We start from the raw sequence: 57,162 nt of genomic DNA on the forward strand, positions 1-57,162 counted from the left end.
TTTTTTTTTTTTTTTTTTTTTTTTTTTTTTTTGGCACATGACTGCTAAAGAAGGGTGCTTTAAGAAGCATTATATACTGGTTGCTTAACTCACTACTAGATTCTGAGTTGGTGCTTAGAGCTGAAAGAGTCTCATTGGGCCAATTGTCTAATGAAGAAATAAGAAGAAATAAGAGTATTGAATGTTGAATTCAATTCAACATTCCTCCAAACTGAAATGCTATCCGAGGGACAGATCACGAGGTCAGGAGATCAACACCATCCTGGCCAACATGGTGAAACCCTGTCTCTACTAAAAATACAAAAATCAGCTGGGCGTGGTGGCAGGTTCCCGTAATCCCTGTTACTTGGGAGGCTGAGGCAGGAGAATCGCTTGAACCTGGGAGGCAGAGGTTGCAATGAGCCGAGATCAAGCCACTGCACTCCAGCCCGGCAACAGAGTGAGACTCGGTCTTACAAAAAGAATGAGAAATGCTCACTGAGGATTCCAACTGACTGACCAACTTAAAGGATCATAGTGTGCATCAGACATTTTGCCCAAGATTTTCATCCCAGAGATTCAGTGTAATCAATATTCCAAAGATGGTTATGGTTTATGGAACAGGCTCATATGTACACACTCAGGAGACTAGTGAAAGGAGGCTTCTTGGTGCTTTCTCTCTGAATACAATTGTGACAGCTCTGGGAGTAAATCTGAGTCTTGCAAGTCACTGGATTAAGCAGTAAAACAAAGTTCCATTCTGACATTCTAGTCTTTGAGGAGGAGAGCCTGTCATTAACTAACTGCACGACCTTCGGCAAAGCATGCTGTGATTGGACTAAATGACCCAAGGTTCATCTCATGACAATTCTAAAGCTGCCAAACATGTGTCCAAATACAGGACCTGCAAACTTATGTGATGTCAACATCTGATGTCAAGAAGTTGGTGGTAGAGGGCAGCATAGAGAGGAATGTAAAACTAGGAACAAAGTTGATTTCACTTATAATCAAAATTAGGCTTCAGGAACATCATACAAATATGCATAAATATTTTTCACCTTAATTAAAATGAAACAAACACACTTTCACTCTTTAGGGGCTGCTAGATAGGGCCACATTTTCTACTCCCTTAAAAGACCAACCACAAAATAATGGTCTATATAGCATTTACACTTCCTCACCACTTGGCTTCTCTCCTCACTTCAGTCTGGCTTCTCCTCTACCACTTTCCTGAAATTTCTCTTGTCAAAAATCACCAAAAAACCTCCACATTGCCATATATAATAGATACATTTCAGTTGTCATCTTGACCTCTCAGTAGCATCTGGTGTAGTTGGCCTCCCTGTTTTTCATAAAATACTCTCTTCGGGTTCCCATGACACCATTTACTTCTAATCTTACTTGTCATACTTTCTTTGGCTGACTCCTTTCCTAGTACCCTTCTCCTAACCACCTGTAAGGGTTGGACTTTTTCCAATTTCAGTTTTCAATCTTATTATTGAACACTGTTCTTCTGGTTGGCACATTTTATTGCCCCCAGCTTGGGTCTTATGCCTACCCCATTGATATTAGTAATTTAAAATCTCCAGTAGTCTCACATGGAGTGGATAAGAAGTTCCCCTAAAGGAACCAGAAGAGGAACGTGTGAGAAAGCTGCTGGGTGAGCAGCTTTTACTCATTGCCCTCAGATCAGTAGAAAAAATAAGTACAGCTTATCCACCCATGGTGCTAACCCCAAAGAAAAGTGGCCCCAAATGCTAGGTTCACCTCTTTGCATTCTGTTCTCTTCCTAGATGCTTGACCTAAAGTTCTTCCCTTTCTTGTTAGTTCTCTGTTGCCTCAAATAGACTTTTCAATGATGCTTCTTTCTGTTTTTCTTGTTCTTAGTGAGACACTGGTCTAAATTACTAAAGCACTATTACAAGGACCAATAATTCTGAGAGCAGAATCTTTGTCTCACAAAAAAAAAAAAAAAAAAAAAAAAATTGCTTAGAGTTTCTGGTATCACGAGTCTCTAATCTGATGGCATATGTCTAGTTATAGACACAAATGCCCTTAGATTCTGATTTTGCTAACCACAGTGTTTTTTAATAAAAAGTCTTTCTTAGACCTGTTAGACATTTTGACAATGAAAGAAAATATTGTTCTGTTTTCAGCATTAAAATCCGTACAACTCTAAGTAGAATCTTGGTTGACTGTCCTAATTTTCTGAAGGCAGGATAGCATTTAATCTGCTAACTAAAACCCATGCTTGATTAATCATAACTAAAGAGTCTGGATCACACAATTTGCCGAGGACAAGTGGTGACTCTATGACAAGTGGTCAAGTTTAGTACCAGAAACCTGCTAGACTTTTTGGATTTTCCAATAAGCCTGGAAAATTCATGGGGAGCATGAGTGTCTTCATTTTGAAATATTTATTTCATCATTTGTTTGGGTGTGAGTGTTATTTCTTTTGACTTGGAAAGCCATCATAATTTATTCAGATAGAGAACCTTTGTGTCCAAAAGTCTTGCCTTCTTAAAGATGAGAGAGAAGCAGCAGCAGAGGAATGTAAGAGTGAATCCAAGCCTCTGTTCAGTAGTTCATGGTTGAGATGAGTGAGACACTGAATGTTGAGGCTGTGCCCATGCTAGTCAAGGCTTCTGAAAAAAAAAAAGATTGCCCACAATCAGAGCCACCCACTGACACATGTCCAGGATGCCTGCAAGCTAACATAGCTACTACATACCCCAAGCAGAGAAGGGGGCAATACCAGGCTGGCTGTAACTAATAAACAAAAGCTCTCAGGCAAATGTCCTTACATGATTTTATATTCCTTGGTACTTCTGAATGTCCACAGGTCTACCTAGGACCTCCTCTATAAGGCAAACTTTGAGTCCTGCAGTATACCTTTAATATTTGCTGACAAAAGTACCTGTGATCACCTCTTCAGAGCAGAGTTACATAGAGTCTGAATTGAGACACTGTGGTACATCTGTGCTCAGCTCCCAAGGACACTGGCTTCCACATGCAATATGGGATGACTTTTCCAGAGAACTCTGCCAGTCTTTCACTTCTAAACCAAAATGGTTTGGAAGTGCAGTTGGCCCTCCAAATCTATAGGTTCTGCATCTGTAGATTCAACCAACCATGTATCAAAATATTTTTTAAAAAACAATAAAAATACAATTGAAATGCACAAATTTTAAAAATACAGTGTAACAACTATTTACATAGCATTTACATGATATTAGATACTTTAAGTAATTTAGAGATGGTTTAAAGTATACAGGAGGATGTGCATGGGTTATATGTCAGAGACTCGAGCATCCACAAATTTTGGTATCCAAAAGGGATCCTTGAAAAAATTCCCCAATAGATACTGGGTAAAAACTGTAGTTCTACTTCAGGTATGATGGAGTAGCCTCCTAACACCCTAACCCTTACACAATAGTGGTAAAGTTCCCAAATTTGGTGAAAGACATACTCTTAAAGATTCAGGAATGTGGAGGCATCATATTACCTGACTTCAAACTACACTGCAAGGCTATGGTCACCAAAACAGCATGGTACTCATATAAAAACAGGCACATAGACAAATGAAACAGAATAGAGAGCCCAGAAATAAAGCCAAATATTTACAGCCAACTGATCTTTGACAAAGCAAACAAAAACATAAAGTGGCAGAAAGGATATCGTATTCAACAAATGATGCTGGGATAATTGGCAAGCCACATGTAGAAGAACAAAACTAGATCCTCATCTCTCACCTCATACAAATATCAGTTCAAGATAGATCAAAGGCTTAAATCTAAAACCTGAAACCATAACCATTCTAGAAGATAACACTGGAAAAACTCCTCTAGAGTTTTGCTTAGGCAAAGAGTTCATGACCAAGAACCCAAAAGCAAATGCAACAAAAACAAAGATAAGTAGATGGGACTTAATTAAACTAAAAAGCTTCTACACAGCAAAAGGAGCAATTAGCAAAGTAAACAGACAACCCACAGAATGGGAGAAAATATTTGCAAACTATGCATCTGACAAAGGACTAATATCCAGAATCTACAAGGAACTCAACGAAATCAGCAAGAAAAGAAAAAAGTGGGCTAAAAATATGAATAGACAATTTTCAAAAGAAGATACATAAATGACCAAAAAAAAATAGGAAAAAATGCTCAACATCACTAATTACCAGGCAAGTGCAAATCAAAACCACAATGAGATACTATCTCACACCAGTCAGAATGGCTATCACTGAAAAGTCAAAAAACAACAGATGCTGGCAAGGTTGTGGAGAAAAAGGAACACTTTTACACTGTTGGTGGGAGTGTAAACTAGTTCAACCATTGTGGAACACAGTGTGGCAATTCCTCAAAGACCTAGAGGCAGAAATTTAACTTGACTCAGCAATCTCACTAGTGGATATATACCCGAAGGAATATAAATCATTCTATTACAAAATATATGCACACGTATGCTCATTGCAGCACTACTCACAATGGCAAAGACATGGAATCAACCTAAATGCCCACCAATGATAGATTGGATAAAGAAAATGTGGGGCTGGGCTCGGTGGCTCACGCCTGTATTCCCAGCACTTTGGGAGGCCAAGGAGGGCAGATCACAAGATCAAGAGATTCAGACCACCCTGGTCTACATGGTGAAACTCTCTCTCTACTAAAAATAAAAAAAAATTAGCTGGGCATGGTGGCGGGTGTCTGTAGTCCCAGCTACTTGGGAGGCTGAGGCAGGATAATCGCTTGAACCCAGGAGACAGAGGTTGCAGTGAGCCAAGATCACGCCATTGCACTCCAGCCTGGTGAAAGAGTGAGACTCCATCAAAAAAAAAGAAGAAGAAAGAAAGAAGGAAGGAAGGAAGGAAGGAAGGAAGGAAGGAAGGAAGGAAGGAAGGAAGGAAAGAAAGAAAGAAAGAAAGAAAGAAAGAAAGAAAGAAAGAAAGAAAGAAAGAAAGAAAGAAAGAAAGAAAGAAAGAAAGAAAGAAAGAAAGAAAGAAAGAAAGAAAGGGAATGTAGTACCTATACACATATGCATCCATAAAAAGGAATGAGATCATGTCCTTTGCAGGGACACGGATGGAGCTGGAAGCCACTATCCTCAGCAAACTAACACGGGAACAGAAAATCAAATACAGCATGTTCTCACCTATAAGTGGGAGCTGAATGATGGGAAAACATGGACACCTCATGGGGAACAACACACACTGGGCCCTGTCAGAGGTATGGTGGGGAGGAGGAAGGACAGCATCAAGAATAGCAAATGGATGCCGGGTTTAATGCCTAGGTGATGGGATGATCTGTGCAGCAAACCACCATGGTGCACATTTACCTATGTAAAAACCTGTACATCCTGCACATATACTCCTAAACTTAAAATAAAAGTTAAAAATTTTAAAAAACTGTGATCCCCAAATGCTCAAGGAGACTGATTTGAGCAATAATAAAACTCCAGTCTCCTGCCAAAAAATAAAATAAAATAATAAAATAAAATACAATAAGATTCAGGAATTCAGCAAACTCCAAATAAGATAAGAAGAAAACCATGTATAGGCATGTCATAGTCAAACTGCTGAAAATTAGAGATAGAGGAAAAATCTTGAGAGAAATCAAGGAAAAATGACACATTGTATATAAGAGAATAATTTGAAGTATTGCATACATCTCATATGAAACCATAGAGGCCAGAAGACAGTGGAAAACATCTTTAAAGTGCTGAATGGGGATAAAAATTGTTATCCCAGAATTTTATATTTAGAAAAATATACTTCAAGAATTCTAGCAAAACAAAGATGTTTTCAAAAAAAATAAGTTAGGAGAATTTGCCACCTACAGATGTTCTCTACAAGAAATGCAGAAGGGACTGAGCATGGTGGCTCATGCTTGTAATCCCAGGACTTTGGGAAGTCAAGGCAGGTGAATCACCTGTAGTCAAGAGTTCGAGACCAGCCTGGCCAACATGGTGAAACCCCATCTCTACTGAAAATACAAAAATTAGCCGGGCGTGGTGGTGTGCGTCTGCAGTCCCAGCTACTCAGGAAGCTGAGGCAGGAGAATTGCTTGAACCCAGGAGACAGTGAGCTGAGATCACACCACTGCACTCCAGTCTGGGCAACAGAGTGAGACTCCGTCAAAAAACAAAAATGAAAACAAAAAGAGGAAATGCTAATGCTAAAGGAAGTTCTTCAGAATGAAGAAAAATTATACCAGAAGAAAATTTAGATTTTCAGAACATAGGAAGAGCATTAAAAAATTGTAAATTCATTACTCTAACCCCAAAAGCAAATGCAACAAAAATAAAAATAAGTAAATGGGACCTAATTAAACTAAAAACCTTTTGCACAGCAAAAGAAATACTCTGCAGAGTAAACAGATAACCCACAGTGGGAGAAAATATTCACAAACTATGCATCAGGCAAAGGACTAATATCTAGAGTCTACAAGAAACTCAAACAAATCGGCAAGAAACAAAGAAATAATCCCATCAAAAAGCTGGCAAATGACATGAATAGACAATTCTCAAAAGTTATAAAAAAGGCCAACAAACATATGAAAAAATGCTCAACACCACTAATTATCAGGGAAATGCAAATTAAAACCACAGTGAGATATCACCTTACTCCTGCAAGAACGGCCATAATTAAAAAGTAAAAAAAATTAGATGTTGACATGAATGTGGTAAGAAGGGAATACTTGTACATTGCTGGTGAGAATGTAAATTAGTACAACCATTATGGGAAACAGTATGGAGATTCCTTAAAAAACTAAAATAGATCTACCATTCGATCCAGCAATCCCGCTACTGAGTAGCCACCCAAAAGAAAAGAAGTTATTATATGAAAAAGACACAAGCAAATGCATGTTTATAGCAGCACAATTTGTAATTGTAAAGATATGGGACCAATCTAAGTGCCCATCAACCAACAAGTGGACAAAGAAAATGTGGTATGTAAACACCATGGAATACTACTCGGCCATGAAAAGGAATGAAATAATGTCTTTTGTAGCAACTTGGCTGCAGCTAGAGCCATTATTTTAAGTGAAGTAACTCATGAATGGAAAACCAAATATTGTATGTTCTCACGTATAAGTGGGAGCTAAACTATGATGATGCAAAGGCCTAAGAATGATAACTTGGACTTTGGGGACTTGTGTGGGAAAGATTGGGAGAGGGTGAGGGATAAAAGACTACGTATTGAGTACAGTGTACACTGCTCCAGTGGCAGGTGCATTAAATCTCAGAAATCATCACTAAAGAACTTACCCATGTTATAATACCAAAAAACCACCTGTACCCCAAAAGCTATTAAAATAAACAAATTTTTTAAACAGTAAATATTTGGATAAATAACAGTCATTTTCCCTCAAGTTGTTTAAAATACATATGTTTTAAAATGAAAGTTATAACATCACTTTGCCAATTTATAACGTATGAAAATGTAATACAGTTAACAAATACAGTGTAAAAATTATGGGAAATAACTAAAACTATATTGTAAGGTTTTTATGTTTCACATAAATTATTTTAATACCAATTCTAAGTAGACTATAAACATATGCTGTATGTTACACGAACAGAATTAAAAATTTTAGGGAGATTTTACAAATATTTTGGTCCCAACCGTCGTGAGTCCAGAAAAGTCTTCATTATTCCCTTTTTCAGAGTTTTTTTGTTTTGTTTTGTTTTGTTTTGTTTTTTTTCAGAAAATGGCTCAGAACCATTAAGCAATGAGCCTGAAGCTACATGGTTAGAAAGAATATAGATCTAAAGAACATAGATCTAAATCGGAATTTTGGGCCCAGCGAGTTCATCTTTCCTCTCACATAGCCTTTTCTTGCCTGAAGTTTATTGTGGATTTTTCTGTAATGTGACTCCATTATCAGAGGTTATTGAAGTCTGTTATGGGTTGAATCGTGTCCCCCCAGTATTCATATGTTGAAGTCCTGATTCCCAGTGTCTCTGAATATGACCTTATTTATCATTGCAGATACAAATGGCTAAGATGTGATGATATTAAAGCAGAGTGGGTCCCTAATTCAGTATGACCAGGAAAATGTGGACCCAGGCATGCACATAGGGAGAATGCCATGTGAAGTTTGACATTATGCTGCCACAAGCTAAGGAACTACCAAAAGCTAAGAGACAGTGGGGCATGGATCCTTTCTTATTCTCTTATTCTCAAGGTGAGCATGGCCCACCTTGATATTAGACGTGTAAGGTCCAGAACTGTAAGATGATAATTTCTGTTGTTTAGACCACTCGGTTCGTGGCACTTTGTTACAGCAGCCTTAGCAAACTGAAATAAATAAATAAATAAATAAATAAATAAATAAATAAATAAATAAAGTATCCATTCCCTTTTCCCTGTATTCTTGTCTACTACCATCATTCCATCACATCCTCCCTCTTTCTTCTTTCTTTCTTTCTTTCTTTCTTTCTTTCTTTCTTTCTTCCTTCCTTCCTTCCTTCCTTCCTTCCTTCCTTCCTTCCTTCCTTCTTTCCTTTCTTCTTCCTTCCTTTCTTCTTTCTTTCCTTCTCTTTTTTTTGGAGATAGGGTCTTGCTCTGTTGCTCAGGCTGGAGCGCAATGGCACAATCATAGCTCATTGAAACCTTGAACTTTTGTGCTCAAACCAGCCTCCTACCTCAGCCTTCCAAGTAGCTAGGACTACAGGTGCATACCACCATGCCCAGCTAGTTTTGTTGTTTGTTTTTTTCTGTAGAGACCATGTCTTTCTATGTTGCCCAGACTGGTCTCAAACTGCTGGCCTCAATGATCCTCCTGCCTTGGTCTTCCAAAGTGCTGAGACTACAGGCATAAGCCACCATGCCTGGCCCACATCCTCTATTTCTAATGTGCTTCAGAGTGGGCCAGGAAGTCACAGAGCCAGGCTTGTTAAATTTATCTGAAAATACAGAGGATAAATAGGCTCTGAGTGGGAAGATGACAGACTCAGGAATTTAAATTAAGTTTTTGTAAGAGAAGCAAGAAGAGATTAGTATAATTAGGTACTGGTTGACAGAGGCAGATGGTTTAGATTTGAAAGAGTTAGTGACCACCTTTCAGTTAATGATGCCCTATGCTCTCCCAACTGCTAAGGCAGAATTGGGACCCATCAAGTGTCTGGAATCCAACTTCTACTTTCTTGTCTTCTCTTGATACTTACTTTTGATAATAAATGTCAGAAAATATTTAGAGCTTGCTCAGAAACTAAAATGCACACATATCAGAAGGAGTATGCATGGAGCCCAAACTTGGAAATTCAGAGACCTGGAGAAACAAGGAGAGAACGTCCCAAAAGGTAATTGTGTGCACACTTGGTTTATTCCTTGAATTCCAAAAACTGTTTGGCCTTATTCACAGAACAGCTTTAATAAGATGGAGATATAACTAAGTCCATTCAGTCACTTCTTAATTAGATTATTTTAACAGATAGATCAATGATTTCTTCTGTAGCAGGTGCTTCCAGTGGTAACCATCAAAATAACTTTGCATGATCAGTAACCATGTCAGTTTTCACTTGCTGCCACTGCTTCAAAAATACTTTGAGCTGATGGAATACCTGTCATGTATGACCTCCATGCTTAGAGAATAATACATGCTTAACATCTGTAAATTTTTGGAAGTCTTTTCTCTTGATTAATGAGTTGATGAAATGGTGGCATTAAGACTTTTCATCTGTAACATAAACATTTGCCATATTTGAGAAAAAAAGTCGACAGCAAACATTCTGGGTTTAATATTTGCCCCATATCTCCCTTTTTCTTTTGATATACACCACACATCTTCTCCCAACACGTTCTATTGCCCATTCTAACTCACTGCTCTATGTGATGTGTTTCCCAGATCTAAGGTGCTTTAGATCTGCTTAGTGATGCCATGCTTGTGGTCATGCCAAAGACCATATAGGAGGCAGAGGAGGTGCCTGACAGAGGTCTAGACTAAGTATTCAGAGATTCAGAATTCTAGTCTCTGCATGAACTTGAAGTGAAGTCTTAGGATTGAGGTCTGTGTCCTTGCAGTGAATTTGGGTCATATTAGATATTATATTACTATTTTCCATCTATTATCTCAGGTGCTACTGAGATGCTTCCTTTTCCAGGGAAAAGGAAGAGGGACAGGGAAAGACACAGCTGGCTGCCTTCTGCATATAACACAATCATTTACACATCTTAGGTGGAAAAAGTCTACATTCTATTCTTTAAAAAAAGGAGCATGCATGGATTCCTTGGAAACTGTTCAATTTATGATGACATATTTAAAAACCATGGATCTTAATGATCAAGAGTTTGTTTGATTAAGGTTTTAGGATGTTATGACCAAGCTTCATTTACAGACTAAAATATAAAATATTTGCCTTGAATGAAACAGACTCATTGACTTAAGATTTTCCAAGGTATCTGTCCTGGAAGGAATGGAAACCTCCCCCTCCCTTTATTTAGGCATTATCTTTTTTTTTTTAATTTTATTTTTTTATTTTATTATTATTATACTTTAAGTTCTAGGGTACATGTGCATAATGTGCAGGTTTGTTACATATGTATACTTGTGCCATGTTGGTGTGCTGCACCCATCAACTCGTCAGCATCCATCAACTCGTCAGCACCCATCAACTCGTCATTTACATCAGGTAAAACTCCCAATGCAATCCCTCCCCCCTCTCCCCTCCCCGTGATAGGCCCCGGTGTGTGATGTTCCCCTTCCCGAGTCAAAGTGATCTCATTGTTCAGTTCCCACCTATGAGTGAGAACATGCGGTGTTTGGTTTTCTGTTCTTGCGATAGTTTGCTGAGAATAATGGTTTCCAGCTGCATCCATGTCCCTACAAAGGACACAAACTCATCCTTTTTATGGCTGCATAGTATTCCATGGTGTATATGTGCCACATTTTCTTAATCCAGTCTGTCACTGATGGACATTTGGGTTGATTCCAAGTCTTTGCTATTGTGAATAGTGCCGCAATAAACTTACGTGTGCATGTGTCTTTATAGCAGCATGATTTATAATCCTTTGGGTATATACCCAGTAATGGGATGGCTGGGTCATATGGTACTTCTAGTTCTAGATCCTTGAGGAATCGCCATACTGTTTTCCATAATGGTTGAACTAGTTTACAATCCCACCAACAGTGTAAAAGTGTTCCTATTTCTCCACATCCTCTCCAGCACCTGTTGTTTCCTGACTTTTTAATGAATGCCATTCTAACTGGTGTGAGATGGTATCTCATTGTGGTTTTGATTTGCATTTCTCTGATGGTGAGTGATGATGAGCATTTTCTCATGTGTCTGTTGGCTGTATGCATGTCTTCTTTTGAGAAATGTCTGCTCATATCCTTTGCCCACTTTTTGATGGGGTTGTTTGTTTTTTTCTTGAAAATTTGTTTGAGTTCTTTGTAGGTTCTGGATATTAACCCTTTGTCTGATGAGTAGATTGCAAAAATTTTCTCTCATTCTGTGCATTATCTAATCTCCAATAGCATAGAGAATTAGAGGAACGAGTTTCTTCCGTGGAGAATGTCAGCATCCCTGAAAGCCTCTCCACATATGTACTCTCCTCACACTAGGTTATTATGATTCTTTGAGGCAAGGCAAAGCAGCTCCTCAAGAAGGGCTGTATTGCCAATTTAAGTCGTCACTAGCCCCATAAGTCTGTGTTTCTTAACTTTGCATAGTTATCATTCTGGATCTCTTTCATTCCCTTTCTGAACCACTCTCCACATTTTGCTCTCTTTCCCAATAGGTTGATGTCTGTGGATTACCTTAGTAGATTCTCTTGAGTTCTAGTTGGGTTTGACCAATGGGATTTCCTGGAGATTAGATTCCTGGAGGGAGAACAGACAAGGGAGGCAAGATGGGCAGGAGTCATGCAGGACCTTGTGGGCCATGAGAATAACTTTGGGTTTTAGTGTAACATAATGTTAAGTTGTGGTATAATTTCAAGTTAGGGAGCTAATGATCTCACTTGCATATGACAAAGATCACCCTAGTGCCGAATCTGGCTGAGTGAGGGAGCCAGTAACAATGGTGGCTGGCAGATGGCAGGCCTCTACGCATTCCCCTCCTTCATAATTCAAAATGCCTCCCTCCCTAGTGCACTGCTGTGTCTCTTACAAGGAGAAGGTGAAAGCTCTGGGCAGTGGTAATTCAAGGATAATGGTCACCTGAGAAACTTGGGAAAGACGCTAGCAAGGATGGGTCAAACTTAGATTGCAACACCTATTCTTCTCCTCTTCATCTTGAGATGCTCCTCCCTCCTGACCCATTTCTTAACTCAACTAGAGTTGTTCAAATTAATATTTAGGCTTACTATTTTTCTCGTGGGTCATATTGTTAACTTATAGTTAATTTATAAGCCAAGTTAATTTATAAGGCAAAATAACCCAATGTCAAAGAAATACAAGCACTCCTAAAGAAAATCACGCGAATGAACTATACTAAAGGAGGCCAAATTGAAGGCCCATGTGGAGTAAAATTTAAAGTACATTTAATACATATCCTCAGAGTGATAAGAGTTTTTGAAACAAGAAGCTCAAATAAACTGTTACAGAAAAGAATCAATTAGAAAAAATGAGGATGAATTTTAAAAATTGTCTCAAATCTGGTCTAAGACAAAACTACTTTGTGTAATATAATTAAAAATTTCCTTCTGGGGAGAAATTAGCATTCTCCAAAAAATGCTCAAGCAATTTGCGTATAAACTTGAATGTGATTAAGACATCTGGGAAAATAGTGATTCATCCTCATTCAATACGGGTTTGCCACCTTGTGTCCAAAGTCTTCATCAGCACCACTATCTATCTAAGACTTATGGAAGGCTTGATCTGGTTTAGTATCTCACACTACATTGCCTGTGATCAAGACATCCATTTGACAGAGAGACCATGAGCATGTGATAAGAGAGTTCACTGCTCTTACCATCATCCAGAAGCAGATTACATTTTAAAAAAGGTTTAACTGAGGTGCCACTTTAAAGATACAACTTAGGAGGTTAGGGCCATGTCTTCTGGGATATGGTATATGCATTGAATCGATAAATACATAATACTGTCTTCCTAATAGTCTGAAAATATGGATCTGGGAACCAATGGATGGAAGTAGAATTAGTCCTTCTAACTATTGCTCTCAATTACCCAATCATGAAATGTATGCTTCGCATTCCCACAACCTTAGACTTTCCTGGTAAAATGTCCTGGTTCTCAGAGGGAGAATGCTTTCTCACAAGGACAGACATAGTAAGAGTTTCACCAAACTGGAAGCCAAAGATAAAGAACGAAGTTTCTGTGCAGACAGAGTTCATCAATTCTCATTACCACAAGGAGCTAATACACAATAGAAGCATACACAATAGAATGCCTAGAACCCAGGGAATTCACCGGGTATGGTAGCTCATGTCCAAATATGCCCTCCCCTTGAAGAGCCTTTTCCTGCAATATTCACACCGATGTGTAGTCTCTTCCCATGTTAAACATGGACCAGCACTGTGTAACATATAGAGTGCAACGGAAGTAACACTGCATGACTTTGAAGAGTAGGTCATAAAAAGTCTTGTAGCTTCTGGAACACTGGTTCTTAGAACCTGAGCCCCCATCTAAGAAGCCCTACTACCCTGCTAGAGATCATATAAAGAGGCCCTGAAACAACGTGGAGAAAAAAAAATGGCCCAATGGAACTGAGCATTTCACATGTCCCCAACAAGTCACCGTTCATGAGTGAGGCTGTCTTAGACCCTCAAAATAAGCTCAGCCACCAGCTGAAGACCGCCAAGCGACCCTAGTTGATATCACATGGAAAAGAAGAATTTCTGAGGCTAATTCTGACAAAATTTTTGATCCACAGATAAATGTGCCAAAATAAAGGTTATATTGTTTTCAACCATTAAGTTTTGAGACAGTATGTTACACAACAGTAAGTAATTGGAATACTGGGACATCTCTTGATGTTTCCATTATTATCTGGTGATAGTAGCAAATGAACTGTTGTGAAAAACCACAGCCTAAGTGTCACAACCATGATCTGACAATAGAAAAACAACTAAGGGTTGAGACTCTTCTGAGATAAAAGTTGAAATAACTCCATCAGACAAGCAACTGAGATCATTCCAAATGCTGTCTGCTAGGAAAGTCTAACCTGAGTGGCGGAGGAGGGGAGTGATGAATAATATAAATCCTGACATCTGGACCACTTGCCACAACAGAAGCGATAACTTGTTTCACTAACCCTCTTGCCTTAAGTCTTTCCAGAGATTCTGACTTGCTTCAATCTCAGAGGGACTCTCTGAAGTTTGGACTTCTACTTCCCCTCAAAGGAAGGCAGTGTGGACATCTTTTTCCTATTGTATTTAAGAGTGGTCAGATATAATGGGAGATTATCGAATATCTGAGAAGGATAAACTATATCAGATGCTTCCTATGTACCACTTCAGATTCCTTTAGCCTCATCTGTCTTCAGGGGAATTAGCCACTTGTTCCATTTCCTGTTGCCTCTGTAGACATCAACTCTAGGTGGACTTTTAAAACTTCTTGCAGGCAAAAGTCAAGCCACAAAGTCCTAGCTTATGTCCACACTATCACTTGCTGTTTCCTACCCCAGAACTTCCCGGTTGACACTAAAGCATGACACATCACAGGCGATGCTCAGTACCCACACATGCCCATTCAAAAGTGCAGAGAAATTTATGTGCAGAGACAAATCTTGGACCAGTGGGAGATAGTAGCCAGTATATAAATAATTTTTCCTTCATCCTCCAGATACACTAAAATAACTTTTATATGGATTATCACAATAAAGGCACATGAGGATGAATAATTTGTCATGTTTAGTGCCAAGCAATGGCCAATTTGGTGTTGTTTTATTGTATCATCTCTCTTCCTACCTATGCTTTACGTTCACTACTGCCCCCTGGTGTACTGAAGAAAGAGAACACAAACCTCTGCCTCAGACTCGCTTTCCAGAAACCCAGGCTAAGACAAAGTAAAGAATATATGGATATACTATGTCAAATTGGCAGCCACAAAAGTTTGCTTTAAAACTACAGATGATGTCAATATGGCAGATGAAAGAATAGACAAGAGGAAAGTGAGAGGGCTGAGGTTTCATCTGGTTCAGATGGAAGATTTGGTATTGATAATCCTCAAAAATTGATAGAAACAAACATGATTATGGGTCTTAATAAATTACAGTAAACCTCAAGAATAATTAAAAATTATATACCTACTTCTCAGCAGAAAGTAATATCTAGCCAATGTAAATGGAAGGGAAATTTAAAATTACGAAATAAAGTGTAGTAAATTGTTTCAAGTAGTGATTATGTTTATCTTTATGCATGGTCAGGGCTTTCTGGGAAATTTTTACTAAGATCTGGGTTAAAACTTTGGAATTTAAAAGATAATTGAGTGGAGATTTACAACCTGAGAGGTATGTGTCACATTTCAGAAAGGCAATGAAACCCAGGAGCATGAAGACATCACAGGGGTTGTAATTCAGAGATACTTGTCTTATCTTCCCCCTGGAAACATTTACTTACCTTCCAAATAGTAAAAACTCTTTGGATACATTTTCTTTTCCTCCTAACTTTGGAGGATGCTTTCCTTTATTTGCATTTGAGATCAATTCCTTCTCAAAGAGAAAGGAGAAAAGCTGTCTCTCTCCTATATAAACCCAAGATTTATATTTTGTGGATTCTTCACTTATATACAGATCCCAGTATGTAGAGAATGACATCTAACTCTTACCACATCACCCTGGGGGGAAGAATCTGGGAAAAAATGAAATTGAGGTGGTTATAGCTATGAATAAGTAATAATCTGTCCCTGCTAGAGAAAGCACATATCTCCCTGTCAGGATAATATAAATACATATAAAATATTGAAAACTTATCAATAACATATATAAATTAAGATAGCAACAATAAGTTCTAATATAACAGCATAGTAACAATCATTATAATACATATAAAAAATGAAACCTAATAGTCACCTAAGTATAATTTAATGTAAATAAAACTCAGTTTTGCTATATATTTTTATTTTTCTTTCTTTTTTTTTCTTTTTTTTTTCTTTGAAATGGAGTCTCACTCTGTCATCCAGGTTGGAGTGCAGTGGCATGGTATCGGTTCACTGCAACCTCCGACTCCCTGGTTCAAGCGATTCTCCTGCCTTAGCTTCTGGAGTAGCTGGGATTACAGGCACCCACCACCATGCCCAGCTAATTTTTGTATTTTTCATAGAGATGTGGTTTCACCATGTTGGCCAGGATGGCCTCGATCTCCTGACCTCAAGCTCCACCTGGCTCGGCCTCCCAAAGTGCTGAAATTACAGGCATGAGCCACCATGGCCATGCTATATATTTTTCTATGACACATATTATAATGGCATTCACTTTTAATGGACATTTGAGTTGTTAAAACAATTCTGCTATTATAAAGAGTGAAGCTATTATCATCTTTTAGTCAAATCCTTTCACATAGTCTTAATTTTAGTCCGTGCTCTTTCCACTGTACCATATTGCCAAATGTGTATCTCACATATATATAGCACTATAGGTGCTAATAAGGAAATATGCTCAAGACACAGTGTTAAGTGATAAAAACATGTTTCAGAACAGTATGTATACTAAATCCTGCATCTGTTAAATATATTTATATATCTTCATATAAGCACAGAATATTTCTGAAGTAACACTTTAGATTAGTTACTTCTGGGGAGTGATTCTTGGGTATCCAAGGTAAGAGGAAGGAAACTTCATTTTACACACTTTTGTACAGTTATGCTTTTGCCTCTTGTTTACACTGCTTTTACGATAACTCACTGGAAATTATTTAAGAAGAACTAATGGCCACAAATACTAGTAGTATTAGAAGCAGTAGTAGTAGCAATATCATTACAACCATCAACACTTGTAAAAATTATAAGAGGTGTGAAAAGCAATAATCACAAGGCAATTGGTGGCTCTCTTTCCCTTTCTTTAAGAGTTTCGTAAAGCTCTGTTACTTCTCTAGTCTCTTGGCAAGAGTGCTGTGTGTCTTCAAGCTTGGGCTACAGAACTAAGTTAACCTGGCCGGAGGATATCTTCCTCCTCTCAACTCTGCATCCCCCAAGCCTATCTGAGCCCAGAAAAGATCAAACTATTATTTAAACCACCCATATAATTTGAGAAATGTATTTCTTCCAATGCTGTATTATTACTTTTGAAGGATTTCCTATTCTTTATACATATGGACATTATTCATTCTAAAAGTTGGTAAGGTAAGGGGTTAGCTGAGAGTGGACAATGTGGGGTGACTTATGTGAGACCATCCCCTTCAAAAAAATGATACCTTGCATTTAGTTCTTAAACATTTATTTCCAGTCCCCATTTAGGAATTTTCTGTGCATTATCTAGATGACCTTTTACATACAGCTGATATCTGAAGTTTCTACCCAGATCATCTTTACCAGCTTGGCCTCAAAGGGAGAATCTAAAGAACCTCCTTCCCCTACAGCCATACTTTTCCCCTTACATACACAAAAGGATGCATGTTGTACCAACTGTGACCTTTACCTGCAGGTTTCAGGCAGTTATTTGATTTTCTGTTCAAGGAGAGCATTGTAACCCTGGCAACAGATACCATGGTGCAGATGGCAGATCTAATATCCAAAGTCTGTTTGATGGGGACACATACTAACACTGCAAGCAGAGGCACCTTTTTTTCATACTTTAACAGGACTCGAAATTGAGCTGCTCTGCAAAGAAGAATCTTCCTCTTTCCTGGACACAATGGGACTACCAGTGGCATATCAGGTTTATCAGCTCTTCTCTTCATCACCCCCAAATCTAGCTGGAGTTCAACCTTTAATCTCCTCCTAAGTCACAGAATCCAGAGAGCTAGCATCCAAAATACTGAGGATAACATACCATGGTCTCACACCAGGACAGTGAGCTGTAGGTAAGTTAGTCAAATATAGGAGCTTCTGTGGTTAGGTTACTTTGTCTCTCTTATCAGTACCTTACGGAACTTAGAAATTTGGTCTAGTACTGAGGAGACTTGGATTGGAGTCTCAGTATCACACTAGCTCTGTGAATGTGAGTGTGTTGCTATGTCTCTCTTAACATTCCTGTATTGCAGCATTTTATCTAAGTCAAGTCTAAAATGGAGTATTAAAATATGAAAATATGTACATCTCAAGATTGATGAAATAATGATAGATATGGTAGGCTAAATCCCGTAACAGGTAACTTCCAAATATCAGAAGCATAACACAGTAGATTATTTCTTGTTCATATAACTCAGTAATTCAGTGATTCATGGTCTATGCTCTTTCCATGGTACAGCTCCATCCTCATGCAGATCCTCAGACCCCGCCCCATTCAGCTAAGACATGTACAATTTCTGCTCACCTTTGGTTGGCTAGAACTAGTCATGTGACCGGGCCAAACTGCCAGCGAGTCTGAGAAATGTAGTCTTACTCTGTGCTTTGGAGAGAAAGGAGAGATTGTGGCGAATACTTAGTTGTCACCACTACAGTCTGGCACTCTATCAAATCCCAATTGATTTTTCTTCCCACATAGACAACACCTTTCAACCTCTTACTCAAGAAAGGCCACCAAAGTCCCATCATGACCATGAGGACAGCTCAAAGTCCATGATCTCAGGGTAATGTGAAGTTCTTCCTATCAGTCCCATTCTTTCAGGATTATGGCACCTAACATCTAGTACAGCAGAGACACTGGTTTCAAATTCTATGTGAGACACCCAGATACCTTTCTTCAGAAGACTCAGAAGTGTCTTAGGAGAGGGAAGAATCTAGAAAATGGATTGGAGTCTTGGATATACAACTGGCAGCTCTAAATCATTTATCCATTAAAATTCCCATGACCTCAACTATAGTCCCATGCTGGTGAGGATTTGGGATCAGGCAACATAATCAAAAATGAAAGTGAAGAAGGGGTTGTCAAGTGACTTCTTTTTCTCTTGTAACTCCCCTATTCTGAGAATCAATCAAATGACTTTCTTGAGGTCACATGGGCAGATAAAAACCTTCCAGACCTTTTCAACTCCTCATATATCCCTTTCTTTTTTCCATCCAGCATCACCACTCATACTCTTCAGTGATCTTCTAAACACATACATTCTCCTTGCTGAGCCGACCAAACACTTCTTTTCCATAGAGCCCTCCATGACAGATAACAACAGGCTGCAACCCTGTGTAATGTCAATGTCCATGTGTAAATGTGTGTGTGTGTGTGTGTGCATGCTTCATTCCATGCTCCTAATGGGTAGGAGCATGATTGTGCCATCTCTATGGCACCCTCTTTCTATCTTCCTGCCCTCGTAATACACTGAGGATTGGGTCAATGCCTTACTTTGCCTGGTACCTAGTGCAGGATCTATTTACATAGGCATTCCATAAAGAAGAATCAGCAGTATCTCCAAGGGCAAAGAGGGCTCTACTTTCTCAGAGACGGGAGACTGGGAATGTCCTAGTCCCACTTCTTTCCATGTGTTATGTGACCTTGGGAAATTCCCTTCCCTTGTCTGAGTATTAGTGCTTGTTTTGCTTTTTACTTTAAAAATGAGAAAATTTGACACAATTAATTTGAAAATATATTTCATGTGGAATATACTATGACCCTATAATTAGGTTCAAGTGACCCATTAAAAAATGGGTTGGCTGTTTTTCATTTTTACAACTTTTACTCTTGGAGTCTAGAAAGCTCTTTTCCAGATCTTGTAGACTTCAGTTTCACCTCTAATTAGATATCCACACCATCCCACCTGATTCTTTCTGATTACTACTCCTAATACAGTCATGCTTACAGGCGCACACATACGCACTCACAACTCTGTTGTTCTCTCTAGAACAGTTGGCCTGGCTGTCTTGTGGTTTTTCTCAAAACAACTTCTGAAACTCTGTGGAAAAGAGTAACATTTCATTAAGTGCCTATTACATAAGAGGCACTTTGCATTTACCCCAGTTAATCCCTATAATTTTCAAAGCTAGGTATTACTATTTCCCTTGCTACATATGAAGATATTGGTGCTCAAAGAAATTAAATTTTTTGTTAGCACCAATTCTGGATAGAAGTGGGATTCGACCTCAGGTTTATCTGATTTCATAGCCCTGCTGCCTTCTGACAGTTTGTTGGTGTTAGAAGTTTTAGGCTTTCTGTCTCTCATTAGATCACAGAACACATATTGACTCAAAGAAAACTATCTTTCAGAAAAGTTTAGATTATCCTTGTTTCTTGCTCAGTTCAAACCATCCTTTAACCCCGTGGGCACTGAGACTGAATCTGGGCCCTAGTGATACTAGACAAGGAAAAGTTAAAATATATTGTTCTTCATAGATCTCTATGAGAACAAATAAGAGGTTACTTTCTAAGGCTGATTGCCACATAGTTTTCTGTTGGCTAGTGCTATGGAAACAGACTTGGGCTAGTGGAGCTTTTTTTATTGTGCATGTTGTCATAGATATGGTGAGTGAGAGAGTGTGGCTCACATACAAATGTTGTCTAGTAATAGGAGAGCTATACTGTTCTCACTAAGAAGGGAAAAGTGAGACTGTAGAAAATATTTGATTATGAATTAAAGTCCACACATGAAAATAAACACTCTTGTTTTTACAAACACACCTTTTTCACCTACTCTAAATTAGCTGCTATTTATTTATTTTGTTTTCAGGGTAAGTATTTACTTATTTTGCTTCAGGTTGAGTAGCAAAAATACTAAACAGATTTCTCTCATTTTGCAGAAAAGCAAACTAAAGCCACCAAATCTAATGACTTATTTACGAAATGAATGTCTTACTTAGACCAATATACTTTGAGAAAAATTTTATATTTGAAAAGAATTATTCTGACTGCCATATAGTCCTTTTATTAAATGAAATCTGTCATTTTTCTTGAGAAAAACAATGTATACTTATTAATACAATTTAAAAATAGAAAATGAAAAGCAAAAAAAAAAATCATCCTTGCCCTCACCCCGAATTACAAAGGATTACTCTTGACATTTTGGCTTTTTTCTATCTTTTCAAGCTAATATGTGAAGATTTTTAAACACAGTATTTGTATTTCTACTACAGTTATAAATATACAACATAATCACTTGCTTTTTTTTTACATGTTATAAATATGCCTCCATGCTTTTACAGCTTTGGTAAACACATTTTAAAAATAAGGGTACTTTATATTAATTTAGCATATTCAGCAGTTTTTCAAAACTTATTTTTAAAATTTTTTATTAAGGTAAGATTTATATACAAAAAAAGTCACCCTATTTAGTATGCAATTCTGAGTTTTGACAAGTACATATATGACAAATGCATGGCAAATGCAACCATCACCATAATCAATACATAATCTATCACCAAAGTTACCTTGTGCCCTTTTATAGTCAAATTTTCCCCTATGCCAACTTCTGGAAACCATTAATCTGTATTTTGTCTCTGTAGTTTTGCCTATTCCAGAATGGCATGTTGAGGGAATCAAACAGTATATAGCTTTTTTACTCTAGCTGCCTTTACTTAACTAAAGGAATTTAAGATTCACTCCTGTTGCTGCATGTATTCATGTTCTCTTTTTATTTTTGAATAGTATTCCATTGTATGGCTGTACCACACTTTATTTATCCATTCCCCCAGCTGAAGGACATTTAGGTTGTTTCCAGTTTGGGGAGCTTATGAACAAATCTACTCTAAACATTCATGCACAGGTTTCTGTGTGAAAATAAGTTTCCATATCTCCCAGATCACATGGCAAGCATGTTTTCATTTTTGTTTTTTGAGACAGAGTCTTGCTCTGTTGCCCAGGCTGGAGTGCAGTGGCGCAATCTCGGCTTACTGCAACCTCTGCTTCCTGGGGTCAAGCAGTTCTCCTGCCTCAGCCTCCTGAGTAGCTGGGATTACAGGCGTGTGCCACCACGTCCAACTAATTTTTATATCTTTAGTAGAGATGGGGTTTCATCATGTTGGCCCAGATGGTCTCAAACTCCTGACCTTAGGTCACCTGCCACCGCAGCCTCCTAAAGTGCTGGGATTACAGGTGTGAGCCACCGCGCCCGGCCACAATCATATGTTTACAAGAAATTGCAAATCTGTTTCCAAAGTGATTGTGTATCATTTTGCATTCCCACCTGCAAAGTTCGAGAGTTCCAGTTGCTCTGTCTCTTCATCAGTACTTGGTAGTGTCATTTTTCCCCATTTTAAACTTTCTAATAAATATGCACCTGTATTCATTACAGTTTTAATTTACATTTCCCTAATAACTAATGATGTTGACTGCCTTTTTACATAATGCCTTATGAGTTTGGCAAGTACAGCTATAATCCTAATATTTTCAAATTTTTGAAAATGTATTTATGGTATTAACTATTAACAGTAACATAATATACATCTTTCTTCATAAATGGACCAAAAGACATACAACAGTTTGATGAAACTAAGTTAGTTGTATCAAATTTTATTTTCATTGAAAATATACAAGAAGAGTAGAGCACTGGCTTCAATATTACATCTTAAAAATTTTCTTAACAGCTCTTTGAGATAATTCACATACCATGTAATTCTCTCATTTAAGGTGTACAGTTCAGTAACTCTTAATTGATAAAGTTGTGTATCCATTACCAAATTCAATTTTAGGGCATTTTCATTATTCTCCCTCTAAAAAAAATCTTCATATTTCTTAGCTGTCAACACCCCATTCCACACTTCATCCTCCTCAGACTTAGGCAACCACTAATCTGTTTTCTGTCTCTACTGATTTGCCTGTTCTGGAGATTTTGCATAAATGTGATCATGGTTCTTTGTGACTGGCTTTTTTCACTTAGCATAATGTTTTCAACATTCATCCATGTTTTAGCCTGCATCAGTATTTCATTTCTTTTCATTGTTGAATAATATACCATTGTACCGATATCACATTTTATTTATCCATTCATTATTTAATGGACATTTGGATGCTTCTACTTGTTACTATGAAAAATACAGCCATGCATATTTGTGTATAAGTGTTTGTGTAGACATGTTCTTACTTCCCTTGGACATATAACTAAGAGTAAAATTTCTGGATCATTTTTCAACTCTATGTTTAACCACTTCAGGAACTACCAGACTGTTTTCCAAAGTGGCTGCACCATTTTACATTCCCACCAGCAATGTATGAATGTTTCAATTTCTCCATATTCTTGTCAATACTTGTTATTATCTGACTTTTTCATTATAATTATCTGAGTAGGTGTGAGGTAGTGTCTCTGTGGCTTTGATTTGTATTTCCCTTTGAGTTAATAATTTTAAGTGTATTTTCATGTGCTTATTAGGCATTTGTATATCTTCATTGGAGAACTGTGTATTCAAATGTATTGCCCATTTTTAATTGGGTAATTTGTCTTTTTATTATTGATTTGCAAGGATTTGTTATACATTCTAGATATAAGTCCCACATCTGATATGTGATTTACAAAATTTCTCTCATTCTTTAGGTTGTCTTTTCACTTTCTTGATGGTGTCCTTTGAAGCACAAGTTTTAAATTTTGTTGATATCTAACTTATTTATTCTTTTTTCTGTTGCTTGTGCTATGTTTCTTCAAAGAGTTTCAAAGTTTTAGCACTTATGTTTAGGTTTTTGATCCATTTTGAGTGTTTTAAAAAATATGGTGTGAGGTAGAGTGTCCACCTTTTTTCTTTGCATGTAGACAGTAGAGTCAACACTTTTTTTGCCCACCCAAATCTTTGCTAATTTTATCAATAAAAAATATTATGTCAATGTAGTTTCACTTTTACTTTAATTGCTAAGAAAATTGAACATCCATATTTTCAAGGTAAGAGCGAGTGTTGACCTTCCCAGATGATGATATTCATAAATGGATTGCTAGGCTAGATTTATCAGGAAAGAATTATCTCATGTAGAGGGTAGTGGGAATTTGGACTAGGTGATACGAAGGCACACCTCATCTTAGGTATAAAATGAGCAAATAAAGTGCTTCCCTCATCTTATGTTTTCTGGGGGAAAAAAAAAAAAAAACAGGGAGTAAAACAAGCAGAATAAATCACTCAGGCCGACATTCTATATTATTTGACCATTCAATCCAGTTCAGAGTATATTTACTAAATTTTGACTATGTGCCAGGCAGTATACTCAGGACTGGGATACAGTAGAAGACTCCAGGAACTCACACTTTAACAGGAAGACAAACAAATAAGCAATTACATTCTAGTATGCAACATTCTCTAATGGGGGCAACTAACAGGTTCTAGTGATCCTAATAGTAGAGACATGTAGGTCTGGCAAACATGCCCTCATACATGAGATTAGTGCACTTATCAAAGAGACCCCAGAGAGATGTCTCAGCCATTCCATCATGTGAGGTTACAGCAAAAAGATGGCCATTTATGAGCAAGTGTTCCCTTACAAGACACTGCATCTGTCAGCACCTTTATTTTGGACTTCCCAGCCTCCAGAACTGTGAGAAATAAATGTCTGTTATTTATAAACTACCCAGGCTATGGTATTCTATCAAAGCAACTCAAACTGACAAAAAAAGTGGACCTGTTCCTGGAATTGTTACTTTGTCCCACTGGTCTATTTTCCTATCTTTGTAGAAATACTATATTACTTTATTAGTGTAGTGTTTTAATAAAAATTGATAGGTGGGGATTTCTCTAGCTTTGTTCTTCTTTGAGATATTCATGTTCTTTTGAATTTTGATATACACTTTTTGAAATACACTTATCAATTTCCAAAATGAAACAGTCTTTCATTTTATATGAGATTACTTATCCATTCTGACACCAACACATACCTAGACATACAAGAAAGTTAAATTCCCCTGGACCAACTCTTAACCAGTGGGGGATGGAAGCCAGCAGATAATTATTTTCTTCTTCCATTTCTTATGGGGTCTATTCTGAGGTAATGTCTACTTGTCTCAGAATATTATCAGCAGAGCAGAGCTCCAGTTGTTCATAGTATCAATCGACTTAATATGGTACATTTGAATTTGCTTTCCATTCTTTCTTGTTTCATTTTTCCAAGCAGCCTACTCCTATTCCCTAGGATCATTTCCCAAAATAAATTTAAAAGGCCTAGTCTGAGGCTATGCTATTCAACAAAACTTACAACAGGTGGTCCCCTACTTGCAATGGTTTGACTTAATGATTTTTGAACTTTACAATGTTGTGTGACACTCATTCAGTAGAAAACATACTTCCGGTACCATACAGCCACTCTGATTTTTACTTTCAGTACCGTATTCAATAAATTACATTAGCAATTCAACACTTTGCTATAAAATAAACTTTGTGTTTGGTGATTTTGCCCAATTGTACTGTAATGTAAGTGTTCTGGGCATGTTTCAGGTAGGCTAGGCTAAGCCATGATGTTCAGTAGGTTTGGTGTATTAAATGCATTTTTGAGAGACTGGGGGATCATGGCGGACAGAAGCCAGAACTAGATTGCAGTTCCGGACAGAGCAACATGCGGAGGCTTGCATTGTGAATTTTAGCTCCAGATCACCTGCAAGAACAAACCAGCAATCCCAAGAGGACTTACAGGACCTCTGAAAAAAGTGGACTGCTCCAGAAGGACCCGGGAGACACCCCAAATACTGTGAATGTCCAAATGCAGAAGTGAGAAAGGGAGACCCTCCTCTCCCAAACACACACCCCCACTGGAGAAGCTGAAGATCTGTTTGTGGGAGAAGTTTCCGACTTTTACCTGGAGCTGAGTCAAGTTAGAGAGCTGAGTGAAATACAGGGGTAGAGGAAGCAGCAGAAAGGCCCTGGGAGCTTTCTGGTTCCCCAGGCAGCCCATTCCTGCCCAGCACCACAGGGAACCATTGGGAAGGTGGCCAGAGGGGCAGGGGGTAAAACTCCACAGGGAGAAGGAATTCTCTAGCTGAACTTTCTAATAATTTGAAAGGGGCAAGAATCCTCCTGGCCGGAACTCGGGGAGGGTGCGAATCAGGCATGCAGACTTCACAGGCAGGGGAAGAGCTGAAGCCCTTTTCTCTCACAGCTAGGAAGTGGATAGCCTCAGGCAAGCTTTCAAGCCCATCTCACCCTCCAGCTGGAAACAGACTCCAGGTGTTGGTTGTGGGGGGCACACTGGGAGTGAGACCATTCCTTCAGTTTGCATGGGAGCTGGGTGAGGCCTGTGACTGCTGGCTTTCCCCCACTTCCCTGACAACCTGCATGACTCAGTAGAGGCAGCCATAATCCTCCTAGGTACACAACTCCAGTGACCTGGGAATCCTACCCGCTACCCCCACCCCCTACAGCAGCCTCAGCAAGACCCGCCTGAGGAGAGTCTGAGCTCCGACATGCCTATCCCTGCCCCCACCTGATGGCTCTTCCCTACCCACCCTGGTAGCTGAAGAAAAAGGGCATATAATCTTGGGAGTTCTAGGGCCCTGCCCTCCGCCAGTCCTTCTCCTCACTACTACAGCTGATGCTTTCTGGAAAGCGCCATCTCCTGGCAGGAGGCTAACCAGCACAAAAATAGAGCATTAAACCACCAAAGCTAAGGACTCTCGGACTCTCATGGAGTCCATTGCACCCTCCACCACCTCCACTGGAACAGCGCTGGTATCCATGGCTGAGAGACCCATAGGTTCATCACAGGACCCTATGCAGACAACCCTCAGTAATAGCCTGGAGCTGGGTAGACTCACTGGGTGGCTAGACCCAGAAGAAAGATACCAATCACTGCAGTTCAGCTCACAGGAAGCCACATTCATAGGAAAAGGGGGAAAATATTACATCAAGGAAACATCCTGTGGGACAAAAGAATCCAGACCTTCCTTCTGACAGAGCCTACCCAAATGAGAAGGAACCAGAAAACCAACCCTGGTAATATGACAAAACAAGTCTCTTCAACACCCCTATAAAACCACACTAGTTCACCAGCAATGGATCCAAACCAAGAAGAAATCCTTGATCTACCTGAAAAAGAATTCAAGAGGTGAGTTATTAATTAACCAGGGAGGGACCAGAGAAAGGCAAAGCCCAGTGCAAGGAAATCCAAAAAATGATATAAGAAGTGAAAGGAGAAATATTCATGGAACTAGATAGCACAAAGAAAAAAACAATAAAAAATTCAGGAAACTTTGGACACATTTTTAGAAATGCAAAATGCTCTGGAAAATCTCAGCAATAGAATTGAACAAGCAGAAGAAAGAAATTCAGAGCTTGTAGACAGGGTCTTTGAATTAACCCAATCCAACAAAGACAAAGAAAAAAGAATAAGAAAATAAGAACAAAGCTTCCAAGAAGTCTGGGTTTATGTTAAATGACCAAACCTAAGAATAAGTGGTGTACCTGAGGAATAAGAGAATTCTGAAAGCCTGGAAAATGTATTTGGGGTAATAATGGAGGAAAACTTCCCTGGCCTTGTGAGAGACCTAGACAGCTAAATACACGAAGCACAAAGAACATCTGGGAAATTCATCGTTAAAAGATCTTCACCTAAGCACATTGTCATCAGATTATCCAAAGTTAAGACGAAGGAAAGAATCTTAACAGCTGTAAGACAGAAGCACCAGGTAACTTATGAAGGAAAACCTATCAGATTAACAGCAGATTTCTCAGCCTAAACCCTACAAGCTAGAAGAGATTGGAGCCTTATCTTCAACTTCCTCAAATAAAACAATTATCAGCCAAGAAATTTGTATCCAGCGAAACTAACCATCATATATGAAGCCAAGATACAGTCATTTTCAGACAAACAAATGCCAAAAGAATTCACCATTACCAAACCACCACTACAAGAACTGCTAGAAGGAACTCTAAATCTTAAAACAAATTCTGGAAACACATCAAAACAGAACCTCTTTAAAGCATAGATCACACAGGACCTATAAAACAAAAATACAAGTTAAAAAGCAAAACAAAAAGCAAAACCAGTATACAGGCAACAAAGAGCACAATGAAAGCAATGACACCTCACATTTCAATACTAACATTGAATGTAAATGGCCTAAATGCTCCACTTAAAAGATACAGACCACAGAATGGGTAAGAACTCACCAACCATCTGCTGCCTTCAGGAGGCTCGCCTAACACATAAGGACTCACATAAACTTAAAGTAAAGGGGTGAAAAAAGGCGTTTCATGCAAATGGACACCAAAAGCAAGCAGGGGTAGCTATTCTTATATCAGACAAAACAAACTTTAAAGCAAAGTGGTTAAAAGAGACAAAAAGGGACATTATATAATGGTAAAAGGCCTTGGCCAACAGGAAAATATCACAATCCTAAACATATATGTACCTAATGCTGGAGCTCCCAAATTTATAAAACAATTACTAATAGACCTAAGAAACGAGATAGACAGCAACACAATAATAACGGAGGACTTAAGCACTCCACTGACAGCACTAGACAGATCATCAAGACCAAAAGGCAACAAAGGAACAATGGATTTAAACTGTACCTTGGAACAAATGGATTTAACAGATATATACAGAACATTTTGTCTGACAACCACAGAATACACATTCTATTCAACAGCGCAAGGAACTTTCTCCAAGATAGACCATATGATAGGCCATAAAATGAGCCTCAATAAATTTAAAATAATTGAAATTATATCAAGCACTCTGTCAGATCACAGTGGAATAAAAATTGTAATCAACTCCAAAAGGAATCTTCAAAACCATGCAAATACATGGTAATTAAATAACCTGCTCCTGAATGAGCACTGGGTCAAAAACAAAATCAAGATGGAGATTTAAAAATTCTTCGAACTGAATGAAAATAATGACACAACCTATCAAAACCTCTGGGATACAGCAAAGGCAGTGCTAAGAGGAAAGTTCATAGCCCTGAACGCCTACATCAAAAAGTCTGAAAGAGCACAGACAATCAATCTAAGGTCACACCTCAAGAAATTAGAGAAACAAGAACAAACCAAACCGAAACCAAGCAGAAGAAAGGAAATAACCAAGATCAGAGCAGAACTAAATGAAATTGAAACAAAAAAAAGTATAAAAGACAAATGAAACAAAAAGCTGGTTCTTTGAAAAGATAAATAGAATTGATAGATCATTAGCAAGATTAACCAAGAAAAGAGGAGAGAAAATCCAAATAACCTCATTAAGAAATGAAACAGGAGATATTACAACTGACACCACTGAAATGCAAAAGAGCATTTAAGGCTACTATTAACATCTTTACACATATAAACTAGAAAACCTAGAAGTGATAGATAAATTCCTGAAAAAATACAACCCTCCTAACTTAAATCATGAAGAATTAGATACCCTGAACAGACCAATAACAAGCAGTGAGATTAAAATGGTAATTTAAAAATTACGGATAAAAAATAGTCCAGGACCAGACGGATTCACAGCAGAGTTCTACCAGACATTCAAAGAAGAATTGGCAGCAATCCTTTTGACCCTATTCCACAAGATAGAGAAAGAAGGAACTCTCCCTAATTACTTCTGTGAAGCCAGCATCACCCTAATACCAAAACCAGGAAAGGGCATAACCAAAAAAGAAAACTATAGACCAATATCCTTGATGAACATAGATGCTAAAATCCTTAACAAAATACCAGCTAACTGAATCCAACAACGTATCAAAAACGTAACCCACCATGATCAAGTGAGTTTCATACCAGGGATGCAGGGATGGTTTAACATAAGCAAGTCAATAAATGTGATATGCCACATAAACAGAATTTTTTTTAAAATCACATGATCATCTCAATAGATGCAGAAAAAGCATTAAACAAAATAGAGCATCCCTTTATGCCCTTTATGATTAAAACTCTCAGCAAAACCAGCACACAAGGGACATACTTTAATGTAATAAGAGCCGTCTATGACAAACCCACAGCCAACATAATATTGAATGGGGAAAAGTTGAAAGCATTCCCTCTGAGAACTGGAATATGACAAGGATGCCCACTCTCACAACTCCTCATCAGCATAATACTGGAATTCCTAGCCAGGGCAATAAGACAAGATAAAGAAATAAAGGGCATCCAAATATATAAAGAGGAAGTCAAACTCCACTGTTTGCTGACAATATGATCATTTACCTTGAAAACCCTAAGGACTCCTCCAGAAAGCTCCTAGAACTGATCAAAGAATTCAGCAAAGTTCCTGGATACAAGATTAATGTACACAAATCAGTAGCTCTTCTAAACACCAACAGTGACCAAGCAGAGAATTAAATCAAGAACTCAATCCCTTTTACAATAGCTGCACAAAAATAAAATAATTAGGAATATACTTAATAAAGAAGTCAAAAGACCTCTACAAGAAAAACTACAAAACACTGCTGAAAGAAATCATGGATGACACAAATGGGAACACATCCCATGTTCATGGATGGGTAGAATCAATATTGTGAAAATGACCTTACTACCAAAAGCAATCTACAAATTCAATGCAAACTCCACCAGAATACCACCATCATTCTTCACAGAATTAGAAAACTACAATTCTAAAATTCATATGGAACCAAAAAAGAGCTCACATAACCAAAGCAAGACTAAGCAAAAAGAACAAATCTGGAGGCATCCCACTACCTGATTTCAAACTATACTATAAGGCCATAGTCACCAAAACAATGTGGTACTGGTATAAAAATAGGCACATAACCAGTGAAACAGAATAGAGTACCCAGAAATAATTCCAGCTACTTACAGCCAACAGATCTTTGACAAAGCAAACAAAAACATAAAGCAGGGAAAGGACACCCTTTTCAACAAATGGTGCTGGGATAATTAGCTAGCCATATGTAGGAGAATGAAACTGGATCCTTATCTCTCACCTTATACAAAATCAACTTGAGATGGATTAAGGACTTAAACCTAAGATCTCAAACTATAAAAATTACAGAAGATAACACTGGAAAAACCCTTCTAGACATTGGCTTAGGCAAGAATCTTATAACCAAGAACCCAAAAGCAAATATAACAAAACCAAAGATAAATAGCCAGGACCTAATTATATTAAAGAGCTTTTGCACAGCAAAAGGAACAGTCAGCAGAATAAACAGATAACACATGGAGAAAATCTTCACAATCTATACATCTGACAAAAGACTAATATCCAGAGTCTACAACGACCTCAAACAAATCGATAAGAAAAAAACAAACAATCCCATCCAAAAGTGGGCTAAGGACATGAACAGACAATTCTCAAAGGAAGATATGCAAATGGCCAAAAAACATGAAAAACATATTCAACATCACTAATGATCAGGGAAATGCAAATGAAAACATCAATGCAATACCACCTTACTCCTGCAAGAATGTCCACAATCAAAAAATCAAAAAACAGTAGATGTTGGCATGAATGTGGTGAACAGGGAATACTACACTGCTGGTGGGAATGTAAACTAGTACAGCCACTATAGAAAACAATGTGGAGATTCCTTAAAAAACTAAAAGTAGAACTACCATTTGATCCAGCAAACCCACTACTGGGTATCTACCTGGAAGAAAATAAGTCATGGTTTGAAAAAGATACTTGCACACACATGTTTATAGCAGTGCAGTTCATGATTGCAAAATCGTAGAACCAACCCAAATGCCCATCAATCAACGAATGGATAAAGAAACTGTGGGGTGTGTGTGTGTGTGTGTGTGTGTGTGTGTGTGTGTATATTACCTATTATATATATGTGTGTATATATATTAAATATGTGTATATATATAATATATATGCATATATATATGGTGGAATACTACACAGTCATAAAAAGGAATGAACAGCATTTGCAGTGACCTGGATGAGATTGGAGACTATTATTCTAAGTGATGTAACTCAGGAATGGAAAACCAAACATTGTATGTTCTCAGTGACATGTGGGAGCTAAGTTATGAGGATGCAAAGGCACAAGAGAGATACAAAATGGACTTTGGGGACTTGGGGGTAAGAGTAAGAGGGGGGCAAGTGATAAAAGACTACAAACATGGTGCAGTGTATACATGGGTGATGGGTGCACCAAAATCTCACAAATCACCACAAAAAAACTTACTCGTGTAACCAAATACCACCTGTACCCCAATAACTTATGGAAAAATTGCATTTTCAACTTAATTTTTTTTGAGACAGAGTCTCTGTTGTCCAGGCTGGAGTGCAGTGGTGCAATCTCAGCTCATTGCAACCTCTACCTCTTAAGTTCAAGTGATTCTCATGCCTCAGCCTCCTGAGTAGCTGGGATTACAGATGTGCATCACCACACCTGGCTTTTTTTTTTTTTTTTTGCATTTTTAGCAGAGATGGGATTTTGCCATGTTGGCCAGGTTGGTCTCAAATTCCTGACCTCAAGTGATCTGCCCATCTCAGCTTCCCAAAGTGCTGGCATTACAGGCATGAGCCACTGCGCCAGGCCATTCAATTTATGATGGGATCATCAAGACAGCTCCATTTTAAGTCGAGAAACATCTGTATAAGATTTTTAAGTAAATCTGTTTCCAAATATCTTGCTAAATTATTTTATTAATTCTAACCATTTATTTAAGATTATTTCAAATTTTGTGTATACATAATTGTATCTCCTGCAAGGGATAACAGTGTTTTTTCTTTTTAACGTGAATGATTTTCTTTTTCTTGTCACATTGGACAATTATCATTGGTCCATTGTTGAATGAAAACAATCTCATGTATGTAGTGTGATGCCTCTGGTTATATTCTTTTTGCTTAGAATTGTCTTGGCTATTTGGGCTCCATATAAGTTTTAGAATGGTTTTCCTTAATTCTGGGGAAAAAAATGACATTGGTAATTTTATAGAAATAGCATTGAACCTGTAGGTTGCTTTGGGCAATATGGACATTTTAACGATATTGATTTTTCTAACCCACGAGGATGGAATGCTTTTCCATTTGTTTGTGTTATCTCTGATTTCTTTCAGCAGTAATTGGTAGTTCTCCTTGTAGAGATCTTTCACCTCTTTGATTAGCTGTATTCCAAGGTATTTTATTATTTGTGGCTTTTGTAAATGGGATTGCACTCTTGATTTTGTTCTCAGACTGAACGTTATTGGTGTATAGAAATGCACCTAATTTTTGTACATTGATTTTGTATTGTGAGACTTTCCTGAAGTAATTTATCAGGACTGGAAGCCTTTTGGTGGAACCTTTAGGGTTTTTTAGGTATAGATTCATACCATCAGCAAAGAGAGATAATTTGAATTCTTCTTTTCCTGTTTCGATGCCCTTTATTACTTTCTCTTGCCTTGTTGCTGTGGCTAGGACTTCCCTTCCTCTTTTTTTGAATGAATAATTTTTAAATTCAATTCTTTCTCCGTGAATTAGCAGTAGTACATTATCTCAGTAGTTACTTTAGAAATTACCATACGCACCTATAATATAGGATTTAATATATATAATTATTCTTACCATTTCCCAGAAAATATAAGGGCCATAGAAGCCTTCTTGTGTGTGTGTATGCATGTGCATGTTTGTTTTCTAGATAGAAGCCTTTAATACCGTTTATCCCTTTCTATGCTTACATGCTACTGTCGCCATGCATTTGTTTCTGTATTTAAATGCCTCAAGTCATTATTATTAATATTGTTTTTGGAGACAAAATTCATTTAGATGTATCCACATTTTAGTAATTATTATTGCTCCTTTTGTAGTCCTAAAACTCCAACCTTTCCTTTTTTCTTCTAAAGAACATCTTTTATTTTATATATTAGTGTAGGTTTGCTGGTAACAAATTTTCTCTGTTTTTGTTTGTTTGGAAATGCACCTTATTTCACTTTCATTTTTGAAGAATATTTTTTGCTGAATATTGAACTCTAGATTGGCAGTTTATTTTTTTTTTCAGCACTTTGGAGATATTATTACGTTGTCTTATGGATAATGGATGAATGATCATAGTTCATACAAGATACAAGGTAAGGTATTGAGAATACACTTACAAGAGTTCCAAAGTTAAGGAAAAAGTCTTGGGCTGAGAATAAAATTGTGGCCATAATCATTATTCTCTCTCTCTCTCTCTCTCACTCTCTCTCTCTCTCTCTCTCCCTCCCTCCCTCCGTGTTATAAGATGGGGGACTGGGTGCTATTAATCAAGAGAGGTCAGGGTTTGAGTGGGACAGAAGAGAAGATCTTAAGTCTCAGTTTAATACTTCAATTCCCCAACTGGGTCTGAGCCAAACAGGGTCAGAGCATGGAGACATGAATGGATTGATTTCTCTGGGCCAGTTTTACTGAAATGTGGTGAGGTGGCTCATGCCTGTAATCCCAGCACTTTGGGAGGCGGAAGTGGGCAGATCACTTAAGACTAGGAGTTCGAGACCAGCCTGGCCAACATGATGAAACCCTTTTTCTACTAAAAACACAGAAATTAGTTGGGCATGGTGGCACACACCTGTAATCCCAGGTACTCGGGAGGCTGAGGCACAAGAATCGCTTGAACCAGGAGGCAGAGGTTGCAGTGAGCTGAGATCATGCCACTGCACTCCAGCCTGAGTGACAGAGTGAGGCTCTATCTTAAAAATAATAATAATTTTAAAAAGGTGTTCAATGCAGGTATTTCTAAGACACCTCCTCACCTACCCTCAGAGATATGATCTCCTCTCACCTCCCTAGAGGGGTTTCTTCTATAATGTTAGTCTCATAGGGTGAGGGAACTTTAAAGTTATAAGAAGGAAGCTTTTCCCAGGGGTTTGGTGTGGCAAGTAGGCAAAGCAGGGCAGAGAAACCCTCCCTGGGTGGGAAGCCAGGCTATTGAACAGACTGGCTTACATTTTCAAGGTTTCAACCTGCAAGGCATTGCTAGTCTATGTTCTGTTCCTGCCACCTGCAGCTCTAAGTCCTTTAGGAAGGACTATGATTTTAGGTAATTGCTCCTCTAGTCTAGCCTCCTGCCTCCACTCCCTTTAAACCCTCCCTCCACACCCGCCCCCCCCCCACACATATACACAAAATCTGGGTGTCAAGATGTGCTATTCTGCCTTTTGTGGAGAACAAAGTCAGATGAGGCTTCCTAGAGCTCCAGTTCTTACAGGAAATGGAGGAGTCTTAGCTTTCGGATACACACTACGGATGAAAACTCTTAGAGATGCTGGATTTCCTTATCTTTGTGAAGCAAGATAAAACCCCTCATGACCTTACTAATATATTGGCCACAACTTAGGGTCTAGATAATTGCCTCCTTGTAACAATTCTGCCCATTGTGGCCCAAAGATCCTATATGGAAAACCCATGTCCCTGCTTATGTTCCCCACAATCCTTTCTTATGATAAGGAGAAATATTTATTTTGATGTCAGTCTGTGGCATTAAACACATCTTCCCAAACCAGTGAAAATGAGCGCCCTCACGATGACTCCACCTCGTACCTCCATGGGCCTCTGTCCATTGACGTCTTCGATTGCATGTGGGAATGCAAAGACAACTCTGCCACTGCTTTAGCTCCTCTCTTCTGGCTATCCCAGCATTATTTAACCCAACAACCCCGTTCCTAGAAATATTTTCCAAACATACAGGATTTCACACCTGTAATCCCAGCACTTTGGGAGGTGGAAGTGGGCAGATCACTTAAGACTAGGAGTTCGAGACCAGCCTGGCAAAAAAAAAAAAAAAAAAAAAAAAAAAGTGAAATAACCTAGTAATAGTAGTAATATTGGTAGCAAAATCTTTAAGTAGGGTTCATATTTCCACTGACTGTGTGTGCAAAGCTCCAAGCATATTTTAAGTACTCAAGAAAGAGCAGCTATTAACATTGTCAGGCAAGATTAGAGAGCAGAAATGTGTTGGAAGTAGGCTATTTGGAAGTGGAATAGGAACAGAAATATAAAGCTTTAAAGCTCCCCTAAATTTCTTCCTTGTCCTTTCCTAAAGCCTTGAAAGTCCTTCTTGGAACACCCTTTCTGATACTGCTTAGCAGCCACCATTACATTTTTAAATAGTCATATTGATTTTTCCTTGTCTTTACCAGCAAAATCCTCCAGGCTCTGTTGACAGAGCAAAACACTCACTCTGCCTCTTTCAAGCTCTTTTCAAATGCAGTACACTGCGCCAGCTTTTCATGCATTGGTTTGGGGAAAAATTAACCTGAGAAAGCTATGGAATGTCTGCAGATTGCCTGTCTGTTCTTGGCCAATGTCTGCAAATCAGAATCATGCAAGTCAGGGACAGGCTGGAATTGAGTCAGTCAGGCCCTGGAGAGAATTGTAGGCTCTTTGTTTTGTTTTGTTTTTTTTTAATGCTAGAGAAAGGAAAATGGATAAAATTCCAGGGCTCTGGTTCACTTGTCTTTACCCTTCATACATATGTTGCTTTTCCCATACTCATCCTGGCTGGGAGGGCGGGTGGTGGCTGCCCGTTCTTATCAAGACAATGCCTGGGAAGCCAGATGCTGAATCTTATCTGCAGTGCTTGTAGCCCTGCCAGAGCCCAGACTTGTAGAAAGTGGCAACATGGCCCAGCAATGACATTTCATAAAGACTGACTCCAGTGGTCTGGACTGATGCTTTGTTCCTCATGTTTCCTAGAAACACCTGCCCATTGCATAATGCCCTGCTAGGAGTGATGGAAAGAAAGGGGTCACCCTTCAGTGCCCCTCACAACCTGAAAGCACTTTTCCTGTGTGGTCAGCAGCCCCTGGGCAGACCAGCATGGCAGGTCTTCAACTCTTTGAGACAGGTGGGGAGGCAGGGAATGAGAGAACACAGCAAAGTAAGTATGTGGTAGGGAAAGTCCTGAAGAGAGGAGGATAGGACCTCTTACATGAACACCTTTCCTCCTTTCCACCCCAGAAGTGTGGGATTAGGGAAAGGTTAGAGAAACCTTCTACGGACTAGAAAGAACTTCGGGTTTTTATTCATGAATTCACTTGAATTCTGGTGTGCTTAATGTTTAATATTATGATATTAATAGCAAAGATATACAGAACAATGTTCTATCATGTAGTAAATACATATGTAATCACCACGATAAACACCATGATAAACAATGTTTATCATGTAGTAAATACATATGTAAACAATGTAGCAAAGATATACAGAACAATGTTCTATCATGTAGTAAATACATATGTAATCACCACGAAGGCCAACAAACAACATTACCAATAGGCCAGAAGCTTCCTTAGTACTCCCTTCCAATCTCTGTTCTACCTCCTTCCCAAAGGCAATTAATACACTGACTTTTGAGGCAATTTATTCTTGTTTCTCTTAATTTTGTCTATCTCCTGGTGTGGGAAAAACTTTAGAATGTAAGTATCTTCTTGTCTCCAGCTTCTTTGGTTCAATATAATGTTTACAAGAATCATCATGTTACCGATAACTGTTGTTTGTCCAATGCCATTTTTCTACTGTATTTAAGTAAGTGAATATACCATGAATTACTTATCTATTTTACTATTGATGGACATTTGTTTTTTTTCCAGCTTTTGTCTACTAAGAATAGTGCCATTATCAACATTGGTGTTTTGTCTGTTGATTCACGTGGCATATTATAGAAGTTTATAATATATAATATATATAAATGTATACTCAGGACTGGAATCACTGAGCTTAAGTTCTGTGTATCTTTAAATTGTATAGAAAATTTTAAACATTACAAAGTGAATGAGAGTTCCTGTTGCTCCATATCCTCGTCAACATTGGCTATTATCAGTCTTTTTACTTTTGGCCATTCTGGCTCATGTTCATTATTTTTAACAAATATTTTCCTAATTACTGATGAGGGTAAACACTTTTTCATTTTTTTGTTGGGCACTTGTTTACATACAGATATAGATGTAGCTAGATAGACAGAGATAAAGATAGAGATAGAGAAAGAGATAGAGATAGAGATGATAGAGAGATAGAATCTGCTCGGGTCTCTTGCCCATTGTTCTTTTGGTTGTCCGTCTTTTCTTATTCATTTGTGAGAGGTTTTTTTAAATATGCTGAATATGAGCAGGTTGTTAGTGCTATATATTACAAAAATCTCCCTTCACTGTGTGACTTGACTTCTTTACCCTTGTCTTCTTTACCCTTGTCTTCTTTATATTCTTATTCAATTTATCTTTTGTAATTTCTTGCTTGATTTTTTAGAGATAATTTCTTTTTAAATAATTTCTTCTGTAATTTATGTATTTTAATTTATCTTAAGCTCTTCTTTAACTTATATAAATAATAATGTATTGGATTCCACTTAGGCCTTTTTTCCTATCTTTTGTTAGATTTATTCCTATGTATTTTATATGTTTATGTCATTATGAAATATGTTTTGTATTTTTATATCATTACAGAAAAAGTTATTTTTGCTTATTTAATAGCAAAATGGTGAAGAGAAGTTTTCAGTTTGAATGTAATATAATTTATCTTCTACTTATTATTAGTTTTCAATATTTTATTTATGAAGTTTTTAATCTCTTTTCTGAAATCATAAAGCTATCTTCCCTTACTAAAAGTTTACTGATTCATGTTTCACAATTAGATCTACAATTCTCCTGGAATTAATTTTTAGGTATAGTACGATATAGAAGCCTAACTTCATATTGCCCAGCACAATGTTTTGAAAACATTAACATTTCCTTCACTGTTCTGCAGTGCTCCATTTGTTATAAAGCAAGTGTCTTTATGTATGTGAGTTTGCCTTGTATAAATAACCCATTTATTAGCTTATAATAAATGTTGATATTTTGTTGGACAAATTTTTCTAATTTGCTTACTTTTTCAAAACTCTTGTCTATTTTTGTTTTTTTATACTTCCACATAAATTTTAGAACTGCTTTGTCATTTCTTACAAAATTTGGAGGTTTTTATTAGAACTGCATTGCATTTATAGACAAGTTTTAAGAAAACTGATAATTTTATAATACCGAATCTCACCATCCATAAACATGGTTTATTCTTTCATTTATTTACCTAATCTTTGGTTTATCTCAATAATAATGTATTGTTTTCAACATCAACTTCTTGCCCATTGTTTATTAGATTGCTACTAGCCATTTTATATTTTTGTGTCGTTATGAATGGTTGCTGTAACACAGATAAACAGTTGATTTTTGCTTATTAATGTTTATTCAATAAAGTTGTCAAACTATGATGGCTTTTTCCTTTTCCACCCTCCTAGTTTGAACTATAGTCCCCAGTTACTCAATCAAAGGCTAATCTTTGTGTTATTGTGAAAGGATTTTGCGTATGTGTATCAAGTCTCTGATTAACTGACTTTAAGTTAATCTAAAGGAAGTTTATCCTTAGTGGGCCTGGATCAAAGGATCCCTTCACTAGATGGATTGTGGCCTTCCCTTAGTTCAGAGAGATTCTCCTGTTTGCCTCAAAAAATAAGCAATCTGCTGTTTACTTATACAATTGCAAGGAAATGAATTATGCTGCATGAGCATGGAAGAAGCCCTCAGATGAGACCACAGCCCAGCTTACACCGTTTTTTTTTTTTTTTTCTTTTTTTCTTTTTTTGAGACAGAGTCTCACTCTGTCACCCAGGCCCAAGTGCAATGGCACCATCTCGGCTCACTGCAACCTCCACCTCCCAGGTTCAAGTGATTCTCCTGCCTCAGGCTCCTGAGTAGCTGGGACTACAGGCACGTGCCACCACGCCTGGCTAGTTTTTGTATTTTTTAGTAGAGACAGGGTTTCACTGTATTGGCCAGGCTGGTCTCAAACTCCTGACCTTGTGATCCGCCCACCTCAGCCTCCCAAAGTGCTGGGATAGCAGATGTGAGCCATTGTGCCCAGCCCCAGCTGACACCTTTACTGCAGCCTTCCAAGATCTGGAGTGGGGGTCCCAGCTGAGCTGTGACTGGACTCCTGACCAAAGGAAATTGTGAGATAATAAATGTAGGTCATTTAAGCACAAATCACAAATGTAGATTTGTGATCTTCTGTTTCACAGCAATAGGAAACTGACAGGAGTTTTAGATTCTTAGCATGCTAGACTTTTTTTTTTTTTTTAGATGGAGTTTCCCTCTGTCACCAGGCTGGAGTGCAGTGGCATGATCTTGGCTCACTGCAACCTCCGCCTCCTGGGTTCAAGCTATTCTCCTGCCTCACCTTCCCAAGTAGCTGGGACTACAGGGACGCATGCATGCCCCCATGCCGAGATAATTTTTGTATTTTTAATAGAGACGGGGTTTCACCATCTTGGCCAGGATGGTCTCAATCTCTTGACTTCGTGATCCACCCACCTCAGCCTCTCAAAGTGCTGGGATTACAGGCACACGCCTCCGTGGCCGGTGAAGTGTTAGACATTTTTACATAAATTATATTACTTGTGAATAGTACTTATTTTATTTTATTTTTAGTAAATATGACTATGTTGTAACAATTTTATTTTGATTTTTAAAAAAGGAGTCTCTTGATTTAATCAGGGCCTTGGGGTCATAGGGGGATTAGTCACTGTCACAGTCATAATGATGCATTTATTCAGGGAAAACTTTAATATTCTTTGTCTTCTTCAAAAACAGCTGCCGGAAAACTTCAAATTAAAGAATGTTCATCTAAAACACCTTTACTGAAACTTGATTCCTTGGGTCAGAGGAAGGTCTTTACTGTAGTTGATAGTACAAGTAGACCTTCTCATGTAATGTTTCCAGGCATCACTGCCAGACTCCCTGCCACCACCAGTGTGCTTTTCTCCTCCACAGGCACCTCCAATCTCAGCCCCACTTGTTGGAATGTTGACATTTACAATGCCACAGTCTGATCCTTTAGGTCCAAGCCAGCAGAAGATTCTGCCCAGATCTTTGGTAAAGATGCTACTTGAAAGTCCCTGTTTTACTTCATTATTCCATGCAAAAACCTCTTCTTCATTCTTGAATTTAAAGACATAGAGAATCGGAGCAAAAGTCTCTGTGTGTGCAATGGACGCATCATGGGCAAGACCTGTCACAATTGTCGGTTCTACATAATTTCCAGGGCGATCCATAACCTTGCCCCCGTAGACCACTGTGCCACCTTCTTTCTTTGCTTCTTCCACTGCTCCAAGGAACATGCCCACCGACTGCTTGGTGTGGAGTGGCCCATAGAGAACATTAGAGTCCCATGGGTTCCCAACTCGGATCTGTGCATAGGCCTTTTTAAATCTGTTTACAACCTCATCATGGATACTTTCATGTACAAACAGCTGCCTCACAGTGGTACACCTCTGGCCAGCAGTTCCCACCGCAGCGAAGAGAGCTGATGGAACAACTAAGCTGAGGTCTGCATCTTCAAAGGCAATAGTGGCATTGTTTCCTCCAAGTTCCAACAAACTTCTCCCAAATCTCTCCTGCACCATCAGGGTCACCTGAGTGCTCCCAGTGAAGGACAGCAGGTTCACTTGTTCATCTTTGGCCATTGCTGTGCCAATATCTGCTCCACCACAAGTCAAGGAACAAATCGCACCAGGCAGCTTGTTGTCCTCCAGAACCTTGGCTATTATCTTTGTGACAGCCACACTAATGACGGAAGTGGTTGGAGCTCCTTTCCAGAGGCAGACATTTCCACAGATCATGGCGATGGCATTGTTCCAGCCATACACTGCCACAAGGAAATTGAATGCCGTGATTATTCCAACCAGGCCTACAGGATTCCACTGCTCAATCAGCGCATGGCAAGGTCTTTCAGAAGGCAAGATAGGTCCTCCAATCCTCCGTGATAAACCAACAGCATAGTCACAGATATCCACATACTCCTGAACTTCACCCACACCTTCCACTAAGATTTTCCCCATCTCCAAAGACACCAAGCTTCCTAGTACTTGGATCTTCTCCCGCAAGGCATCGCCAATCTGTCTTACAATTTCTCCTCGTTTTGGAGCAGAGATATCTGCTCAGATTTTCCATGCTTCTTTTGCTTTCTTTACAGTTTCTTCATAGTCTGCCACACTGGCCTGTCGGACTCTTGCTATTGGCTCATTGTTAGCAGGGCAATAGGTCGTAATAACCTCTCCCCGGCCTCCCCAGCTTCCATTACACACGCCCTCGTTTTCCTCGCGGAGCCCCAGCTCTTTCAGCCATGCATACTGGGGTTGATTGATGAGAAGAGTGGACATGAAGGCGGCAGGCCTGCTCCAAGGTCCAGGGAGCTTGCTGGTCTTTGCAGCAATTTTCAAATGTTAAATTAACCATGTATTTCTAGAACAAAACCATTTGGTCAATGTTTATTACCACTTTAAAATATTGCTGAATTTGCTAATATGTAGGCTATTTCCATCTTTAATAAAGAATGAGATTTACCTGTAAATTTTCTTTATTAGAGTACCCATACCAGATTTTGGTATTAAGGTTACGGTGACCTCCTAAAATGAGCTGAGCTCATATCTCTAGACTTTCACTGCCACCTGGCTCTTGGTCTAGTCATTTTTCAATATCTTACTAGTTCTTCTGTGCCTTCAAGATTTTTTTCTTTTATTCAATTTTTCTAGTTGTCATCAGTTGTGGGCAGGAATGCAATTCAAATTACCTCATATTTAAATTTCATTCCTTAAACATCTATTTATTTGGCCTTCTTGTGTGCTTGCCCCTAATGAGTCAACAGTCCTGTGGTGAAGGCACAAAAGGAACCATCAATTGCTGTCTAGCGTGGTGAGTTCTCTGATAGAAGAGCTATGTGAATACATTAAAACTGCGCCTCAGTGATTTGGAAGAAGATAAATAAGAAGCAGTTGGACAGAGATAAGAGGAAAACATTCCAAGCAGAGGGAAAGCATATGCAAAGTTCTAGAGCTGAGAAGAGATTGTTTCATTTGGAGAGCTGCCCTGATTCATGCTGGCAGGAGGAGAGAGTCCAGGTGCAGAAGAAGCTGGGTCCTAGCTGTGAAGTGTTTGGCTGCCATATATTTTCATCTGGACTTTATTCTTAAGGTGACAAGGAGCCTATGGTGGGTCCGAGATGCAGAGTGACACCATATGGTATTTGCATTTCAGATAGTTTATTCTGCTTGCTGTGTGGAGAATGGATTGTGTAAGGAAGAGGTGGAGGTTGGAGAGCTTTTGGAAGATTGTTTCAGTGATTAGATAACAGATGATTGTGTCTTCTCTTGGATAATGGTGAAAGGTTGTATCAAAGACGACTGTTGTGAGATATTTAAGAAGTACAAATTGATGTGCATAAATACAGGGGCTGTGAGAGGAAAAAGAGAATCTTAATGATTCCGATATTTGTAGCTTGGACAAGTGCATGGAATAGGGAAAACAAAGCCAGCCCTTTTCTTTGTATTACAAGAGGTGGGTTTTGCCAGAGACTAGTCAAAGCTAAAAATAAACAACATGCATGAAAATAAACAACATGCATTATTGGCCTTTTTATAAACATGAGGTTGGGTGTATAAATATATAGTTGCCAGATATAGCTTTTGCAGAGATCATTCTGCTCCCACTACACAGAGCCCCAAGATTAGGAAGAATAAGTTTTGTTTTAAATTCCAAACATACTGAGCACTCACATCATTCAGAGTACTTGATGTCAGTCACCTGCCACATGGTAAAGGATCAGTGGCAACAATAACAATGGCAGAAAGCTGGCCACCACCTCAGCCCTGGGTCAATTTGCTGAAACTCCATTTGTAATAAATGAGCAGCTTTTAATTAGCTCATCCAATTATCTATTGATCAACCAATCAATGATATTTTAACTAAATAACAATTCACTCTAAACTTTCAGGCAAATAAGCTAGAATAAGACAGCTTACTGCATGATCTTCCTGCAAGGGGCTGTGCAAGTGCCAGGGAAGTCATAAGCATAGACTATCATGAAACACTGGATTTTGTGCATAAGAGAAATGTCATCTTTTCTTATATAAAATGCATAGACAGGAAAATGTATGCAGATGCAAAACTGAATGTAAAAAAAAAATTCTTAAATATTTAGCAAATTACTCTTTTAGTGAAATGATTTTGGAAAATGAATTTTCAGATACTTGACCCTCTTTTTCTTCTAATCTTTCTGAACCTGCTCCCTCAACTGTAAAATGAAGATTATAACAATGTCTACGTTGTAGGGTTATTGTAAGGATTACATAAAATAATACATAGAAATTATCAAGCTGTGCCTAGAACATGGAAAATGATCAACAAATAAGATACAGCTGATATTATTAACTCAATACACGCTTTTTGAATTAATGATATAAAAACCAGATGGGTCAAATAAAATCAGTCAGTGGAAAATGATTGGCTATAGTGTGCCAGACATTTCCATAAGTTCTTCATTCAATCTTTTTTTAATCATTCTCTGATGAAATTGCATATTTTATTAATTCTTAAGTTCCTCAGTATATTAATAATAACAGCTTGGTATATATTATCTATCGATAAGTCCAACTGTCGTACCCAAAGAATATCCAGATTATTTTAAGGTGAATTTGCTTCCTTTTCATCTGATTCATCATCCTTAACCTGTTCTACACCTTCTACCTCTGTAATATAAAACTGCAGCATGTTCTGAATTCCATTTTTCAGAGTAATGATTGAACTAGGGCAGCTGGTACAAGAACCCTGGAGTTTCAGTCATATGATGCCATCTCCAAAGCCTTTGTAGATTACATCTCTACATATGCTAGTATCTAACACTTCCTTAATCATTGCCACAACTTCATCATCTTCACATCCTGCTTCTCCTGAAGATGTTTCCTCAGTAACTAGGGGTAAACCAGATGCAAAGAAGTCCATGGTTTTGTGTATATATCTGGTTTCAATAAATTCCAGTCCAATTTTTCATTTTCCTTTGTGACAGTGATGAAATCTGGCCCAAAGAAAACACTTTTTACTCCTTCAATCCTAAATAACTGCCTAGCCAAAGGGGAGTGAAATGCTGCAGCTGGGGTAGGAAAATCCATGAGCCTTGTCTCAAAAACTGGTTTCCATGGTATAAACTTTAAACTGTTAGGATTTGGGATATCCTGTGTTTGAATAAACGTGTGTCTCACTGGGTTACAAAAGGCTGCAGGTAGTGGGAAAAGTAGTCTTTCTACAAATTGATGCAGAGGCTGTTTCTCTGTTTTTTTGAGACTGAGTCTCACTCTGTCACCTAGGCTGGAGTGCAGTGGCACCATCTCGGCTCACTGCAACCTCTGCCTCTCGGGTTTAAGTAATTCTCTGCCTCAGCCTCCCAAGTAGCGGGGATTACAGGCGCCCGCCACCATGCCTGGCTAATTTTTGTATTTTTATTAGAGACAGGGTTTCACCATCTTGGCCAGGCTGGTCTTGAACTCCTGACCTCGTGATCCACCCGCCTCGGCTTCCCAAAGTGCCGGGATTACAGGCGTGAGCCACCGCGCCCGGCCCAGAGGCTGTTTCTTAATGATGTATAGATTCTTCAACACATGATAGAATTGCCTGCACAGCCCCGCGGCAACAGCCGCAGTTGCCCAGCTGCGCCGGGCCTCTGCTACCATCTTAGTCTGAGAGTCTCCAACTTCATGCCATTGCATAAAGTAGATACTATTATCTCTGCTTTCAGGTGAAGCATGTGAAGTTGAAACAGGTAAAGCATCTGTTCAAATAATGAAGCACCTGCCTTTTGAATCCAGTGGTGGATCCCAGGTCAGTTTAACATGTTGGTTAAGTCAAGGCTATGGATTCAGACACAGCCTTGTGTTCTCCGGGCTCCAACACCTACTTGGCTTCTTATGGTGCCTAATTTATTATCCTCTTTTAGTCTCAGTTTCCTTATCAACAAGGCTGGTATAATTACACCCATCTAAAATGTGTGTGAGGCTCAAAGAAGATAATGGGTTGTCAGTTCCCACTTGGCTCCCCTTCTTCAGCACCCCACCACTTACTCAGTCCAGTGTGCTCCCATGAGGGTAGATTGACCTCTATTGTCAATAGTGTGTTCTGCCACATCTTCTGTGGGTGAAAGACTGTGATTGGCCTTTCCATGGTTTCTAAGGTATGTATAGAAGCAGGTTGCCCTTTCCTGATGCCATGTTCTGGCATATAAACAAAAATATAGTTCTTAGACTTACAATTGGGTTTTGTCCCCAGCAGAGTCACAATAACATGATCACCCAGTCATTACTTGAGTACTGTCATTTTCCTTTGTCCTTTACAGGAGACCAGAGGGTCAGGTTAGTTTTCTAAATGACTTGGAGGAAACATGCAGTTCCCCAGACCTTTAATTAGTTCCTCTCCCTTCTTGTTCCCTACATCCTATGGTTTTACGTATTACCTCAGGAGCTCACCAAATGTGTCAGGAATGACAGACTGTACAACTTGTGGTCAGTGACTCGAAAGTGTCAATAACCACTAAGACAGACACGAGCTTGATGCAAAAGCTCCCTCCCATAATTAAGCAACTATAATTCCTAATATGCATGAGCACAGTGCTATCATCACTGAGTTAAAATGAACTGGAGATTAACTTAATCTGCATTAATTACAGATTTTGAGAAATATAATGGACAATGTGCATTTGAGAATGAAGAAACAAATTGTAAGTCTGGTTTTCTCAAATAGATCTTCATCAAGTCACTTCACTGCTGTTGGCCTTAGTTTTATACTGTGAAAACTAAAATACTTTTTAAAGAATGTTTACCCAGCTTAGCTCAATAAAAATGGGTCTGATGAGAAAGTGGATTTGAAAGGGTTTGTAGAAAAAGGTGAAAGCATTATATTTATGCTAAGAAGCATCATGATTAGAAAAGTTTTCTTATTTTTGTGTAAAGAGCACTAGACCAGATATTCAGAAGGGGACTTAAAATTTGCTAATGTAGACAGAAGCTTATGGAAGCCACTTACTGTAGTAAGAAACAAGAGGGAGTGCTGTGGAGTCATTTTTAGCAGATCTAGACACAGAGCCTTCAGTAAGCAATGATTATGAACAGGAAGCATTATAAGGCTCTGTTTCAGGGAAAGAAGTTTATCTAGCAGAATGAAAATTGAAAATTGCTCATGCCAGTTAGGGATTTTAGTTTAGCCCACGAATAGGGGTACACAATACACAGTAATGAATTCCTCTCTATACCCCACTTCTTGTGTCTCAAGATTGCTTACAAAAAAATCTAGAGTACAAAGAAAATGAGGAAAATCCAAGAATTGTCAATGGACAAGATTGCACATAATACTGTTCCAGTTGACTGAATCTTCTTGTTAATTAAGCATTAATGGAATGCCCATGATTTATTTAATCATAGAATATCAGCACTTGGAAGGATCATAGAGAACGTCAAGACCAAGGATCTGTATAATGCTCCCTGGAGAGATTCTATTGATCCCCTTCAAGAGCTATCCCAAGAATAGGGAAAAAAACTGAGCAGACAAGGTTTTGAGGCCCCTCACATACTATGCTCCCAACTTTACGCTACAGTAGTTCTATTTTATATCTAATTAACACTTGGGCTTCTCTGAAAGATATTGATGCCCTCAAAAATTATATGAATAGAGCTTACAAGTTTTTGGAGGATAATGGCAGCTGTCTAAATTAGAATCAATTCCTACATCCTCCAAAAAATGTACAGACCATTAAAGAAAGCAAAGGAAACCACCCTCAACCATGCTATAGCATAATTAGGAGACAGAGATGACTAACATCATCAGCTCATATGTAAGTAGGGGAATAAATATTCAAAACGGCAAAGCCAGAGCCAGCTTCAGAACTCACACCCAAATGGAGCATCGGGCGGAGACTGCGTGGGAAAGAAGAGGACAGCAGGAGCCTAGCTGTGATGAAAAACAAAATAAAGCACACCAGAGGGAAATGGCCTCACCCTCAGTGGAAAAAAATGAGAGCATCTAAAATCTGGTGAACAAGAACACAAGCTATGGATAGGGTTGGGGTGGTTATAAGGAAGTTGAAAGGAAATGATCTGAGAGGGCACTGCTTCTGGGAAATAAGGAGGCAAACAACAGGGAAGATGTCTTTTGGAATCTTCATGGTAAATGAAAAGATGGAAGCACAAGTTTGAATGTAAGGGTCTTAGAGAAACAAAAAGCTCATAAAATTAGGAAGCTAATTATTTTTCCCCTCCCCCAAGCAGCCACCATTAAAGAAACTATACTTCAGCATGTCAACAAGTTTAGAGAAATAAAAGTAAAAATTACTATGTATATGTTCTATAATAAATCTGATAAATTCTTTATAAAAAATCCAAAATTAACCACATTTCTCAACATGAAACACTTCCTAGACTAATTCATCACTGTACCCATTTATTCAGTTATGATCTGGAGCATTAGTCACCCATAAATTTTGAATTATGTAAATTACACCCATTTTAAAGTTTTTTAACTATCTGGCTTGAAACCTAATTTTTCTCTTGATTTTCCCCTGAAAATCAAGTCTGAGAAATTCTTGTGTAGCAGTCTATATTTTGGTGGTACTTAAGGGTATATTTTTCTAGACCTGACCTTCTCATTTATTAAAAAATTGGAGTACAAATGTTTATGAAAGGATGATATAATTGTTTGAAAGTATCAGTTGTATATGCATACGTATAAATAGCCCAAAGGTTTTATAAAAATAAAGTGTGATGATATATTAAAAAAAAAAATAGAATGTGATCTTGAACTAAGCAAGCTGGTAAGTTATCCAAACTCCTTAACCAAAGTGCTCTGGGGTACAGGGCAGGGAGAGAGAAATCCCAACCAGCAAAAGCAGTCTACAAAATCTCCATGAAGAAGGTGACACTTGAGATGAGACAATAAATTGTAATGGAAAGTCTATTTGATGCCAGGTCCTGTGGCTCATGTCTGTAATCAATCCCAGCACTTGGAGGGGCTGAGGTGGGTGGATCACTTGAGGTCGGAAGTTTGAGATCAGCCTGGCCAACATGGGGAAACCCTGTCTCTACTAAAAATTCAAAAAGTAAGTGGGTGTGGTGGCATGCACCTATAGTCTCAGCTACGTGGGAGGCTGAGGCATGAGAATCGCTTGAACTTGGGAGATGCAGTTTGCAGTGAGCTGAGATCATGCCACTACAATTCAACCTAGGCGACAGAGTGAGACTGTGAAAAAATTCTATTTGATATATTTTTAAAAGCCATGGCTTTAGAATTAGATAGATGATCAGGAGATTCTACCTAATATGCTGTGTTATGTTACACACATATTTTGTTACTTTTTTCCAACAGTATATTGCAAACGTTATTTCCCCGTGTCATTATTTTTCTACATACCCATTTTTAAATGATTTCATAGCATTTTATTATAGTTATTGCACTACTTTGACTTTAATTTCTTCTTATTATAGAATCAAGTCATTTCTATTTTTTCTGTTAACAGTGTCATAAAGGATATCCTTGTTGTGATATTTTTGTGCTCATCCACATTTTGCAGACACCAAAGACGAATTTGAATATTATTGAATTGTGCTCCAAGAAAGCTGTGTTCATTTGCACTCTGACTAACTGTGTATGTAAGATAACAACCCTTTTCTGCTCACCAATGGGTCCCATGTTTGTACAGTTACAGGACACTTTCCTGAGCACTATCATTAAAAAGGGCAATGTCATTTTATCACTTCCTGCCCAACACATAAGCTTCATCATAACTCTCATGAGTGTTGAAGATTAAATGGAATGATATATGCAGCACACCACATAGTAAGTGCTTACTAATATTTTCCATCTCTCTAGTTTTCTTGAACCAATGTATTTCTTGCCTTACTGTCTCCTAAAAACAAGTATTATCATTTTTACTAACACTTTGTTGAAAAAGACTGTTCTATTGTACCAAGGCTTGTGCTGCTTTTATTTCCAGATTTCACTAACAAGCCCACATCGGACAGATTCATGCTTCTGCTGTTACTGCAAAACTTCCCTCACCTGCTTCTTAGCCTTTTGGCTATCCTGGTGAAAGCCCTCTTGATTTCATTGGCTGCTCTGCGGAGGTCCAAGTATCTCTGTAACCAACAGATCTTCCATTCCCTAGTCGTATTCATTGACCTGGTCCTCTATTCCATAGTGGCATCTCATGAAGCAGAAATCTTCCTGCCCGCTTTGTTATACTTACAATCTCTAGTTAGGGCCCAACTGACTCACTGGCCTGCTAAGTCAATGAATCATATGCCGCTGTGACTCAGCCCTTTTCCTTTTATTAAGACAATGAGGAAGTCTCTTCATAGAGTCATGACATTTGTTATCAGAAAGAAAATTCACCGAGATCAGTTGATGAATATATTTTTATTCATTACAGGGAAAGGTCACATTAAGCTGAAAAATAGAAAATCAGGAACGATTTTATAGGTGATATTGGAGGAGATAAAATAGACCTACGTGCCCTTTATGAGTGAAACAGAATTATTCTCTTCTCCCAAATGAGATGTAATGACTGCAGTAGTGGGTGAATTATTGAACTAAAAATGCGGCTGGATGATGTGAAAATAACAAAAAGCTATAAAATATAATTTGAATCTCTGACACACTAAGACGAATGACATAAAATTGAGTATCTAATGGTTTTATATTTTTATAAAGTAGTCAATCTCCTAGACTTAAGCTGCTTATGAACAAACTCTTTTTTTGAATTTCAAACTTTGATAATATATTATAAAACATTTTTGGAAACTGTAGTATAACATAAAATATAGTTCATCTTTATCCCAGGCTCCTGTCACAGAGATCCTAAAACCCCTGGAATTTCCTGAGTGATAAGAGTGTCTTGTTATTCATAAGGAGTCTGTTTTGATCACACTTGAATTTATGTTAATGGAAGTACTTAGGTTGGGGTCTCTAGATAGCCTCAAGATGGGGGCTGGATACCAGACAGACTAAGAATTAAAGGGTTGGAACTTTCAGCCCCACCCACATACCTCTGGAAAGGAGTAAGGAGGCCTGGAGATTAAACTCTTTAAAAAGCTCTTGAACAAAAAGATTTGATGAGCTTCTGGGTTTCTGAACAGGTGAAGGTTCTGGGAGGGTGGCACACTCAGATAAGGCATGGAAGCTCCACTCCACCCCCCTCAGTACCTTGTCCTGTGCACCTCTTCCATCTGGCTCTTTTGTTTTCTTTATAATCAACCAGGAAACATAAGTGAAGTATTTACCTGAGTTCCATGAGCCATTCTAGCAAATCATCAAAACTAAGAAGAGAGGGTCATGGGAACCCATGATTTATAGCTGCTCTGTCAGAAGCCCTGGAGGCCCAGACTCGTGATTGGCATCTGAAGTGGTAGGATCAGTCTTGTAGGATTAAGCCTTTAACAAATGGGATCTGAACCTAACTCCAGGTAGATAGTGTAAGAGTTGAATTAAATTGTAGGATATTCAGTTGGTGTTTGGAGAGTTAGAGAATTGCTTGATGTGGGAAAAAACCCCACACATCTAATATCAGAAGTGTTGTGTGAGAGTATAGATTGTGTTTTCCCAGAGAAGCTTAGTAGGTGAACATGGCATTATGTTAAGCATAGGAAGACAAAATATGTTATCTACTTTTTAAAAGCTCATAATTAGTTGGGCCCCAAATTCATGCATATGTTTAGTCATTCAATGTGTCTTCAATGTCTATCATGTAACAGGTGCACTGGAGGAAATCAAAATGAAGAAAGTGCATCTTGTGCCTTCTGGAGGCACACAATGAAATGATCTCTCATTTCAAAGTCACATTGTGGAGGCCTTGGCATGACTCACATCTTTCAAACACTCTCACATTTTTTTCATTTATATTTTACAGCAACAGTGAGGAAGATGTTGTCAACCTGTTTTACAGGTGAGAAAAGCAAGATTCAGGGACCTTAAATCATATGGTCAATGTGGTACAGCTAGCAAGTGTCAAGGCTGGGATTTGAACCCATGTCATATCACCACAAATCCAAACTCAATATTGGCCCAAGAAAATGCTCTAAAATTTCATTTGATACAAGTTCAAGTGTAAGCTGCTCCTTCCCTCTGACTTCAGAATTTACCATTTTGGAGAGGAAATGAAATCACAGGTGAAATTTTAGTAGCTAGACTGGTTGGGTGTATACTTGTACTGCTTCCAAATGTCACAATTATTAGTGTTAATATGAACTAAGGTTGGGGTGATGGTGAATTTTATGTGTCAACTTGACTGGGTCACCCCCCAGAGATTTGATCAGACTTTATTCTAGGTGTTTGTGTGATTTGGGGCAGGGATGGGCAGTGGAGTAAAGCAGGTTGCTCTCCCTAATGTGGGTGGGCCTCATCCAATCTGTTGAAGCCCTGAAATGAACAAAAGGACTGACCATCCTCCAAGTAAGACAAAATCCTTCCTGCCTGACAGCCGTTATATTGGGACATCAGCTTTTTCCTTCCTTCAAACTGAAAAATTAGCTCTTCGTGGGCTTCAACCCTGCTGGCCTTCAGACTAGAACCACACCATCGAGTTTCATGGTTCTCAGGCTTTCAGAATCCAACTAGAACTACAACACTGGCTCTCCTGGGTTTCTGGACTGTTGACTCACCTTGGGATCTTGGGACTTTTCAGCCTGTATAATTACCTGAGCCAACACTTTTGTAATAAATCTTACACACACACACACACACACACACACACACACACACACACACACACATACCCTATTGGATCTGTTTCTCTGAAGATCCCTGACTAATATAATCAGCATGGTTTAATATTAAAGGGCAGTGAAATTAGCCATGCAGACAGTTAAGCTGGGGCAGTGCCGTTCAGAACTTTCTGTGATTATAGAATTGTTTTATAGCTGCACTATCTGGTATAGTATGCACTAACCACATATGGCTCTTAAACAACTGAAATAGCTAATGAGACTAAGGGATTGAATTTTTAAATTTTTTATTTTAATAAATTTAAATGTGTATTTAAATAGCCCCATATGACCACTGGCTACCATATTGGACAACCCAAATTTAGAATTTCTCCACTTTACACTAATGATTCCTACTAACTGTGTGAGATGATTGATAGATAGATAGGTAGATAGATAGATAGATAGATAGATAGATAGATAGATAGATAGATAGATTTAGACAGAAACAGAGAGGAACAAACAGATAGAGATGGTCATTGTTTATTTTATATCTTTCCCACTAAAATGCAAAGCCATTTAGGGGAGAGAAACTGTTCATTTCATTCCCACTGTATCCTCAAAGCACCTAGAAAAGGACCTTGAAGGAAATTGGACCTCAATTAATATTTGTTAAATTAGCGATTTTGCCTACAAGTATTTAATAGTAATCTTGAGGCAACGTGGTTTGAATACCCACATACACATTGGTCTAATTAGGGTTTTATTATTTTATATTACTTTTGAGACAAAATCTCGCTGTGTTGCCCAGACTGGAGTGCAGAGATGCAATCGTAACTCACTGGAACCTCCGGGGATCAAGTGATCCTCACACCTCAGCCTCCTGAGTAGCTGAGTTTACAGGTTCACACCACCATATCCAGCTAATTTTTGTATTTTTTGTAGATAATGGGTTTCACTATGTTACCCAGGCTGGTCTCAAGCTCCTGAGCTCAAACAATCCACCCACTCTGCCTCCCAACATGCTGGGATACAGGCATAAGCCACCTTGCCCAGCCAAGGATATCAGTGTCTACCTATTACATATTTTTGGTCTTTATTGGCCCTACAAGGTCTGAGCCATCATTCTAGTTTATTAAATTTAGGCAAGACTTTGGGATTTTCAAATGTGAGATGCTGTCTTCAGCTCTGGAAGATCTGAGCTGAGAAAACATTTGGGGAAGCAGCTGAGTGGCATGGACATACTGAAGAATATGTGAATCCAAGTACATGGGCCACAAAAGGGTGGTGTATATAAGCCTGGTCCCAATGTGCTCTTTGAGAAAAGATTGAGACATCACTTTGCTCTGTCAGATGGAGCCTCTTGACTTTATAAGGATAAAAGTGTTTCTGAGTGGTTATAACTGGCTGGCTGTGTGGCTTTCCTGCTTCCTCCTCCTCCACATGGAACCTTAGAGCTTTGTAGTGGAAGGGTCTCCAGAGAGTAATGACCACAGACTGTGATATTGTTATTTCAAATAGAAAACAAATGCCAGCTTGCACAGGTGCAGCAGATCTGGGAGCCAAACATGGGGCTTCTCTGACTGGGTCCCCCACGTGGAGGAAGCAGGGAGCAAGGGATGACTCCATCTGCTGAGAAAGATGCCCCTCAGCCTCTTTTGTTCTTCTTCTATTCATAGTACCAGCCCCATTCCCCCAGTCCTTTCCAAAAGACCAGAAATTACAGATCTGGGAAGTTGCCTGTATTAGTCCATTTACATACTGCTATAAAGAAATACCCAAGACTGGGTAATTTATAAAGAAAAAGAGGGTTAGTTGACTTATAGTTCCGCATGGCTGGGGAGGCCTCACAATCATGGCAGAAGGCAAAGGAGAAGCAAAGGCACATCTTACATGGCACATGGCGGCAGGCAAGAGCATGTGCAGGGGAACTGCCCTTTATAAAACCATCAGATCTCGTGAGACTTATTCACTATCATGAAAACAGCACAGGAAAACCTGCCCCCATGATTCAATTACCTCCCACTGGGTCCCTCTTATGATGTGCAGGGATTATGGGAGCTACAATTCAAGATGAGATTTAGGTGGGGACACAGCCCACCATATCATGACCCTTCTGGTAGTAACCCAGAGGACCTGAAATCACCAGCATCATGCACTGTTCCATTTCTCTGGGAAGCCTAGAATGAGATAAACATGGATAGGGAGATTTGCCTGGGCAGTATAGTGATGGCTGATCTTCTGAGTGTTTGCATTTATTCTATAACTCATCATAATGAAGACAGCATTGCTTGGGTGTGCAAAACAAGATGGAAAACCAAGATCTGATATCCTGTGGAGTTATCAGGTCCTTTGTTGTCCTGTGCATGGTGGCCTCATGAAAATGGGAAAGAAGAAAGTCATTAGTAGTGCTTCTACATCATTCTCCTTTGGTTGTTTGCTTTTGGTTATTTCTTTTCTTCTTCTTCTTCTTTTTTTTTTTTTTTTTTTTTTTGAGACAGAGTCTCACCCTGTTGCTCAGGCTGGAGTGCAGTGGCATGATCTTGGCTCACTGGAACCACTGCCTTCCAAGTTCAAGCAATTCTCCTGCCTCAGCCTCCCAAGTAGCTGGGATTACAAGCATGTGCCACCACACCCAGCTAGATTTTGTATTTTAAGTAGAGATGGGGTTTTGTCGTGTTGGCCAGGCTGGCCTCAAACTCCTGACCTCAAGTGATCCACCTGTCTTGGCCTCCCAAAGTGCTGGGATTTCAGACGTGAGCCACCACACCCGGCAGGTTATTTCTTGATTGTCAAAGGCCTTCAAACATCCATTCCCTTGAAAGTCACCTAATTAACTCATTCACATTAAGGAATTGAGGCACTGAGATGTTACTTCTTCCAGATAAGGAAACAGCAGATATAAAAACTCTTCAACATTAGGAAGAAGTTGACTAATGGTGGATCATAGGCATCCACTCATGGGCAGGTGGGGTGAGCTAGGCTTCCCCAGGGCCCTTACTCACAGGTATGCTGGGATGCCTATTGCACATTCCCACTAGATATGACCTTTATCAATGCCTGCTCTGCACTTGCAAAGGTGTAATTTTCTCCCAGTCCTCCTGGAAGGCTCAATTTTTGAGGCACTGGGATGCCCCTTGGTATCAATCACAACCCAGTTAGGGCCACAGGAGCTGTTCAGAAGGCTAAATGGCATTTGCTGGCCAAAAGGAAACTGGTTGCATCACTTTGAACCTATCCCACTGAGAAGATTTAATCTTATTACCAAATATAAAAAGGAGAACAAATACATCTGTGTATACATACATACACACATACAATAATAAGGACAGTTGGAACTCCCTACTTAGGTTCTAAAGAATATTCATTTATACTTTTTCAAAGTGGCACAGATGCAAAATTTGACAGGCTGAATGGAGGCCCCATGCTGGCCATTAAAACAATTCTGCTCCAGAAGCTGTTAACAGAGATCACTCAGTGGTAATCACCCAGATAACTGGTATGGAGGGTCCCATATTGCTTCATTCTCACATCTTGTGCCTCAGAGGAATTGATGGAAGGCTTGGCTCAGCTGAGACCATCAGCCAGAGCACCTGCACATGGCCTCTCCCACATGGCACATTCAGGGTAGACAGACTTCTTCAATGGTAGCTAATGACTCCCACAAGCTGTAAGTCTTCTTATGATCTAATCCCAGAACATCACTTCCTCTTCCTTTCATTGGTCAAACAAGTCACCAAAGCAAGTCACTGGGATGCTTCCAGTGGAATCAGAAGGCAATTCTCAAAGAGTAGCAAACAATCTGTGACTTTAAAGAAAAATTCTGGTTTATTGTGGTAAGAAAACACATAACATAAAATTTAGGATCTCAACCATTTTTAAATGTATGGTTCAAATAAATACATTCACATTGTTGTGAAACAGATTTCTAGAACTTGTCTTGCAAAAATGAAACTCTATATCCACTAAATATTTTTCCCCTCCTCGCTCCCTAGTATTTGACAGTCACCTTTCTACTTTCTGTTGGTATGATTTTGACTACTTTAGATACTTAATATACGTAGAATCATACAGTATGTATCCTTTTGTCACTGGCCTATTCAGCAGATTCCTCCATGTTGTAAAATGTGACAGGATTTCTTCCTTTTTAAGGCTGCATAATATTCTATTGTATGTATATACCACATTTTCTTTATCCATTCATTTGTCAATGGACTTTTGGACTGCTTTCACTTCTTGATTATTGTGAGTAGTGCTGTGATGAACATGGGTATACAAATATCTCTTTGAGGTCCTGCTTTGAACACTTTTGGATATATATCCAGAAGTAGGATTGCTGAATCATGTGGTAATTCTATTTTCAATTTTTTTGAGGACTTCTGTCATGACTGCTTTTACTCTACAAAATCAGTTTTGTTATTTTGGGGCATGCTACTTAACTTTCTGAGCCTCTGTCCTCACTGTGCATTGTTTACAGGGTTTGGTTAACAATTAACCAGAAGCACATGTAAAATGTAATTATAAAGACACACTGGAAAGACCAGGTATGGTGACTCACGCCTGTAATCCCAGCACTTTGGGAGGCCAAGGCGGGTGGATCACCCGAGGCCAGGAGTTTGAGACCAGCCAGTCTGACCAACATGGTGAAACCCTGCCTCTACTAAAAATACAAAAAATTAACTGGGCATGGTGGCGGGTGCATGTAATCCCAACTACTCGGGAGGCTGAGACAGGAGAATCGCTTGAACCTGTGAGGTGGGAGTAGCAGTGAGCCGAGATCGTGCCACTGCACTCCAGCCTGGGCAACAAGAGCAAGACTCCGTGGAAAGAAAGGAAAAGAAAGAGAGAGGGAGGGAGGGAAGGAGAGAGGGAGGGAGGGAAGGAGGGAGGGAGGGAGGGAGGGAGGGAGA

At 38.8% G+C, this 57,162-nt stretch overlaps 2 pseudogenes across 1 annotated transcript; both read right to left on the reverse strand.

Moving 5' to 3' along the window:
• Positions 1 to 40,165: 40,165 nt before the first annotated feature.
• LOC111555515 lies at positions 40,166 to 41,947 on the reverse strand (annotated as a pseudogene). The gene has a single exon (XR_002735559.1). The product of XR_002735559.1 is annotated as an alpha-aminoadipic semialdehyde dehydrogenase pseudogene (transcript).
• A 2,254-nt stretch (positions 41,948 to 44,201) lies between these two features.
• On the reverse strand, positions 44,202 to 45,244 carry LOC111555343 (annotated as a pseudogene).
• Between the last annotated feature and the right edge of the window lie 11,918 nt (positions 45,245 to 57,162).

This window comes from Piliocolobus tephrosceles, chromosome 2, assembly GCF_002776525.5.
Source record: "Piliocolobus tephrosceles isolate RC106 chromosome 2, ASM277652v3, whole genome shotgun sequence".
NCBI lineage: Eukaryota > Metazoa > Chordata > Mammalia > Primates > Cercopithecidae > Piliocolobus > Piliocolobus tephrosceles.